Source organism: Aquarana catesbeiana, linkage group LG03 (genome assembly GCF_042186555.1).
Source record: "Aquarana catesbeiana isolate 2022-GZ linkage group LG03, ASM4218655v1, whole genome shotgun sequence".
Taxonomy (NCBI): domain Eukaryota; kingdom Metazoa; phylum Chordata; class Amphibia; order Anura; family Ranidae; genus Aquarana; species Aquarana catesbeiana.
Window position 1 is genome coordinate 648,891,795 of NC_133326.1, and position 72,089 is coordinate 648,963,883.

Consider the following 72,089-nt stretch of genomic DNA (forward strand, 5'->3'; position numbering starts at 1 on the left):
CACTGTGCCCATCAATTGCCGCCACTGTACCATCAACCGCAGCCACTGTGCCATCAAACGCAGCCACTGTGCCATCAAACGCAGCCACTGTGCCATCAAACGCAGCCACTGTGCCATCAAACGCAGCCACTGTGCCCATCAAACGCAGCCACTGTGCCCATCAAATGCAGCCACTGTGCCCATCAAATGCAGCCACTGTGCCATCAAACGCAGCCACTGTGCCATCAAATGCAGCCACTGTGCCATCAAATGCAGCCACTGTACCATCAAACACAGCCACTGTACCATCAAACACAGCCACTGTACCATCAAACACAGCCACTGTGCCAAACGCAGCCACTGCGCCCATCAATTGCTGCCACTGTGCCATCAAACGCAGCCAATGTACCACGAAACGCAGCCACTGTGCCCATCAAATGCAGCCACTGTGCCCATCAATTGCCACCACTGTACCATCAAACGCAGCCACTGTACCCATCAAACGCAGCCACTGTGCCCATCAATTGCCGCCAATGTACCATCAAACGCAGCCACTGTGCCATCAAACGCAGCCACTGTGCCCATCAAATGCAGCCACTGTGCCCAATTGCCACCACTGTGCCCATCAATTGCCACCACTGTGCCCATCAATTGCCACCACTGTGCCCATCAATTGCCACCACTGTGCCCATCAATTGCCACCACTGTGCCCAAACGCAGCCATTGTGCCCAGCAAACACAGCCACTGTGCCCAGCAAACACAGCCACTGTGCCATCAAACGCAGCCACTGTACCATCAACCGCAGCCACTGTGCCATCAAACGCAGCCACTGTGCCATCAAACGCAGCCACTGTGCCATCAAACGCAGCCACTGTGCCCATCACTTGCCACCACTGTGCCATCAAATGCAGCCACTGTGCCCATCAATTGCTGCCACTGTGCCATCAAACGCAGCCACTGTGCCATCAAACGCAGCCACTGTGCCCATCAATTGCCACCATTGTGCCATCAAACGCAGCCACTGTGCCCATCAAACGCAGCCACTGTGCCCATCAAACGCAGCCACTGTGCCCATCAAATGCAGCCACTGTGCCATCAAACGCAGCCACTGTGTCATCAAATGCAGCCACTGTACCATCAAACACAGCCACTGTGCCAAACGCAGCCACTGCGCCCATCAATTGCTGCCACTGTGCCATCAAACGCAGCCAATGTACCATCAAACGCAGCCACTGTGCCCATCAATTGCCACCACTGTGCCATCAAATGCAGCCACTGTGCCCATCAAATGCAGCCACTGTGCCCATCAAATGCCGCCATTGTGCCCATCAATTGCCGCCACTGTACCATCAAACGCAGCCACTGTACCATCAAACACAGCCACTGTGCCAAACGCAGCCACTGCGCCCATCAATTGCTGCCACTGTGCCATCAAACGCAGCCAATGTACCATCAAACGCAGCCAATGTACCAAACGCAGCCACTGTGCTCATCAAACGCAGCCACTGTGCCCATCAATTGCCACCACTGTGCCATCAAACGCAGCCACTTTGCCCATCAAACACAGCCACTGTGCCCATCAATTGCCGCCAATGTACCATCAAACGCAGCCACTGTGCCATGAAATGCAGCCACTGTGCCATCAAACGCAGCCACTGTGCCCATCAATTGCCACCATTGTGCCATCAAATACAGCCACTGTGCCCATCAATTGTCGCCAATGTACCATCAAACGCAGCCACTGTACCCAAACGCAGCCACTGTGCCCATCAAATGCAGCCACTGTGCCCAATTGCCACCACTGTGCCCATCAATTGCCACCGCTGTGCCCAACGCAGCCACTGTGCCCATCAAATGCAGCCACTGTGCCCATCAATTGCCACCACTGTACCATCAAACGCAGCCACTGTACCCATCAAACGCAGCCACTGTGCCCATCAATTGCCGCCAATGTACCATCAAACGCAGCCACTGTGCCATCAAACGCAGCCACTGTGCCCATCAAATGCAGCCACTGTGCCCATCAATTGCCACCACTGTGCCCATCAATTGCCACCACTGTGCCCATCAATTGCCACCACTGTGCCCAAACGCAGCCATTGTGCCCAGCAAACACAGCCACTGTGCCCAGCAAACACAGCCACTGTGCCATCAAACGCAGCCACTGTACCATCAACCGCAGCCACTGTGCCATCAAACGCAGCCACTGTGCCATCAAACGCAGCCACTGTGCCATCAAACGCAGCCACTGTGCCCATCACTTGCCACCACTGTGCCATCAAATGCAGCCACTGTGCCATCAAATGCAGCCACTGTGCCCATCAATTGCTGCCACTGTGCCATCAAACGCAGCCACTGTGCCATCAAACGCAGCCACTGTGCCCATCAATTGCCACCATTGTGCCATCAAACGCAGCCACTGTGCCCATCAAATGCAGCCACTGTGCCCATCAAATGCAGCCACTGTGCCATCAAACGCAGCCACTGTGTCATCAAATGCAGCCACTGTACCATCAAACACAGCCACTGTGCCAAACGCAGCCACTGCGCCCATCAATTGCTGCCACTGTGCCATCAAACGCAGCCAATGTACCATCAAACGCAGCCACTGTGCCCATCAATTGCCACCACTGTGCCATCAAACGCAGCCACTGTGCCCATCAAACGCAGCCACTGTGCCCATCAATTGCAGCCACTGTGCCCATCAATTGCAGCCACTGTGCCCATCAATTGCAGCCACTGTGCCCATCAATTGCAGCCACTGTGCCATCAAACGCAGCCACTGTGCCATCAAACGCAGCCACTGTGCCCTCAAACGCAGCCACTGTGCCCTCAAACGCAGCCACTGTGCCCATCAATTGCCACCATTGTGCCCATCAAATGCAGCCACTGTGCCCATCAAATGCAGCCACTGTGCCCATCAAATGCCGCCATTGTGCCCATCAATTGCCGCCACTGTACCATCAAACGCAGCCACTGTACCATCAAACGCAGCCACTGTGCCATCAACCGCAGCCACTGTGCCATCAAACGCAGTCACTGTGCCCATCAAACGCAGTCACTGTGCCCATCAAACGCAGCCACTGTGCCATCAACCGCAGCCACTGTGCCATCAAACGCAGTCACTGTGCCCATCAAACGCAGTCACTGTGCCCATCAAACGCAGCCACTGTGCCCATCAATTGCCGCCACTGTGTCCATCAAACGCAGCCACTGTGTCCATCAAACGCAGCCACTGTGCCCATCAAACGCAGCCACTGTACAATAATACACAGCCACTGTGCCCATCAAATGCAGCCACTGTGCCAAATGCAACCATTTGCCACCACTGTACCATCAAATGCAGCCACTGTGCCCATCACTTGCCACCACTGCGCCATTAAACGCAGCCACTGTGCCCATCAATTGCTGCCACTGTGCTCATCAATTGCCGCCACTGTGCCATCAAACGCAGCCACTGTGCCCATCAAACGCAGCCACTGTGCCCATCAATTGCCACCACTGTGCAATCAAACGCAGCCACTGTGCCCATCAAAAGCAGCCACTGTGCCATCAAATGCAACCACTGTGCCCAAACGCAGCCACTGTGCCATCAAATGCAACCACTGTGCCCATCAAACGCAGCCACTGTGCCCATCATTTGCCACCACTGTGCCATCAAATGCAGCCACTGTGCCCATCAATTGCTGCCACTGTGCCATCAAACGCAGCCACTGTGCCATCAAACGCAGCCACTGTGCCATCAAACGCAGCCACTGTGCCCATCAATTGCCACCATTGTGCCATCAAATGCAGACACTGTGCCCATCAAATGCAGCCACTGTGCCCATCAAATGCCGCCATTGTGCCCATCAATTGCCGCCACTGTACCATCAAACGCAGCCACTGTACCATCAAACGCAGCCACTGTGCCCATCAATTGCCTCCACTGTGTCATCAAACGCAGCCACCGTGCCCATCAATTGCCACCACTGTGCCATCAAACGCAGCCACTGTGCCCATCACTTGCCACGACTGTGCCATCAATTGCCGCCACTGTGCCATCAAACGCAGCCACCGTGCCCATCAATTGCCACCACTGTGCCATCAAACGCAGCCACTGTGCCCATCACTTGCCACGACTGTGCCATCAATTGCCGCCACTGTGCAATCAAATACAGCCACTGAGCCCATCAATTGCCACCACTGCGCCATCAAATGCAGCCACTGTGCCCATCACTTGCCACCACTGTGCCCATCAAATGCTGCCACTGTGCCATCAAACGCTCCCACTGTGCCATATCAAATGCTGCCAGTGTGCCCCCTGCCCACCGTCTGCACTTACCCTGTCTCGGTGGGACAGCTCCTCGATGTGTTCTCCCATCCTCTGCTATGATTGGACACCTGATAGGCGTCCAATCACAGTGCCTGTCATTTCAGCCAATCAGGTGACGGGTAACAGATCTGAGCACCCGATTGGCGGAGAGGCGGTTTAGTGTTAGGAAAGCGAATATTCATTCGCTTTTCTAACACAGCTGAGTGACCTGCGAGCGCCCAGCATGGTGCTCGCAGGTCACCTTTTTTGACACCTATTACAGCCTATGGCTCTAATAAGGTGCTTCAAAAACACCCCCTGCCGCTGTAATTCAGGCGCCCAGTGCCCGAAGAGGGGCCGGGTGCCTGAATAGGGGGTGGCAGCGATGGCCATAGATAGATTCATGCAATGCATGAATCTATCTATTGGTGCTAGAGGGAGTGGCAGGAGAGAGGGGGCGGCGCCCGTGCGCCCTTATGGACTCACCGCCACTGATGAAATCGGCAAAATGTAGTGCAGGAACCTTTTTCTGAGTTGCAGGAGTTTGAATGGTTCCATTGCCAACAACAGGGTGTCAAATCGCATGACAAATCGTAACGGTGTGAATGGGGGCTTAAAGCAGAGCTCCACCTAAAAGGGGAAACTCGGCTTGTCTGCCTCCTCCTCCCACCCTCCGCTGCCACATTTGGCACTCCTTCCCTCGCAGTCGGCCCAATCAGAGAGCACAGCGCACTTCGTGCATGCGCAGTAGGGGACCAGCTGTGAAGCCACAAGGCTTCACTGCCGGTTTCCCTTAATGGAGATGCCAGCGGCAGCACCCGACAACTGATTGAAAAATTGGCTCGGGAGAAGACACAGCTGGGTTCCTGGACAGGTAAGTGTCCTAATATTAAAAGTCAGCAGCTACAGTATTTGTAGCTGCTGATTTTTTCTGCTGGAGCCTGGAGATCCACTTTAAGGTGGCTCCTCGCTCTGTGGTGGAGCAATGGGGACACCATGGAGAGCAGCGTTGTCTGGAGAGGGTAGATTTAGAAGCACATTACATAATTGACTAACAAATAAAAGCGGTTGTAAACCACAGGTGATTAACGAAAAAAAAATCCTGCAAGGCAATGTCATAATGTGCTTGTATGCATCGCATACTAGCACATTATGATAGAATGTGATCATATTCCCTCTGTTCTCAGCTGCATAAGAGCTGGTGAGAGGAGAGACAGCAGCACACTGAGCTTCACAGAGAAAGGTTGAGCAGGGGGGGGGGGGGGGGGAGTGTCTGGACAAGTTTGATCATTGGAGGCAAGCACACTGAGTTCCCAGCACAGCTAGAAACTGACCATGGTGTGTTCTCCTGCTTTGTGTGGTCAGTTTTTAATAGGAAAGTAGAGGGACTAGCAGGAACACCAGGGATTTCTCACAAAGGAAGCAATACAAAGAAAACAGTATACTTTCTCATACAAGTACATGGTACAGCAGCCACATAGCCAGGAATATGAAATGCAGGGGTAACAAATGCTTTAATATTTCTAAATGTTCCCTATAAGAGAGCAAACATTTGCTTTTTACGTGTAGGTTCACATTAATCACGTTATTTAAAAGAAAAAAAAAAAAAATATATATATATATATATATATATATATATATATATATATATATATATATATATATATATATATATATATATATATATATATATATATATACACATACACATACACACACACACACATTATCTGTAACCTGCCTTTATATTAGTTCTCCATAATTTCCTGCCCATCCGGAGCCCTGGCAGAGATAATGGGTCAGTGGAGTTAGCCTTTAAGGCTCCATTCACAGTTGTGCAACTTGTCATGCAACCTTGGACATCAAAGTTGCATGACAAGTCGTTCCCCGTGTTTTTCAATGATAACTATTAATATATGCGCGACTTAACCACTTCCTGCCCAAGAATGTCATATGAGGTCCTGGACTTTCAGTGGGAATATCTGAATGATGCCTGCAGCTACAGGTATCATTCAGATATCCTTGTTTTCAGCCAGCGATTCTGTGCACCATAAGAATGATCATAGCGGCAGTTTCGCCGCTTGATCGTTCTTACAGGCGACAGGAGGGGACATTCCCCCACCCCCGCCATCCGGTGCTTCTCCGGGTTCTGCCGTGCCATCGGGGACCCGGAGAAAGAATCGTCCACCGCCGGATGATGAGCATAGAGATTTCCGGTGATCAGATGGTAAATGAGCAACAATTATAGCACTAGACCTCCTGTGTAACTCTAAACATGTAACCTGTAAAAAACTTTAAAGCATCGCCTATGGAGATTTTTAAGTACTGAAGTTTGGCGTCATTCCATGAGTGTGCGCAATTTTAAAGTGTGACATGTTGGGTATCTATTTACTCGGCGTAACATCATCTTTCACATGATATAAAAAAATTGGGCTAACTTTACTGTTTTGTTATGTTTTCAATCATGAAACACGTTTGAAAAATTGTTGCGCAAATACTGTGCGAGATAAAAAGTTGCAATGACTGCCATTTTACTCCCTAGGGCAGTGATGGCAAACCTTGGCACCCCAGATGTTTTGGAACTACATTTCCCATGATGCTCAACTACACTGCATGAGCACCATGGGAAACGTAGTTCCAAAACATCTGGGGTGCCAAGGTTCGCCATCACTGCCCTAGGGTGTCTGCTAAAAAAATATATAATGTTTGGGGGTTCTGAGTAATTTTCTAGCAAAAAAATTATGATTTTTACATGCAGGAGAGGCGTGCCAGAATAGGCCCGGTATGGAAGTGGTTAAAGTTGCAGCGACTTCAAAGTAGTTTATGCACTACTTTGGTCTGACTTTCATGCAACTGAAGGGGCCATAGACTTCAATATTATTCAATATTCAATAATACCCCTTTTGTTTCTTTTCTTACCTCACTGCTTTAATATTTTTCTCTTTGTCACATTTATCACAGAGGTCCCCCACAAAGGTGGTTACTCCCCACAACACTATGACTACACACACACATACCCACGTGGGGCGTGGTTCATGTTTGGCTGTGCCGGCAGCAGAGCATCCCCTCAGCTCCCGTTTGGGGCCCTGTATGGCCGGTCTTGGAGGTTCCATGCCCGCACTACCTCTGCAAGGTTACACATGTAAGCGCGTGGGATAACTCAGGCCATGGGGATACCCCCATGTCCTGGGTTCACCCTCCCACTCTCTGATTTAGTTCAGAATATTTTCATTTTTCACTTTTCATATTTTTACAATTTTACTTTGTTTTTTCTATTCATAGACTATTACCAAGGTTTTGCTCCTGACGATAGGCTATAAGGCCTTGAAACGCGTAGAGCTAACATCAACCGATATGTATACATTTTTGTAATACTATGTATTGCCGTTCCTTGTCTATATTTATTTTTTAATTTTAATTTGTTTTCCATACCAGTTTTACTCCATTGTGATAATTGATATGGCTATTTTTGTCCAATTAATTATGTCTCATTTTATAATCTGCACCAACTTATTGTTGGAATGTCTATGTATGTACATTACTTGGTTCTGTTGAATTGTAATAAAATTTACAGATATTTATATAAAGCAAAATGCATTAAATATTTTGATATGAAAAAATTTAGGATAATCTGAACCAATTAATATTTATTTTCAACCATTTTCTTTTGTTGCTCCCGTGTGCCTCGACAAAGTCCCGCCATCTTTCTTTCCCTTTTTTGACTTTTATACTTATTATTTGGCACCCATGCTCACCATTGGCTCATCTCAGATGACACAAATGCCTCCGTAGTATTGGAAGCTGAGCATGTATGATCTTGTGAGACCCTCCGTAATCTCCTCTACAGGGGTCAGAGAGTCTCTCACCCACTCCTTACTGATGCTACAAGAGCGGTTATCAAGGCCTGGCATGTTGTCATTATTAAACCCAATGCAGTGCAGGGCATAAGGTCCCCATCAATGCCGCCTTGGTTTAATCCCATGTTACCGGAATTCTATTCCCTACCAGACCCTGGGCTATGGGCTGGTAAAGGCGTTAGATACCTTTCAGATATTTGCGATGGGGGTGCATTAGTCATGTTTGTCAGATTGAGAAACAAATTTACACTACTAACATGTTCTTTTTCCATTTCCTGCAACTCTGACACTCTTATACATCCCAGTTTGAATCCTCTCAGTTTAGGTTGGAGCAGGATGATTTGGAGGTTTTCCTTTGGGATAATGCTCTGCAAATACACTTTCTGTGATCTATAAGTCACTACTGCCCTCTGTTCATGTGGGTCTGGATGCCCTGCTCACGGTATGGCATTCGGAGGAGCAGGAGCAGGACTTGGACAATGAAGACTAGGAGGACCTCTGGGATAGCCCGTTCCAAGCATTAATATCGACTAGAGACCGGTGGATCCAATTTAAAATAATACACCACAGAGACTACACCGTATCTACCCTAGTTCCTCTTCTTGCTGTTGGAGGTGCCCTGGTGACCCTGCAGGATTTGCCCATATCTTCTAGAAGCGTCCTCAGATTTGTAGCTACTGGCAAGACGTGACCCAATTTATTTCTACACTGACTACTATACTTGTCTCTGTAAGGGTTGGCATTTACCTTCTGGGATCAAAGGCTTTGTTTTATACCTATATATTTTATTTTAAATCTTTAATAAAAATACATTTTCAAAAAAAAAAAAAAAAAGAAGATTTTAAAGATTTACTTGTAAAAAGACACCAGCTTCAAGCAAATCTAAATGATTTTTGCTTTGCACATGCAGGGTAAAGCAACAGGTTTTATTGAGTTGGCATTGCTGCCAACAGCTCAGGGAGAAACTTGGAAGAATAAGGCCTGCAATAGCTTCAAGTTATTCCTAGTAGGAGTTTATATAAAATGATAACAGCAACCATGTGATAACGCAGGCACTTGTAGTCATTTGCCAAGCACTAGAGCTGTCAGTCACTTGCCCCGCATAGGAAAACCACTATGCATTTTCAACAGCAAAGCTAACTAAAATACAGAGGCTCCACCTAGTAGCCAATCTACAAATAAATATATTTAACACAATAACAAAAATATGGCAGAACTATGTAAATAAAAAAAAAATAAAAAAAAAAAACAAAACAAACCCCCTCCCCCCAAAAAAAAAAAAAACAAAACAAAAAAACACACACATCTCCTCTAAACAAGGAGTACAAAAGTATCTAAAACAGATCTTTCCTTTACCAGTAAATTACGAATGACCTGTAAATTATAAAATAACAAAGCACTTAAAAATGTGTTATCAAAAATTAAAAAAGGTTAAGCACAGTATAAGTCACAATCTTCTGACCCAAAAAAGCACATCAAACCTTTCCTTTAAACTCCACTAAAATTATTAGAGGCGCATGCGCCTTTAGGCCCCTTTCACACGAAGGGTCTGATCAGGTCCGCCTGTCAGTATTTCAGGAGGACCTGATCGCACAGTCCATTCTTCCCAATGAACCGATGGGTGTACGCCTGCCTATCTCCAGTCTGATCTGGTCCCCTAAAACAAAAAAACAAAAATCGAAAAAAAACTGAGAAAATGGAAAGGGACTTGTCCCCTTCAGTCCAGGGCTAGGCAGACCAAATTTGAGGGCAGTCGGGTGTAAACAGCGGAGTCCATTTACACCCAGTCACCCAGAGTGCAGAGCTGGCTTTGTCGGTATCTGCTCTGCAGAAACTGAGCAGACATGGTCTTGTTATCCACCTGCTATGCTTTTCTCAGCAGGGGGTCAGAGGACAGATCCCCTGCTGATCATAACAGAGTCCATCCAGTGTGAAAGGGGCCTCACAGTGAAGATACAGCTGTTTAATTTGTTAATGGACTAACTTAATATATTATTCCCTCCCCAAAATAGTTACAACATGAAAGATTCCACAAAGAAGCACCAAATAAAATGACAGTTTTATTGCTAAAAAAGAGATCCAAAATATTTGGAGAGGAAATCATTAAAACATCATAAAGCATACAGTATATACACCTAAACGGGTTTGGCTTTTGGTCCCCCACACAATCATATTTAAAGCACCATCCCATCATGATGGCACCGCAGGGGTGGATCCTATACAGCAACCTGTGTGTCAAAGAAGATGGTCAGTCCAGTAGAGGGAATTATGTAGTGTCATCAATGATGGAGTTAATTTAAGGTGATATTGACAGTCTCTAAAGCATCAACAGCCCACTTTGGGTATTTGTCCTTTGTTCCATACATGATCTTCATGAAATCTTGTATAAACTGAGGGAAATGCCCCTTCAGAATGCTCTCCCGTACCGAACGCATCAGATTCAACTGGTGAAAGAAAGGAAAAAAGAAGCAACCAGTTATTAAATAGAGGGACCAAGATCCACATCTCCTACCCCATCCCATCTGAGTTATCCCCTGGTGGAAGAGACAGACTCCATGTCACATAGCTTCTCCTGGGTGGCATCACCTTGTATTGGGAGGGACAGCCTCCATGTCACAAAGCTTCTCCTGGGTGGCATCACCTTGTATTGGGAGGGACAGCCTCCATGTCACAAAGCTTCTCCTGGGTGGCATCACCTTGTATTGGGAGGGACAGCCTCCATGTCAAAAAGCTACTCCTGGGTGGAGTCACCCTCTGGTGGGAGGGAAAGACTCCGTGTCATATAGCTTCTCCTATGTGTCACCCTGTAGTAGGAGGGACAGACTCCATGTTACAAAGCTCTTCCTGTTTGTGTCATCTGTGGTGGGAAGGACAGACTTCATGTCACATAGCTCCTCCTGTTGGTGTCACTCTGTGGTGAGAAGGAATAGGTTCATATCTGCTATCTCAGGCTCTTTTAAAGAGATTTCCAATCACTTCTTGTCACAGTGACAACCATTTTCACTATACAGGAAATGAGAGAAAATCTGCAACAGGGACACAAAGAGAAATACAAATCTGACAGGGATTCTGGTATTTCCCTACGCTACTGAAGAAAAGTATTGTAATTTCTGTTCGTGTTGCTGCTGGAGATTTGCCCAAACTTGTTTCTTCCCATCTAGGGAAACCATTGTCACTGTGACAGGAAGTGAGAGGAGATATCTATAACAGAGAACCAGATGGCAGTAAAAACCTGGCAGGTTTATCTTTTATCAATGGAAACCTCCATATTTCTATCACTGTGGGTTTCTTTTAAAATAAATAGCTGGGTTGTTATGTCTCATCTGTAATCTATCATTGCTAAATAGCAGCTAAACTCTGATCCTGATTTCCATCTGACCAACATTCCTGTCTTTAGTGCTGTGCCTCCTTTCTACAGACTTTTACCGTCAGAAAAAGTCAAGGAATGGCGGTCGGCTCACCTGGTAAGCAATGTTATGGACTGTAATGTGATGCATGCCTGCCGTGTCACTTTTGAATAAAGCATGGATGTAGGCACGGGTGTACCTAGACAACAAGAAGAAAAAAAAAAAAAAAGCATTAAATACATCAATATAATTACTCGGGGCCTAAAAGCATTCCTAACTCCTGAACTAGACAAATAACATTCATGAATTCATATACAGTGGGGATCGAAAGTTTGAGCACCCCAGGTAAAAATGTGTATTAATGTGCATAACAAAGCCAAGGAAAGATGGAAAAATCTCCAAATGGCATCAAATTACAGATTAAACACTCTTATAATATGTCAAAAAAAGTTAGATTTTATTTCCATCAATTACACTTTCAAAATTACAGAAAACAAAAAAATGGCGTCTGCAAAAGTTTTTTTTTTTTTTACCTGGGGTGCCCAAACTTTCGATCCCCACTGTAGTTCTAGATGCTTTCCTGTGCAAGAGCTCTACTCCATTAAAATATGAGACTCCAGTATTTATTTCAGGTACTTATAGTAAAACAATGTGTTTTAACCACTTCAGCCCCGGAAGATTTGGCTGCTTAATGACTAGGCCATTTTTTGCGATACGGCATTGCATCTCTTTAACTGACAATTGCGCAGTCGTGAGACGCTGCACCCAAACAAAATTGACATCCTTTTTTTCCCACAAACAGAGCTTTCTTTTGGTGGTATTTGATCACCTCTGCGGTTTTTATTTTTTGCGCTATAAACAAAAGAGCGACAATTTTGAAAAAAAAAAAAAAACACAATATTTTATACTTTTTGCTATAATAAATATTCCATTTTTTTTTTTTTTTTAAAAGCTATTTTTTTTCTCAGTTTAGGCCGATATGTATTCTACATATTTTTGGTAATAAAAAAATCGCAATAAGTGTATATTGATTGGCTTGCACAAAAGTTATAACATCTACAAAATAGGGGATAGATTTATGGCATTTTTATCTTTTTTTTTTTTTTTTGTAGTAATGGCAGCGATCTGCGATTTTTATCGAGACTGCGACATTATGGCGGACACAACTGACACTTTTGACACATTTTTGGGATAACTGACAATTATACAGGGATCAGTGCTATAAAAATGCACTGATTACTGTATAAATGTCACTGGGATCGCGCCGACCTGCTGCAGTATAATGACGGTGGCTGGTTGGCAAGTGGTTAAAGTGACCCAGTCTCTGACCTAAAATCTCAAACCAAAGCAGAACTAAACTAACGCTAGCGCTGTGGTGTTCTGGAGCTCCCTCACTGGCTGACACTATCTTCGGACAGTATTCTAACACTTTCCAATTTTTGGTTGTTCTGATTGGTCAAAACTGTATACTGAGCTGCACCTGCGCAGCTCAGTGTAATGTGCAGACAGACAGGTAAGAAACGTTATTGCAGAAAAGCCATACAGTGAGGGAAAAAAGTATTTGATCCCCTGCTGATTTTGTACGTTTGCCCACTGACAAAAATGATCAGTCTATAATTTTAATGGTAGATTATTTTAACAGCGAGAGACAGAACAACAACAAAAATATCCAGAAAAACGCATTTTAAAAAAGTTATAATTTGATTTGCATTTTAATAAGTGAAATAAGAATTTGACCCCTTCGCAAAACATGACTTAGTACTTGGTGGCAAACACAGAGGTTTCTTGTAGTTGGCCACCAGGTTTGCACACATCTCAGGAGGGATTTTGTCCCACTCCTCTTTGTAGATCCTCTCCAAGTAATTAAGGTTGAGGCTGATGTTTGGTAACTCGAACCTTCAGCTCCCTTCACATATTTTCTATGGGATGAAGGTCTGGAGACAGGCTAGCCCACTCCAGGAGCTTAGAGTGCTTCTTCTTAAGCCACTCCTTTGTTGCCTTGGCCATCTGTTTTGAGTCATTGTCATGCTGGAATACCCATCCAGGACCCATTTTTAATGCCCTGGCTGAGGAAAGGAGGTTCCTCACCCAAGATTTGATGGTACATAGCCCCGTCCATCGTCTCTGTGATGCGGTGAAGTTGTCCTGGCCCCTTAGCAGAAAAACACCCCCAAAGCATAATGTTTCCCCCTCCATGGATGAAGGTGGGTATGGTGTGCGAATAAATCGCACCAACTGTTGTCACCCTCTCACCAAGCTGCTTGGCGATGATCTTGTAGCCCATTCCAGCCTTGTGTAAGTCTACAATCTTGTCCCTGACATCCTTAGACAGCGCTTTGGTCTTGGCCATGGTGGGGAGATTGGGATCTGATTGACCAATTGCTTCTGTGGACAGGTGTCTTTTATACAGGTAACAAGCTGAGATTAGGAGCACTCCCTTTGAGAGTGCTCCTAATCTCATTTTGTTACCTGTATAGAAGACACATGGGAGCCAGAAATCGTGCTGATTGATAGGGGATCAAATACTTATTTCACTCATTAAAATGAAAATCAATTTATAACTTTTTTGAAATGCGTTTTTCTGGATATTTTTGTTGTTATTTTGCCTCTCACTGTTAAAATAAACCTACCATTAAAATTATAGACTGATCATTTCTTTGTCAGTGGGCAAAATCAGCAGGGGGTCAAATACTTTTTTCCCCCTCACTGTAGTATGTTTCGTCTGTATTAAAAAACAAAAACAAAAAAAAAAAAAAAAAAAAAAACGCCAGTTCACAATTTTTTAAAAACTTAAGTTCCACTTTAAGAAATTACCTGTAACAAAGGGATCGAAAACATACCTCTCCTGCTGCCTGAACCACGGAACTCCACTTTGATCAGTAGAAATGGTCCCTGAAATCCAATGAAAACCCAATACTTCCATGAGTATCAATCTCCTGGGTCTCCACAACACTCACGGGTTCCTCCTGGTGACCTCAATATCACAGCAAGAGACATATGTGGCTATCAGCAGGAGGAACCAGCAATAACTGCGCTGGACCCAGGAGATCGACACTTATGGAAGTCTTGGCTGCCCGCCCAGTGGACTTCTGAGGACCATTTTTTACTAATCGGAGTGAAGTTCATCGGTTCAGGCATTAGAAGCACCACAAATTGAATGTCCTATTTGCAGGTAACTGATTAATGTGAGCTTTGGATCAGAGACAGGATCACTTTAAAATGAGGAGATCGGAAATAGTAAAATATAAAACAGTTGCATAGTTCAGAAGGTTGAGAAAAAAAAAAAAGACACCTTTTAGATGTCTTCCTGAGGACTCTAAGGAACACCTTTTAGATGTCTTTCCGAACTCTAAACAGTTTGTCACAATGACTGGAGTCACCCCTGATATTTTTGTACACTAATTAAATCCCCTCCTAAAGCACAACTAAAAGACAAGAATACTCACCTATGCTTCAACAATCTGACATCCGCGATGTCCCATGTCAATCTTCTCACCACCTCCTTCCAGGTGCTGGTCTTTCGGCTGATGTGGGAAGAGAGGTCACTCCTGCACATGCACGGAAGTCATTAAAGTAGAACTATAGGCCAAACTTTTGTTTCATTTTGGATAGAGCATTAGAGGGTTATCCCTGTCAGATTTGTAATTTTTTTTTTTTTTTTGCCATCTGTGTTCCATTGGCGAGATTTTCCTTCACTTCCTGTCCCATATCCAAACAGGAAGTGAGAGGAAAGCCATGCAAATTAAGGGAATTCCCTGGGAACCAACAGGTCACCAGAACTAGTGTCCCTTTAGGAAGATTTCCCCTCTATTCCTTTTCTGGGGACAACCCAAAATGTGTAATTTTCTTTTACTTTCAGTGATAATAATAAACAGGACAATTTGAGAGGGTGAATCTCCCTAAATCGAGGCACAGACTGCAATAAAAACCTGACAGGTGTTCTAATCCATCTTTATGCTATCCAAAACAATCAAAAAAAAAAAAAAAAAATGTTGCCTTTAGTTATACTTTAACCACTTCAGCCCTGGAAGCTTTAACCACTTCCTGACTAGAATTTTTTTTGTGATACGGCACTGCGTTGCTTTAAGTGACAATTGTGTCATATGACGCTGTACCCAAATAAAGTTTATGTTCTTTTTTCCCCCATAAATAGAGCTTTCCTTTTTTGTGCTATAAACAAAAATTATATATATATATATATATATATATATATATATATATATATATATATATATATATATATCATCAGGGGCAATGAAATGAAAGGGTTAAAGCGGACCTTCAGTCATTTTTTCATCTTTCCATCTATTAAATCTTCTGCCCTTGTTGTTTTAACTTTGGACAGTAAAACATTTATTTTTCTGCCAGTAAATACCTTATACAGCCCACTTCCTGTTTCTTGTCTGGTCATTAGCCTAGGCTTATGACATCATGCACAGCTCTCTCTCTAACTCTTGTGAGAGTCTGCCAGGAAGGGAGGGGGAAGGGGGGTGAGTCATAAGAGGGCCAATGAGAGCTGCAAAACTGGAGGTGTGTGTCTGTGTAAATTCAGGAAGTGAACAGGCAGCAGCTTCAACTGCCCACAATTAAAATGGATGCAACCAGACTCGGTGGAGGGAGATTTCTGCAGCATATTTGGCAAGTACAGAATCACAATATATATAAAATAATATGCAAAGTGGTTGGAGGGAAGCTTCAGAGACGGCAAAGAGGTTTTCATTACAAAATGATGTGAGCAGACTGCAGTTCCTCTTTAAGTGTGCTCTGGAGGAAAACAGAGATCCGTGTTCTTGCTTAGTAGAAACACAAGATCTCCATTTTCCTCTAGCAGAACGGCGGTCTGCCTTGTTTACATAGTGAGACCACCGTTCTGCCTCTCTCCGAACGATCACCGGGTTCCCGGGTGTCCAATCACAGCGGGAGCGGGTCACAGGTGGCGCGTTCCCCAGACCCGGAAGTAGTGAACAACAATACAGGTACTATGTTTCGTGCAACCGGGCCATCCTGCCGCAGTTTATGTGCGGTGGGCGGTCCGGAAGCAGGTAATCTTCGCACACTGGCATTGAGCTGAAATTGTAAACAGAAGCGCGCATGCGCAGCTCCATGTACATTCTGCAGAGGGTTGCAAACAAGCAGGTAAGTGTATTTTCATGCAAAAGAAAGATTGTCTCTTCTACAATAAAGAGCTTGCCTGTTGGCAATTAATTATTGCTTGCTCCAGAGTGAAAACTGTAATTTATGTCATGGATCTTCACAGCAGACGTCCTCCATCCCGCTTATTCATTTTGTTGCCCTTCGCTGAACTCTTTCTAATTTAACAACATCTTTCCTGAGGACTGGTGACCAAAACTGAACTGCGTGTCCAAGGTGAGTCTGACCCAGTGTTTTGTAAAGAAGAATTATGGATTTATTCCACTACAAATAACACTAGCACCTACTTTCTTTGCAAAGCCAAAGCCTGACCCTTTTAACAGATCAAACCAATTGCAGGAGATAAAAAAAAAAAAAACAACAGATAGCTTGGCTATGAATATTCATTAGTTTAAGAACACATCAAATTGGAGTAATCACTGATAAGAGCTCTTATTAATTCTGAAATATAAATTACCATCAACCAACATTAAATATGAATTTAAAAAAACATATCTTAATGATTAAATAAAAAAGGATATTTCAAAATGCACAAGGGAACTTATCAGTGATTACTTCATTTGATGAGTTTTTAAACTAATAAATATTCATGGTTGGGGTTTTTGTTATAAAAGCGTTTCTAAAACCAAAAACAAAGATGTAACATATTGCAGCTTACCAGTCCTTAGATTTGGAGGCTGCATTCATTTTTTTTTTTTAAAGGATAACTTTACTTTTGCCAGGAAAAAATACAGCAAATAAAAAAAAAAAAAATAAATTATATATATAATTATTATTATACAGGATTTATATAGCGCCGACAGTTTACGCAGTGCTTTACAACATTACAGCAGACGGAACAATTACCATACAATTCAATACAGGGGAAATCAGAGGGCCCTGCTCGTTAGAGCTTACAATCTAGGAGGGAGGGTCAAGTTATACAAAAGGGTAATAGCTGTGGGGGATGAGCTAATGGAGAAAATAGTGCAGTTGTTAGTTAGTGCAGTTGCAGAATATATATATATATATATATATATATATATATATATATATATATATATATATATATATATATATACACATACACACACACACTAAAATTTCTTCATCTTCACACATATGTGTATATATCTATATATAGATATAGATATATATCTATATATAGATATAGATATAGAGAGAGAGAGAAAAAGAGAAAGAGAGAGAAAAAGAGAAAGAGAGAGAGAGAGAGAGAGAGAGAGAGAGAGAGAGAGAGAGAGAGAGAGAAAATCATAACAACTGTGACAGAAATCATATTGCAATTGAATGCAATCTGCAGCTCTTTAATTTTATATAGAATTCAATGCAATATGGCTCTACCTAGAGGCGTTCTGTACACAGATGGCGTAGAACTACAAGTCCCATCATGCCTCTGGGAGTAATTGTAACTGCCAGCCTTGCAATGCCTCATGAGAAATGAAATTCCACAACAGTTGGAGGGCACCAGGTTGCCTACCCCCCAGATATGTAATTCCCTATTTGTGTGATTGGCGCACTGATTTTCCCAGAAGTCTGCACCAAGATACAAAAATAGAAATACTAATAACATTAAAAATGATAATACTAATAATTAATAAAATAAATAAAAATACTAATAATTAAAAATAAAATAGAAATCAGATTTTGGGCATCCCCTGCAACAAAAGCGTAATTTTGGTGAGGTACTCCCAAAGGGAAATCACGTCTAAATGGATGCCATCCCTGCCATTTTCTTCATTAGAGACCTGCAGGTGCAGCAGCTGATTGACAATTATAAAATCAGTTCAATGCAGATTCACCCTGCACACAGAAAACAGCTATTTCTTCAGAATAATTAAAAAAAAAAAAAAAACAAGGTAGGAATCTGCAACAAAGTTTGTTAAAATGTTGTTAAAGAGGAAGGGAATCAGGAGAGCAGCCTAGGGTGCCTACACTGCTACTCCATAGATACAGTACAGTGAGGGAGTGTGGTCACCCTGGGACAGGAAGTGTGAAAATAAAGAAAAAAAAAAAGCTTAAAAGTGTAGGGTTAGGCAAAAACTAACTACCGGTAACTGTAAACCTGCTCTCTGCCACATTCTAAACCTAATCTACCCAACCCTATAAAGCAAAAAATAAAAATCGCTGTACTTGCCTATTCTGCAGACAATCCGGTCTCCAGAGGCGGATGCTGTGTTGCAGGAGAGGACAGACAACGGCTGGGAAATGCCTGGGAAGTGACGTCACCCATAGAGTTACTATGGGGCTTCCGCTGTCGGCTGTCTCTCCTACACTGCCTACACACTGAAACTGCCGCTGACAGCTGATGCTGGGGCCAGACCGGATCGGATAGTCAAAAACAGGTACCCGTCCTCCCCCCTGAAAGATGCCAAATATAGCCCCGGGGGGGGGGGGGGGCTGGGGTGGCTGATGAGCAGAGCTTCCACTTTTGGGTGGAACTCCGCTTTCTATTAGCAATGAATGGGGCCTGCGACACACATATGGAGCAAGAAGAACACTGGATCAAGGCTGAAGGTAGGTACAAAGCCTTAATGAGCAGCACTCGAGGGTGGGGGCAACCAAGTCAAGAATAAACAGAACCACAGTTGCCCAATAATAACCACTTAAGCTCTGGAAGATTTTGCCCCCTTCATGACCAGGGGATTTCTTTCTATACTTGGCACAGCGCTACTTTAATTGGCAATTGCGCAGTCATGCAACACTGTACTCAAATTACATTTATATCAAAAGTGGAGTTACTTGTTAAGTATAATTTTCTACAAGTACAGAAATCCGATGTCCTGCAATACACTGAAATCTCTTACATTTATATCAAAAATGGAGTTACTTGATAAGCATATTTTCTTAACAAGTAACTCCACTTTTTTTTACACCATTAGAGCTTTCTTTGGTGGCATTTGATCACCATTGGGTTTTTAATTTTTTGCGTTATAAACGAAAAAAAAAAAAAGAACGAAAAACAAAATATTTTATACTTTCTGCTATAAAAAATATCCCAAAAAAAAAAAATCTAATTTCGTCATAAACATAGGCCAAAATGTTTTTTGCTACAGGTCTTTGATTAAAAAAAAAAAAAAAGTCAATATGTGTATATTAATTGGTTTGCGTGAAAGTTATAGCATCTACAAAAGATGGTATATATACTGGATTTTTTACTACCAATGGTGGCGGTCAGTGACCTATAGTGGGACTGTGATAGTGCAGGGCAATCTGACACTGGCACTGGGGGGGGAACTAACTGCCACTGACACTAATATAGTGATCAGTGCTAAAAATATGCACTGTCACTGTACTAATGTCACTGACTGGGAAAGGGTTAACATTTAGGGGCAATCAAAGGTTTAACTGTGTGCCTAACAATGTTTACTGTGTGTGTTGGGTAATATTTTTCCTAAATAATGTGCCAGTTTTTCCTCCCTGCTCTGCAGGGAAAAAAAAATTTAAAAAATGGCACATCGTCGCTGATAGAAGAGAGCTTAGCGTTTACCTACACAGAGCTCTCTTCTGTCATTCGCTCAGCAGGTGCTGGCCATAAGGCATTGGCAGAGACCCGCTGATCAGCTTGTGCTGCAGTGAATGGCAGGACAGCTGGGGCGGCAGGGCGCCCACGCACACCCCCTACCCGGAAGAAGCAGATCATGTACGTGATCCTGCGCAGGGGGGCTGCTCTGCCGCAGTATATCTGCAGTGGGCGGTCCCCAAGTGGCAAATGCAGACACCAGATCTAAGGTCTGGTAAGCTTGGCTTTAGATACACTACTACTCCTCATAACAGGATGAACAGTATACGGTACAATAAATATATTATTTTTACCTTTGGCACGTTGGACATTTACAGTCTTTGTCTATAGGTTGGAAATCTTTTGCAAACTGTTTGCTTTTTATTTGCAAGGAACCCCAGGGAACCAAAGCTGAGCCAAATCTCTGCAAAAGAACAACAATAAAAATTTTTTTTTTTAAATGAACAGGGATCTTAATCCAACTGGCAACACAGGATACATGGAAGCGAACAGTAAAACAGGGCATAGTAAATGGTTACATGGGGAAGAGTTTACATTTCTGTCAGGCTTTTTTTCTGGACAAGACACAGGACTGGAAGGCACAGACAGCAATAAAAGAAAAATAAATAAATAAAAAACACAGAAGTATTAAAGAGGAATTCCAGGTATGGCTAAATATATTGGCACCCCTGCATTTCTATCAGATAATGCACCACTTCCCCCAGAAAATTGTTGCAATTACAAATGTTTAGGCATTCTCGTGTTTATTTCTTTTGTTTGTATTGGTATGACACAAAAAAGTGGAGAAACAAAAAGCCAAATCTGACACATTCCACGCAGAACTCCAAAAACGGACTGGACAAAATTGGCACCCTCAATGTAATATTTGGTAGAACACCCCTTGGAAAAAATAACTGAAATCAAATCACTTCATGTAACCATCAATGCATTGCTTAGACCTCAATAACTGGAATTTTGGACCACTCTTCTTTCCAGGTCACTCAAATTGGAAGGGTTCCTTTTCCCAACTGCTGCTTTGAGATCTCTCCACAGGTACTCTATGGGATTTAGATCTGGACTCATTGCTGGCCAGTTCAGTACTCTCCAGCGCTTTGTCTTGAACCATTTCTAGGTGCTTTTTGGACGTGTTCTTTGGGTCATTGTCCTGCTGTAAGACCCATGACCTCTGACAGAGACTTAACTTTCTGACACTGGGCCCTACATTGCACCCATTACATTGCTACATTGCATTGCATTCTTTGGTAGTCTTCAGATTTCATGATGCCATGTACACAGTCAAGACATCCAGTGCCTGAAGCGGCAAAGCAACCGCAAAACATCAGTGAACCTTCACCATGTGCGACTGTAGGGACTGTATTCTTTTCTTTAAAGGCCTCATTTCTTTTTCTGAAAACAGTAGAATGATGGGCTTTACCAAAAATCTGTAATTTTGTTTCATCTGTCCACAGCACATACTCCCAAAAGGATTTTGGCTTCTTTGGGTAAGTTTTGGCAAACTCTTCAATCAATTTTTTTTTCTTTCGTCCATGGAGATTAGTTACAGTGCCTTGGGCTGTAACAATGACAACTTGACAATGTTGTGAGCAGTGGATACAGGAACATTCAGATCTCTGGAGCTGGACTTGTAACCCTGAGATTGTCAATGCTTCTCCACAATTTTTGCAAATCCTCAGACAAGACAATTCTATGCTGCTCTCTTTCGCTTCTGCATGCTCCATATGGCACACAGACACACAATGTCTAGGATCTAGGATGGAAAAGGACCCGGGTGTCCTATTAGATGATAGGCTCAGCAATGGCATGCAAGCCAAGCTGCTACTAACAAAGCAAACAGAATATTGGCATGCATTAAAAAGGGGATCAACTCCAGAGAAAAAACGATAATTCTCCCGCTCTACAAGACTCTGGTCCGGCTGCACCTAGAGTATGCTGTCCAGTTCTGGGCACCAGTCCTCAGGAAGGATGTACTGGAAATGGAACGAGTACAAAGTAGGGCAACTAAGCTAATAAAGGGTCTGGAGGATATTAGTTATGAGGAAAGGTTGCGAGCACTGAACTTATTCTCTCTGGAGAAGAGACGCTTGAGAGGGGATATGATTTCAATTTATAAATACCGTACTGGTGACCCCACAATAGGGATAAAACTTTTTCGCAGAAGGGAGTTTAACAAGACACGTGGCTACTCATTAAAATTAGAAGAAAAGAGGTTTAACCTTAAACTACGTAGAGGGTTCTTTACTGTAAGAGCGACAAGGATGTGGAATTCCCTTTCACACGGTGGTCTCAGCGGTGAGCATCAATAGTTTCAAGAAGCTACTAGATAAGCACCTGAACGACCACAACATACAGGGACATACAATGCAATACTGACATATAATCACACACATATGTTGGACTTGATGGACTTGTGTCTTTTTTTCGACCTCACCTACTATGTAACCAAGTCGCCTGACAAGTTGCCCCAGTGTGAACTGAGCCTTAATGTTTTTGTATTTCAATGCAAGTTTCTCTATAATCAGCTATCAAGCCCAAGGCGCCAAGCCTTAATGATTTCCCTCTGCTGGGGCAATCTGAGAATGTTATTGATGTGCAGAACGAAGTGCATTTCCCAGAAAAAGATTAAGAAAGTTCAGAAAAATACCAATTTATGTGGAATTTAAAGGGGTTGTAAGGACAGAAATTTTTCTATCTCAATGCATTCTGCGCATTAGCATAAAAAGCCTTCTGTGTGCAGCAGCCCCCAATATACTTACCTGAGCCCATCTATATCAAGCAACGTTCACGCGCCCCTCGCCCCTCAGGGACTCTCCCTCCTGATTGGCTGAGACTCAGCAGCAGCGCCATTGGCTCTCGCAGCTGTCCAAAAAAAAAGTCAGTTAGCCAATCAGGAGAGAGGGGGCGGAGCAGAAACGCAGCTCCTTGTCTGAATGGACACAAGGAGCCGTGAATCGGCTCGTGTGCCCCTATAGCAAGCTGACTCGACAAGAACTTGACAGGAGGGAGGGGCTAGGAGCAGCGAAGAGGGACCTGAGAAGAGGACAATCCGGGCTGCCCTGTGCAAATCCACTGCACAGAACAGGTAATTATAACACATTTGTCATTGAAAAAATAAATAATATAAATAAACACGAGAGTTTAGCATCACTTTAACCACTCTGCATCCAAAACAATTTATAATTTTTCACACATATGTTAAAATCTGCATTTTTTGCTAGAGCCGCAAGCTTGTTTAAACCCTTTGAGGTGACTTTTTTTTTTAAACTTCCACTGGTAAGTAGTCATTTGGAGCCACATACCAATGTAATCTATGTGGACTAGCACTTCTCAATCCGTCCTATGATAGAAGAAAACCTTTCTTTGTCTGCAAGACACAGAGGAATGTAGGACTGATGCTTCTATGTGAGCCGATGCAAAAATATGGGTGCTGCTCGAGGCTCCAACAATCCCAGCAAAACTGCTAGGAGTGCAGTTGGGATGGAGCTCAACCCAGCTCCATGAATACCAATACAAAGAGGAATCCTATAAGCCGCATGTCACTAAAAAACCCTGTGTGTGAAAAGTGAAAACAGCCTCAGCCCGGGCTCCATCCAGGCTACCCCTCCAATGCATTTTTCCCTGTGGGCAGGGCAAAAGCATTGGAGGGGTGTGGCCTGGACAGAGTCCAGGCTGAGGCCATTTTCACACACAAGGTTTTGTAGTTATGTGCAGCTTATAGGATTCCTCTCTTTGTATTACTAATGTTTCTACTTACAGCTGTCCTTGTGGGGAAAACACAGTCAAACATGTCACAACCGAGGGCCACACACACCACGAGATCAGTGGCATACCTGTAGAGGGGAATATAAATAGAAAAATAGGTGTATACCACGCTGACATATGTCTAATAGCAGCCAGCACAATACTACAAGTGTAAATTTAAAAAATAGGTGAAAAGTAAAAAATTTTGTGCGGCGCTCAAAAAAAAAAAAAAAAAAAAAAATGAAAAATTCATGTATATACAAACAGATGTACACTGTGCAATGACCGAAAAGACTAATGATAATGAAAAAGATGTGAAATTCACACCCAAACTAGTCCATGTGCCATCATATAAAGGTGGTTTTGAAACATAAACACAACAGTCTTTGAATAGACGCTGAAAAATTGTGTGACTAGAGGTGGGATTCCACGTGACATCAATGTTGAGGTAAAGAGACAGACAATAGAACCACCCACTGGTTAGTGAGGAGGCTTACCAGAGTGAGAAGACTCAAATGGGTATATACTCAGTGAGTTAAAAAGGCTTATGGTGCAACCACCAAAGTATGGGACCTCCACATCTGGGCTCCAGATTAAGTTGTAAGACAATCCAATTGGTCAAAAGAGATGTCACTGAGAAGCAGTTCTCAGAAGCAGCCAACTTTAAATGTGCATAGACTACTGGTATTTGTATATATTTATATATATATATATATTTATATGTGTATATATATATTTATATGTGTGTGTATATATATATATATATATATATATATATATATATATATATATATATATATATATATATATATATATATATATATATATATATATATATATATGTAAATATCTATATATACAATGTTCAAAATCATATATATAAAAATGTTCAAAAATGTTGTATACCAACTAATGTGATACCCTGTATTGCAATTTCTTTCAATAAAATCTATTGGAAAAAAAAAAAAAAAAAAAAAAGAAGCAGCCAACTTGACAAGTTGGCTGCTTCTGAGGACTGCTTCTCGATGACATCTCGACCAATTGGATTGTCTTCTCGGTGACATCTCTTGACCAGTTGGATTGTCTCTCTCTGACATCCCTTGACAAGTTGGCTGCTTCTGAGGACTGCTACATCTCTTGACCAATTGGATTGTTGGAACTTGATCTGGAGCCCAGATGTGGAGGTCCCATACTTTGGTAGTTGCACCATAAGCCTTATTGACTCACTGAGTATATGCCCATTTGAGTCTTCTCACTCCGGTAAGCCTCCTCACTAACCGGTGGTGGTTCTATTGTTGTCTGTCTCTTCACCTCAACATTGATGTCACGTGGAATCCCACTTCTAGTCACACAATTTGTTTTCACCATCTATTCAAAGACTGTTGCGTTTAGGTTTCAAAACAACCTTTATATGATGGCACACGGACTTTAGTTTGGGTGTAAATTTCACATCTCTTTTTCATTATCATTAGTCTTTGCGTTCATTGCATAGTGTACATTAGTTTGTATATACATGGGTTTTTTTGAGTGCTGCACAAAAAAATGTTAACTTTTTACCTGTAGAGAGGAAATAGAAGGTGGTAAGACAGATATATGGATGAGATTAAACAAGAATAAAACATGATAACTAAATTTACACAAAATATTGTCTTTTGAAACATAGATAAAATGATAATTTAGTCTGAAATAAGATGGGATACCTGGGCATTCTTCAAATGTTACCCAAATATAACACTTCCAATGAGGGCTTGTCAAGAGCAAACAAAAAACACTAGCTGTCAGTAAAAACCCAATCACTCCAGTGTGAGCGATATAGTAATAAAAATAAAATGAATAGTCATTAAAACCGAATAGTGCCGAGTATCCAGGAGAGTGGATTCTGGAATGGACAGCGTTAAAGATCCTCCACAAAGATCTGGAAGAACCTCCAACTGTCAGCACATAAAACAAAAGCAGAGGCCACAGATTCAAGTGTAGTAAAAATGACATTAATAAAAATAAAAAACAGCCAATTCAGCACTCCCATAATGAAGAGACTCACCTCACTGTGTGAGTGTCCATTTGGCTGCATTTATTTTCAATAAAGTGGGGTTTTCACTACACGTGAATCTATGCCTTCTGCTTTTGTTTTATGTAATGGACACTTGTCCCCCTGTGTAATATTTCAGATTTCATAAAACTCAAAACCCCTTCATGCAAACACAAATACTTTATCTGTATATTAAAGTATATGTGCAGCCAAAATCTATTTCTCAGTACGTTTGGCATCATGACTTACCGTACAGTTTTCTTAAACCAAATCATTTTTTGTGCTCTATAGCAAAGTTTCCGACCAGGAGATCCAGAAACAGCATTTCCTGTTGCAGGGTGATAATACTAAGTCAATGCCTCACAATTAACAGCCGCATTGTTGGCCTGTGGCTTAGCATTGTCAGTTTTTTCATTTTGAATACATGAAAATGTGTATTTACATACATTCTTGTGCACCACAAAATGGGCCCTAAAGCTTTATGGCTTTTTTTTTTTAAATATACAGTACTGCAGAGGTATAGTGGTAGACTAGACTTACCCAACCCCCATGAGGTAGCGTGGCTTGTCCCTGGGTAAGTGGTCTGTGCTGAGGGTCACCATCTTCCAGAAGTGATCTTTCTCTTCCCCTCCACTAAGGCCACCAATAGCAAAGCCGGGGACGTTCCGTTTGGTCATCTCTACAACAACAAAGAAATGTACCTAAAAATGGGGACGCCGGCTACAAAAGGGAAGCCTCACATACTTTGACTAGTAGCAGTCTGTCACATTCAACTGCACAAGTTATGTAATGTTAAAGTTGGGTAACACTTATTTTTCTGAAATATTATTTTAATACTGTAATTGTATCAGACAACAGATGCACAGTGCCATCAGTAGCCTCTGCAATCCTAAACCATTTGTTTTCTGAATAAAGCACAGAGTCTGCATGTGATCACTAAATCATAGCTGACATAGTAATCATACATCCCGATGAAGCCACTGTTGGAGGCAGGCGAAACATGTCATCAGAGATGCAGTCCCTTTCCCTACAGCCCAATGCTGCACCCTTTGATAGCCCATGTAGGCTGACCTGAAGGCAGGAACAAACTACACAGCAGTAAAATACCACCAGTCATGGTAGGCCGTTCTACATATCGAGACAGAAGGTTCGGTTGTAGCAGCCATCATGGCCATTCATCGCCAATTATAGATCTCCGTATCGAGGAACAACATGTAGGATGGGTGGTTAGAAGCGATGACCACTGAAGCCTGGAAGTGCTAAGATGGGGTATCACGCTCCAGAGTGACTTGTATCATAAAAAAACTGCAGTCACTACAAATTTCAGCATACTAACCACATGATGATCTAAGCTTATAGACTGAATGAAAGGTGCAGCCTGCTATAGCGTGATATGTTTTATTAAAGCAAAAATACACCGTATCTGAGCACGACAAACTAAAAACGCCATTTCATTCCTTTAATGATCAAAGTAAGCTCACCCATCCATGTCTACATGGTCTAATTTTCGGACTCACTTCCTCCAAACAAGACGAGTCCCCCTCCTCAAGAAGACACATGTACAGTCATGCCAATGAACGTCTAAATGATTCAGAGAAAAATTGGGAGAAAGTGGTGTGGTCAAATGAGACCAAAATTTAGCCCTTTGGCATTAATTGGACTCGCTGTGTTTGGAGGAAGAAAAATGCTGACCATAACTCTAAGAAAACCATCCATACAGTCAAGCATGGAGGTGGAAACATGATTCTTTGGGGTTGCTTCTCTGCAAGAAGGTACAGTCCGACTTTGCAATATTAAGAGGCCAGTGGAGCCATGTATTGTAAAATCTTGGATGAAAACCTTCTTCTCTCAGCCAGAACACTGAAGATGGGTCTTCCAGCATGACAATGACCCAAAAAATACCACCAAGGCAACAAAGGAGTGGCTCAAGAAGAAGCACATTAAGGTCACGGAGTGACCTAGCCAGTCTCCAGACCTTAATCCTATAGAAAATTTATGGAGGGAGCTGAAACTTCAAGTTGTTGAGAAACAGCCAAGAAACCTTAAGGATTTAGAGAAGATATGTAAAGAAGAGTGGACCAAAATCCCTCCTGAGATGTGTGCAAACCTGGTCACCAACTACAAGAAACATCTTATCTGTTTTTGCCAACAAGGGTTTCTCCACCAAGTACCAAGTCATGTTTTGCTTGGAGATCAAATACTTATTTTACTCACTGAACTGCAACTTAATTTATAGCATTTGTTATATGTGTTTTTTCTGGATTTTTGGTTGATATTCTGTCTTTATTTTTTTTAATATAGCTATGATAAAAGTTATAGAACCTTCATTTCTTTGTAAGTGAAAACTTACAAAATCTTCAGATCTGCCTATAGTTCTACTTTAAAGCGTTTGTTAACCCAAAATAAAAAAAAAACTAAATTATTGATCCTGCTCCTTTAGAGCATTTTATACAGCACACTGCTTGTGTTGTGTAATTTGGACCCTTGTAACACCTAAAAAAACCTGTCTGATCCTGCCAGTTTCTCCCCTCCCCTCTGTAAACTGACCACGATAAGCATGGCTACTGACCCCTGACACCGTGGTCAGTTTATGTGCCTCCGTCATCCGCAACCGGCTCTTCTGTGTTTGTCTCCTCTGTCCTCAAATCCCCCCCTCCTCCCCTCCCCTCTCTGCGTGTCATCTAGTGACAGTGCTGCCCCATCCCCCCCTGCTGCAGGAATATCCAATATATTTTTTTACACTATCAATTTTGTCTCCTAATACAGTGTCCCCATCTCTGTATTTTATTAAAAAAAGTCCTCCTTTACCGTATCCCACAGTGGCTCCCGCCGGTCACGTGACTGGCCGTGTCTCCTCACGTCCCGCTGACGTCAGCTGGGAAATCTCGTGAGATACGGTGGCTCCCGGTGCTCAGGTAACCGGCCGTGTCTCCTCTCTGCCCATCTGATAGAAGCAGCAGGCAGGGCCGAGATTTCCCAGCTGACGTCAGCGGGACGCGGGGAGAAGAGGAGACACGGCCGGTCACGTGACCGCCGGGAACCGCCATGGGATATGGTAAAGGAGGATTTTTTTTTTAACAAAAAAGAGACGGGGATGGGGGCACTGTATAGAGAGACAGAACGGATTATGAAAATGTGTGAAAGTGGGTTAACAACAACTTGAATGTATCCTCGGCACAAGGCATTTTGCAGAGGAACTTTAAATCACAGATTGCAGGTGGGAAGGGGTTAATCCAATAACCATGGTGTCATAAAATACATCAACGCAGATGCGGATTGTCCAGAACATGATTGGGGGGTGTGAAAGTTTATAAAATCAAATGACATGATCCTATTACCTTGGTGTCATGAAGACTGGAACAAGTGTTAATTGTTTGAGTTACATGGCTGAAGGTGTGAATTATTGTCAAATCTTCAGGACAGAGATTCTAAAACCACTTTATATGCGGATGACAGTGAGAAAGGCCCCACCTCTGTTATTGTTAGTGTGACATAAATGCCATATATCAAACCTCTTGTCCTCCTGACCCACAAAGTGCACCTCACTATTCTTGAGGGAATGTCCTGTCCCCTTAAAGAGACCCTGTCACTAGACCACTATTATATGCACTAAACAAATGTGTATCCAATTCTGAACAGTTTCTCTCGTCATTGTCTCTCTTTTTTTTTTTTTTTTTTATTTGCCCTGCTTCTGTACCTTATTAATACTACAATTGTTCATTGAAGAAATTAAGATGGCATGGTACATATACACAGGGACAATTTTTTCATAAATTACAAGTTTCCTGTTATTGATTCAAATTGGTTTCCTTGGACACGCTTGTACATTTCCAGTTTTCTATTTTTTATACGTTTCTGTATTCTTTACGAACTTGTAAATCTTTCTTTAAGGCGGTAGTAAATCGCCATTTTTTAAACTTGTAAGGTAAATGCATAATGTGCTAGTATGCATCGTATACATCTTCCTTCCAGGTTCACGGACTCCTACTGTGTAAGTGGCCGGAGCAACGATGATTGCCCCCACTTGCGCGCGGGAGCCACCGTTTACGGTGCAGGACTCTAAATTACCAACACAGGCATGTTGTTCCTTCAGAGTGCATGTGCCAGTGATGTCACTGGCTGCATGTAAATTAAAACAGTATACGTTGAGGAGACATTTCCAGTACATTATAGGTAAGCTGTACTATAAAAATATATTCAACCTTAAAGGGTATGTAAACGATCACCTCGTAAAAACAACCCATTCAGTTTAAAATAGAAAGGAAAGGCAATGCGTGTAGTGTAATGTAATATTATATATTTCTTTATTATCAGCGCCCGCAGCCATTTGTGGAAGTTCGCATGTACTCACTCTTTCAGCAATTACTTGCGGAAGATCAGACCTGGATGCACCCAGGACCATTCCTATGACATGCAAACTATTGATGCACCAAAAATTTCAGCCGCTAAAAATTATTAGGCGAAAATAGGGTTTTCAGTATTGTGTCAAAATTATATATATATACATACATACATACACACACACACACAGTTGTGCTCATAGGTTTACATACCCTGGCTGTTGTAACTATTTTTAGAGAAAATGAATAACACAAAAACATTTCTTTCACTCATGGTTAGTGTTTGGCTGAAGCCATTTATTATCAATCAACTGGGTTTACTCTTTTTAAATCATAATCAAAACAGAAACTACCCAAATGACCCTGATCAAAAGTTTACATACCCCAGTTCTTAATACCGTGTATTGCCCACTTTAACATCAATGACAGCTTGAAGTCTTTTGCGGTATTTGTGAATGAGGCTCTTTATCCTCTCAGATGGTAAAGCTGCCCATTCCTCTTGGCAAAAAGCCTCCAGTTCCTGTAAATTCTTGGGCTGTCTTGCATGAACTGCACGTTTGAGATCTCCCCAGAGTGGCCCAATGATATTGAGGTCAGAAGACTGAGATGGCCACTCCAGAACCTTCAATTTATTCTGCTGTAGCCAATGACTGGTCGACTTGGCCTTGTGTTTTGGATCATTGTCATGTTGGAATGTTCAAGTACGTCCCATGCGCAGTTTCCTGGCTGATGAATGCAAATGTTCCTCCAGTATTTTTTGATAACATACTGCATTCATCTTGCCATCAATTTTGACCAAATTTCCTGTGTCTTTGTAGCTCACACATCCCCAAAACATCAGCGATCCACCTCTGTGTTTTACAGTAGGAATGATGTACCTTTCATCATAGGCCTTGTTGACTCGTCTCCAAATGTAGCATTTATGGTTGTGGCCAAAAAGCTTAATTTTGGTCTCATCACTCCAAATGACTTCGTGCCAGAAGGTTTGAGGCTTGTCTCTGTGCTGTTTGGCATATTGTAAGGGGGATACTTTGTGGCATTTGCATAGTAATAGCTTTCATCTGGCGACTCGACCATGCAGCTCATCTTTCTTCAAGTGCCTCCTTAATCTTGAAACAGCCACACCACATGTTTTCAGAGAGTATTGTGTATTTCACCTGAAGTTATTTGTGGGTTTTTCTTTGCATCCCGAACAATTTTCCTGGCAGTTGAGGCAGAAATTTTAGTTTGTCTACCTGTCCGTGGTTTGGTTTCAACAGAACCCCTCATTTTCCACTTCTTGATTAGAGTTTGAACACTGCTGATTGGCATTCTCAATTCCTTGGATATCTTTTTATATCCCTTTCCTGTTTTATACAGTTCCACTACCTTTTCCCGCAGATCCTTTGACAATTCTTTTGCTTTCCCCATGACTCAGAATCCAGAAACCTCAGTGCAGCACTGGATGAAAGATGCAAGGGTCTGTCAGAAGTCCAGAAACTCATTAACCTTTTATACACACACACTAATTACAAGCAAACAGATCACAGGTGAGGATGGTTACCTTTAATAGCCATTCAAACCCCTTTGTGTCAACTTATGTGCATGTTATCAGGCCAAAATCACCAGGGTATGTAAACTTTTGATCAGGGTCATTTGGGTAGTTTCTGTTGTCATTATGATTTAAAAAGAGTAAACACAGTTGAATGATAATAAATGGCTTCAGCCAAACACTAACCATGAGTGATAGAAATGTTTTTGTGTTATCACTCATATTCTCTGAAAAATGGCCAAGAAATCATAAATTCTGCCAGGGTATGTAAACTTTTGAGCACAGCTATATTAGAGATATAATATCTCTCTCTCTCTCTCTATATATATATAGCTATAGATATATATCTATCTATATATCTCTGAGAAAAGAAAAATGGGAAAAAAAGGAAAAAAATGATTATTGGAGGAGAGCAGCATAACTAGAGAACTGACCACAGTGTGTTTCCCCTGCTTAGTGTGGTCAGTTTTTAATGGGAAAACAGAGGGACTGGCAGAAATACCAGAGATTTCACATAAAGGAACCAATACAAAGAGAACAGGATACTTTATCATACAAGTACATGGTACAGCAGGCACATATAAGGAATATGAAGTGTTGGGGTAACAATCACTTTAAAACACATTTTATGCATGTTATTTAGCTGTTAGAGCCTTCCATATGTAGATATGTAAAAGTCCTAAGTCTACTGCTGGGGTACGCCATCTTGGATATTATGTCAGCAGCCCCAGCAGACTCAGAGTCATCACTCAAGTGGTCATCAGCTTACTGCTGTAGTGCAATACTCTAATATGCTGAAACATACATACCCTCTAAACATTTCTTGCGGAGCTTAGCATCAAGTCCTCCTTGAATAATAGCAAACAGGTTCTGTTTCTCTGGGTGTTTATTGGCAGCAAGGCAGCGATCAAGCCAGCGGATGGATCTATCATTAAGAAAGAATTCTGGTCAAACATAAAATAATTTTAAAGCTGTGATAATTTAAAATTCTGTCTAATTCTGTTCAGACAGTCATGGACTTTGTGTGCCCTGTGATCATTTGTTATAAGGCACCAACAATTTACATATTTATTGTACATTCACATCAGTCCCTGCCCTCAAGGAGCTTACAATCTAAGGTCCCTAACTCACATTCATACATACTAGGACCAATAGACAGGAGCCAATAAACCTGAGAGCATGTCTTTGGAGTGTGGGAGGAAACCGGAGTACCCAGATGAAACCCACGCAGGCGCAGAGAGAACATGCAAACTCCAGGCAGGTAGGATTCGGAACCAATGACCTTAATGTTGCCAGGCAGAAGCGTTTACCACCATGTCACTGTGCTTATTTTACTCTAGTCGGCAAGACTCAATTTGCTTTATAATCATATCTGCCTCTTGAGACGTGCTAACCTGTGCTAGATCTCTGTGCATGATTTAAAGCCTAAGTGCAACCAAAATCAAATACGGAAAAATCAGCACAAGGGACATAACTTATAATCAGTAGGATGTGTCCCTTGTGCTGATTCCTCTTCTGTTAGTCATAATCTTCTTCTGTCCTGCCTCCCCCCCACCCCCGCCATCATAATCTTCCAATGTGCTGGGGGTCAGTATGACTAAGGGGCTGTCCCAGGCTTAAATCATTAGAGAAAAATAGTGCAACTGAAAAGCCACGTCCATGAATAGAGAGAAAATTACAGTAGTACTAAGTATTACTAATATAGCGGACTTTTTAGGCTAAGAAACAATAGAGAGAAAATCTAATGAAAACAATCAATTTTATTAAATTTTACATAGGATAATCACAAAAGAGTAAAAACATCATATACTGTCCATCTGTATATTAATGTGCAGTGAGCCCTTGTGCGTCCAAAGGGCTCACTGCACATTAATATACAGATGGACAGTATATGATGTTTTTACTCTTTTGTGATTATCCTATGTAAAGTTTAATAACATTGATTATTTTCATTAGATTTTCTCTCTATTGTTTCTTAGGCTAAAAAGTCCGCTATATTAGTAATACTTAGTACTACCGTAATTTTCTTGCTGTCCCAGGCTCTCAACAAGAGAGCCCAACTTTGCCTGCCTTTTCTGCCCAGATCCGCCATTCAAAGAAGCCATACTACAGCATCTATAACTAGAACACAATCTATTAATGGAAGGGGAAGTCTTTACAGTCTTTTTTTTCTCTTTCTGTAAAGGGAGCAGCTTTATTTTATTTTGTAGGTATGTGATAGGGTCACTTTAAACAACTCAAACACATCTAGAGCTATTTTCATAAATCGATTAGTTGGCCGATTATTGTTTCACTGACTTTTGAGTTTATTAAAAGTCAGCAGCTGCAAAAAGTGTAGCTGCTGACTTTTAATACACAGCCACTCACCTGTCCCATGGTCCAACGATGTGGCCGCCCAAAGCCTCCATTCTCCCCCCCACCCCTCCTCTTCATGGTGCCGACATTGTAAGTGTGGGCACCCGGCTGTAAAAATGTGCGGCGCACACTGTGCATTGCGTGAGCCGCGCTGCGCTCAGTCAATGGCCAGGCAATGTTCTGGGACAGGAAGTCCCACTCCAAACCAGGTACCCAGCCACCCCCCCCCCCCCCCCAAAAAAAATGACATGCCAATTGTGGCATGTCAGAGGGCGAGGAGTACTTAATGCGGAAGTTCCACTTTTGGGTGGAACTCCGCTTTAAATATCTCTATGCAGTGGTAAATATAAATAACCAACTATATGGTTAGGGAGCAAAATATTAAATCCACTCTGAGAATAACAGACAGAAGAGATGTACTGTATGTACTATTAGAGGAGAGATACACTGTATAGACTATTAGAGGAGAGATATACTGTATATACTATTAGAGGAGAGATAGATACTGTATATACTATTAGAGGAGATATATTGTATATACTATTAGAGGAGATATACTGTATATACTATTAGAGGAAATATACTGTATATACTATTAGGAGGAGAGATATACTGTATAAACTATTAAAGGGTGAATCTGGTAAATATCAGACTCAGAGATAAAATTTTTTATTTAAAAAACAATGTCTTCCTTCAAAAAAAATGTCATTTTAAAGAACGTTCGTTCGATTGGGGTCAAATCGACGTTCATTTTCAACCACAGTGACGGGAAAATTTGGAAATAGAAAACTTCTTGGTCAAAGGAATTTCCAGACAGTGTATGTGGTTTTCGTTCAGAAATCACATTCATTATTAAAACCAGAATGTTAAAAACAAGTGAAAATTTCAAACATTCTTTCATTAAGCGAATGTACAAAGATTTTTCGTCTGAATATTCTCATCTGAAAATTGCTCCGTGTGACCAGCATAAGGCTCGGTACACACCTATGCAGTATGCTTTTGATCTGTTTCTGCAGTGCTTTTTGCAGTGCGTTTTGATTTTTGTGCATGTGATTTAGGTGCGATTTGCGTTTTTGCTTTTTCTTGGGCCAATTTGTTATTGGGGCAGATTAAAAAACACAAATTGCTGCAAAAACGCATTACGTGCTTTTCTGCAGCTTCTCCATTGAAGTATACTGAACCAAAAAAGCACTGTTGGGCGTTAAAAAAAAAAAAAAGTCCCTGACCCTTTCCAAATACGCAGCGGCTGAAAATGTGATGTGAACGTGTCCCATAGGAAACCATGTAAATGAACTGCACCAAAAAACACATAGATGTGAACCAGGTCTAAGACGTTTAGCAACATAATGGGGTCAAAAAAACTAAAATTAGCCCTTTATAGTACAAAAAAAAAGCAGATAATCGCTACTGTAAGGGGTTCATTTTTTTACTGTAGAACTGTGAAAGTAATATTTGCAGTAGCAATTTGCTCTTTTTGTACTATAAAAGGGCTCATTTTCGTTTTCTTTAACCCCATTATGTTACTGGCCGATTAATCGATTATGAAAATAGTAATCGATTAATTTCATAATTGATTAGTTGTCAATTAATCGATTAGTTGTTTCAGCCCTTAACACATCTGCATTAAAGGATAAATTCACCTTTGCAGAATGTTACATGTCCAACCCATTTTTAGGGTGAAACATGTAACGTGCTCCAGCATCTGCACTTTCTCCCCCCCTCACTGTAATAGTGGGAGAGGGATCTGCACTGGTGAGGGTCCTCATAGTCCATTCATCTTCCTGTTCTCATAACTGCCTGCAGATATCAGAGGTACAGGCAGACCACTATCCTGAGAGTCTGCAAGATTCTGGCATTGCATCCACAATCTGCTGATCGCAGGTGCAATGCTCTGCAGGCTCCTTAGAGAAAAAACAAAACAATAAATGCACATTTTTTTTACCAGCATAAAAATGTGCATTTATTTAAGGTGAACTTAGCCTTTCAATATAGGGAATGCAAATAAGATTGCATCACTTTTCACCATCTGTTACTTATCCCACATTTCTAGAGCCAGCTTAACCACTCTTACTCAATCTAGTCTAAAATGATTGCTTGTGGGAAGCAGGTGATCAGAAATGTAATAAAGAGAAGTATTACGTGTAATAACACACATGCATGGCTGTAAGTCAAATTGCAGACATTGTACACTGCTAACCTGTGCATAATGAAGAAATGTCAGTGATTGTTTCATGGTGCCAACATCCAAGTATATGAATATAGAAAAAGAGGGGTTCCCCTTGGGGTTTGGACTTTAACGACACTTAGATAAATGTTACAAAAGGATGTAGTAGAAAAAAATTACTCATATATTTTATTATAAAAACATATGTAATATAGTATACATGGCAGCCACTGCTGATGATGCAATAGTTACAAATAGGTGACATGTAGGAGTTATCCTTCACCGGACACATTTCAGAGTCTACTAGAGATACTCCTTCCTCCGGGGTAGATAGGATATGAATAGGTTCCATGTAACCTGTTGCATATAGTTAGGTTCCATGCAGCCTGTTCACAGGAGACCAAACAGAGAGACACATGCGTCATACTAACAGCTCTAAGTGTCTCCCCTAAACTCCAACCAGAGGAACTATATCTTTTCCACTCCCCCTTGAGCGTACACCCAGGACTCCATCTATGGGCCCCAGTGGGTCCTCCTGGTTGCCCCACATATAGGAAACCTTCCGGGTTTGGGCTTCTGATCTCACTTGGATGACTATTGTATACTCTGTTTAATTCGATACTTTATGCTGGGTTCTTCAGGGTGATGGCAGTTTCCCGGGGGCAACGCTGTGCTTTTCTGTTTTTAATTCAATGGAGTGTGCTATAAGCACTTGATTGCTGCAATTAGTTTTCATATCCTATCTCTCCCTGAGGAAGGAGCATCTCTAGTAGACTCCAAAATGCGTTGGGTGAAGGATAACTGCTATATACCACCTATTTGTAACTATTGCATCATCAGCAGTGGCTGCCATGTATACTTCATTACATATGTTTTAATCTATGTATTTCTAATAAAATATACGAGTATTTTTTCCTACTACATCCCTTTGTGACATTTATCTAAGTGCCGTTAAACTCTAAACCCCAAGGGGAACCCCTCTTTCTATACTAACCTGTACATGGCCTCCTCCACGCGGGGTCCGGAGATGGTACTGCTCACCACGTCATCAAGCTGCATCATAATGTCAGAACCTGGGTGAGAAGATACAAAGCAGCGGTGTTAGAGAGAAATATTGAACAATTCATGGATTGTGTCCCTTAGAAAATGACATAGATGCATACAAACAATATATTTAATAGATGTGAATGGTATCTGAGACTAACTAATCAATGGTTAGAATTTAGACACATTTATAAAACTTACCAAGAGCATTCTGGATTTCAATAGACTTCTCTGGCGTGAGTAAGATCTCTCGGTTATCATAGGGAGATGTGAAATGAACGCCTTCTTCCGTCACCTTGGAGAGTTCCACCAAAGACACCATCTGAAAGCCACCACTGTCCTAAAATCACCAATTAGAAATCATAAACCCCAGACACATAGCATGCTTCCATATACTAGAGTCAGAGTATTCCTAGTTTTGGGAGTAGGTCCTAACTTAGCAGAGATGAGCTTAGTTTGGAGACAAAATGGGTCCCAACCCATTTTGCCCAAACTCACGGGAAACTGTTACAGGATTGTATTCTTTCTGGACCAATAAGCTGCGGGCAAGAGATTCCCTGCCATGCAGGTGCACACAACAAAGAGGGGTGGTTTTCACCTGACGTCGGAAGGGGTCCGATTGGAGCCCTGCATGTATAAATAGGACGGGCGGGGAAGCATCAGTCCTCCACGCTCTCCACAGTGGTCGGTCACAGTCCTTGTCAGCATGTCTCACCATGGTAGGTTATTAACACTCAACATCTTCCATTTTTTCATCCATTTTTATTTAGTTGCATGTCATCTTTCAACCATTTTTATTTTTTTCGCATTGATTTTGCACCACTGGAGATAGACCACTTATATCTAGGTATAGTCATTCTAAGCGTTACACATACATACATACATATATATATATATATATATACACACACACACACATATATACATACACACACATTTTTATTTGGATTCTACTTACCAATATACCTCAGTTTGTTTTGCACCCAATTAAGCAGCTCACTTACACTCACTAGTTTTCTGTGGAGCCATGAGAGTTTGGTGGTTGGTTGGTTGGTATCCCCCCCCCCCCTCCTTTTTTTGATTTTTAAATTTTTCTCACATTTTTACCATTTATCATATATATTTTGCACACATGTTCATGTATGTACTACACATACATTTCACATTCTTTACACATAATTTTCCTTTTCTGTCAACACCTAAGTGATAGTTTTATGTCATGTATATTAAACACATAAGGACCTGGAGGAGGACCTGTTGGATTGCGCGCCATGCCCGCCATTCCATCCTGTCCTGTTTGCACTGCTGGGCCCTTGGAATCCCACACCCACAGTTGCCAGGTCAGACATTTCCAGGCAACTACCATTAGGTCATGAGCATGTGATGTCTTGCAGATTTGTAAGTATAGGTCCCCTTATGACTGATACCCAATGTTTGCAATAACTGAATACATTGTATTATATGTCATGTTCTCCTAAACTATTTCTACTTCATAGACAATTGTGTGTGCATCAACCCCTGAGGAAGTGATGCTATGTCACGAAACACGTCGGGTTACACTGATGCACGTTCACACCTATTAAGGACTGATCTTTGAAACACTACCTGGCTATGAAATTAACAAGTACATATTGACCAATCTGCTTGACTATATGGCAATTATGTCACTGTAGATCTGCTGGAAATTGTAATTTATTGGTAAATTGTATTTACCAATAAATATTTACTTTATTGATTTTATTCCTGAGTGTGTTGCGCCTCATCTAAAGTCCCACAGCAATTCTTGTTTCTTCATAACTAAGAGGCAGGGATGCCCATAACTTCATTGAACTAATTTTGCCAAATAGCCATATTAGAACAACGTCTTTGTCTTAATGGTCATGTGGCCATATTTGGTCAATAACCTCACGAGTATCCTCGCCCCTTTGTTACATGCAGCTGACGGGTAAGCAATTTCCTGCCCACAGTCTGTCCTGGGTGCTGCATAGAGAAGAGGCAGGAGAGTGGGGATTTCAAATCCTTAGACCAGGGGGGCACCGATAGCTCAGCATCGCCAGAGGCAAGTACAGCAGGGATCAGGAGGTAATGGAGGGGGGTGTGGTATTGGGGTGGTAGGGAGGGTGTACGGTGTTCGATCAGCTGTGCACCCGCAGAGCTCTGAGGGAAATTGCAGGGTCTGCATCCCTTTAGGCGCGAGTTCCCATAGGGAGTATATCACCAAAAATTACATTTTTGTAGCTGGGGATGTCAAAAATCTGGCTTAGTGCAGATTTCTGGGAAAAACAGTGAGCCGATCACACAAGCAGGAAATTACATTTCGGGGGGGCGCCCTGTACACCAGGTAGCCATATTGCATTTTATAGGAAATAAAAGCTGCAAATTGAAAAAGGAGAAGTCATTTTTAATAACATTCAATTATAATATAAATTGTGTCGCAATTGCATGTTATATTTAGGGGTCGAGCGATTATCGGTGCATCGGGATCGGTCACAAACTTACCGATGTAACCAATATTGCTTCAAAGGCATCACCCCAGTACCGTTCTTTAGAGCAGACGGTCAGCTGTTATTACAAGCAGCGACTCCCGCCGATCCGTCGGCACGTCCGCCAGCTGGCCAAAGACCTGAACAAAAGCTGAGGGTCTAGTAACCTGGAAGCAATGTTATGACATCACTCCCGGATTACTGGCATCCTAAAGGCGCCAGTTTTAAAAAATAGAAAGTATTCAAAAAAAGCAGATCTTGACGTTTTGAATACTTTCAAGTGCAGAGGAGGAGTTGGGGGTCTTATAGACCACCCAATCCCTCCATAAAGAGTACCTGTCACTGCCTATTACTGTCACAAGGGATGTTTACATTCCTTTAGACAACAATCCAAGTGATAAAAAAAAAAAAAAATTAAAAAGGACAGTTTAAAAATAAAACGTTTAGATCTACAGAATATCAGCACCTGGAAGGCAGCCGAAAAATCCTTATCGGTCCTGAAAAAACTATATCGGTCGACCCCTAGTTATAATATTTATTTTTATTCGCAATTTTATTTCCCCATGAAAATGTAATTACCCTTTAAAGACTACATTCTGGGATTCCATTTGCCACGAATGGAGGTAAAAGCATTATTTTCACTACAGCGTTGGTTTTCTGAATCGAACAGCTTATTACTTTACACAGATTCTGCTAGATCAGAGCTATTTGAGACTTTCTATACTGAAATGCAGGATCAGATTTCCAGAGGATAATGCAGATACAATTCTAATTTACACCCTTTGGGTTATAGTATCTGGCACATTTAGTTCCGACCATTTGTGGTGCAGTGAACGCCCAACTTACCGTGAGAAGGTTCCGGTCCCAATTCATGAAACCATGCAGGCCATTCACCTTCTTCATCACTTCAGGACCCTACAAAAAAAATAAATAAATAAATAATAATAATAAATTATATATATATATATATATATATATATATATATATATATATATATATACACATATACATATACACACACACACATACATACATACACACACACATAATAAATCTAAATATATACACACACATAATAAATCTAAATATATATTATATATTTTTTTTTTTTATTTTCATATTCCACGAACAGTCATCTTTTCAATTTTTAAAATCGGAACTAAAGTACAATTGTCAAAAAATGCATGTAAAATCTCCTTTGTCAAAAAAAAAAAAGAAAAAAAAAAGACCTTTCCCCCCCCATGTTCGTAGTAATTTTATTCCCATAGCGCATACTGCACAACGTAAAAGCTGGGTGCCAGGGACAATGTCATTCCTCTATGCGGTCTGCAGTATACAGGGTACGGGATTTTCGTCAGAGCCATACTAAGGGAGAACAGGGCAAGGTAGCGGGTTTGCCTCCCATCCTCAATGTCTGTCCTGGCATGGCCTCATTCAACATCAACTGCCTACAAGCCATTCCCCCTTGTGAGGCGATTGGTCAAAGCCGTGTACCGGCCAATCTCCTGGGTATAGGGATAGTCCACCTTTTCACAAAAAAATTAAATGATAATATAACTCACCCTTGCAGTCCTCTGGTCCCTGATGCATGTACCTTATATAGAGTTGCCACCTCATCACTTTAAACCCGTACACATATGAATTACACGGGTTCTGAGGCTAATTTAATGCAGAGAAGGCACCAAGTGAGTTTAATTACCACCTTAATCAGCCACAGAACCTGTGTAATTCATATGTGTTCAGTTTTAAAGGGAATCTCTTGGGGACCCCCCAGGTCATCAGAACTAATGTCCCCATTGGAAGATTACCCCTCTATTCATTTTCTGAGGACAACCCAAAATGTGGGATTTTCTTTTACGTTCTCTTTCAATGATAATGGTGAACAGAATAAATAGAGAGGATGAATCTCCCTAATGGGGGTACAGACAGCAATAAAAACTGACAGAGGTTCTAATCCCTCTTCACTCCATCCAAAACTGAAATAAAAGTTTTGCCTTTGGTTATACTTTAACCGCTTCCGGACCGCCCACTGTACATATAGTGTGGCAGGGCAGCCTGGCTGTGCAAAATCACGTACCTGTACATGATTTTGTGCACGTGACTGGACACAGCAGGAGCCAATCAGAGGGTCCAGCGATGGCCGACGTGACCCGCCGATCGTTCACAGGAGACACGGAGCAGTGGTGTGCCTATGTAAAGAAGGCACACCGCTAATCTATCAATAAGGAAAACAGAAATCTCCAGTGTAACACCCCACCCCGCCCCCCACACACACACACAGTTAGAAAGCACCGCCCTAGGACACACTTAACCCCTTGATCGCCCCCTAGTGTTAACCCCTTCCCAGCCAGTGTCATTTATGCAGTAATCAGTGCATTTTTTAGCTCTGATCACTGTAATGGAGTCACTGCTCCCCAAAAAGTGTCACTTATGCCGTGTACACACGGGTGGACTTTTTTTTACCAGACTGGTCCGATGGACCGAGTCCGGCGGACAATCCGACCCTGTGTGGGCTTCATCGGACCTGCAGTGGACTTTTTCGGTCGAAAATCTGACGGACTTTAGATTTGGAACATGTTTCAAATCTTTACGTCGGAACTCCGCCAGACCCAATTCGTATCGAAAAATCCGCTCGTCTGTATGCTAGTCCAACGGACGAAAACCGACGCTAGGGCAGCTATTGGCTACTGGCTATGAACGTCCTTATTTTAATCCGGTCGTACGTCATCACGTACGAATCTGTCGGACTTTGGTGTGATCGTGGGTAAGCAAGTCCGTTCATTCGGAAAGTCCGTCGGAAGTCCGTCGAAAAGTCAGTTGGACCAGTCCAGTCGAAAAGTCGGCTCATGTGTACGTAGCATTAGGGTAAGATTTGTCCGCCACCATTACCAGTAAAAAAAAAAAAAAAAAAATTAAAAATGTCATAAATCTAACCTTTAGTTTGTAGACGTGATAACTTTTGCGCAAACCAATCAATATACGCTTATTGGGATTTTTTTTTACCAAAAATATGTAGCAGAATACATATTGGCCTAAACTGATGAATAAATTTGATTTTTTTTTTACATTTTTTTTTTTTATTGGGAATGTTTTATAGTAGAAAGTAAAGCAGGCCATACATGGTCGAATTTCGAACGAATTTTCTTTTCAAAATCAGAAAGTTCGTTCGGCTGACCAAGCCTTCAATTTCACCGCATGTTGCTACAGAAAATAATTTTCGTGGGCGGGAATCTTCTTTTCTCTGTGTAAATTTTTTTTTCTTATTACATTTCTCGCACGATTCTCCCATCATTAATTAGAAAATCGTTCGTTTTTCAAAAAATTTCCAACATGTCCGATTCCTCAAATTTGATTGCCGCACGAAAATCGGCCGTTGTTGCAGCCCACTAATGGTGCGAAATTCATACGAAAATTCTTTCAAACGATTTTCTAATGAAAATTCTTACGAAATTCAAACTGTGTATGGCCGGCATAAGGAATATTGTTTTTTATTCAAAATTGCTGCTCTTTTTTTGTTTATAGCGCAAAAAATAAAAACACAGAGGTGATCAAATACCACCAAAAGAAAGCTCTATGTGTGTGTGTGTGTGGGGGGGGGGGAACATTGATTTTTATTTGATAATAGTACAAAGTATGTGGCGCTAGTCCAAGTGTACCACTCACAATAATGGAACGAAATCTCAAAATAACATAAATCTCAATACTTCCTTAATAGACAATACTATCTTCTCCCATTGGGGAGCAGCCAAACTAACTAAAGTGTTAAATGCTGGTTGTCATTCCTAATAAAATTATATAAAATAGATCATCCAATGAACATGATGTTCCTCAACCAAACTGTGTAGAAACTGTGACCAGAGGTAAACTAAGTGATAATGGTGAAATAAAATATTTTAGAATAAATAGCAATTCCTCAAAATGTGTCATACAATGAGCATGATTTTCCTCAACATAATAAGTGAAAACAACAAAAAAAAAATATAAAATTAAATAATAACAGAATAAATATTACTGGTGAATGAAATGATACTAAAACAACTGAAATGCAATATTAAATACAAAGGTGCGACTCTGCACCACACATTTAAGCAAAAGTGATCAAGTGCAAAACCAAGTAGTAATTGTGCAGATCCATGCATATAGAAATGCGACTCTGAGATAAAGCTCCCAAAATTCAACACCTCACCCACCTGAAAATAATTTCTTTAAAAATTAAAAAGCTGTGACATAAAATGTGATCAAGTCCAAAAAAATATTGCTTCATGCAGTGTGATTCGTAATGTCCATACAAATAGTCAATAATAACGTGGCAGTAAAGGTGACTTTGTGCTGGATTCATTCACTTAAAGACTGGTGCGGCACACAGGTGTTTCCCCCAGCCTCTCACCTCAATTAGCGGCCCCCAATGGGCCAAGTCAAGCAGATGGTTAATGCTTCTCTGTAGGGGATGATGATCCAACAGCTGTCCCCCTCCTCCAGAGGGTGTGCGTGGGTAAGGCTTTCTTTACTAGTCACCAGCGCTCACACAGACCCCAGAATGATAATAAGGAAGAAGGAGATGCTCCCATAGTGAAGTACTTTCAATTCAAGTTTAATGTAAAAAATAGTAACTTACATTTAAAAACGACAATATCAGCAGAAAATAGCAACAGAGACGATAAAAGTTTCCGGGTACGGCCGTCCCCGGGAAGCGTCGGCACCTGGCTCCTCCTACCCTGACGCGTTGCGTCACACCACGTGACTTTATCAAAGGGATGAGGAGTTGCTATTTTCTGCTGATATTGTCGTTTTTAAATGTAAGTTACTATTTTTTACATTAAACTTGAATTGAAAGTACTTCACTATGGGAGCATCTCCTTCTTCCTTATTATCATTCTGGGGTCTGTGTGAGCGCTGGTGACTAGTAAAGAAAGCCTGACCCACGCACACCCTCTGGAGGAGGGGGACAGCTGTTGGATCATCATCCCCTACAGAGAAGCATTAACCATCTGCTTGACTTGGCCCATTGGGCGCCGCTAATTGAGGTGAGAGGCTGGGGGAAACACCTGTGTGCCGCACCAGTCTTTAAGTGAATGAATCCAGCACAAAGTCACCTTTACTGGCACGTTATTATTGACTATTTGTATGGACATTACGAATCACACTGCATGAAGCAATATTTTTTTGGACTTGATCACATTTTATATCACAGCTTTTTAATTTTTAAAGAAATTATTTTCAGGTGGGTGAGGTGTTGAATTTTGGGAGCTTTATCTCAGAGTCGCATTTCTATATGCATGGATCTGCACAATTACCACTTGGTTTTGCACTTGATCACTTTTGCTTAAATGTGTGGTGCAGAGTCGCACCTTTGTATTTAATATTGCATTTCAGTTGTTTTAGTATCATTTCATTCACCAGTAATATTTATTTTGCTATTATTTAATTTTATATATTTTTTGTTGTTTTCACTTATTACGTTGAGGAAAATCATGCACATTGTATGACACATTTTGAGGAATTGCTATTTATTCTAAAATATTTTATTTCACCATTATCACTTAGTTTACCTCTGGTCACAGTTTCTACACAGTTTGGTTGAGGAACATCATGTTCATTGGATGATCTATTTTATATAATTTTATTAGGAATGACAACCAGCATTTAACACTTTAGTTAGTTTGGCTGCTCCCCAATGGGAGAAGATAGTATTGTCTATTAAGGAAGTATTGAGATTTATGTTATTTTGAGATTTCGTTCCATTATTGTGAGTGGTACACTTGGACTAGCGCCACATACTTTGTACTATTATCACGTTATCTATTAGGGTGGGTGAGGCCACCTCTTATGTTGGCAGCTCTTCTATTTTTGGTACCGTTGCCCATGATCCTTTGAGAGTGTGGTTGTGCGCATTAGTTCTTTATTATTTTAGATTGATTTTTATTTGGGTACAGCGTCGCACAACTGCGCAATTGTCAGGTAAAGCAACGCAGCGCTGTATCGCAAAACATGGCTTGGTCTGGAAGTGGGTAAAACCTTCCGGGGCTGAAGTGGTTAAACCCAAAAATGTAATATATTGCAGCTTAACAATCATGAGATGTGGTGGCTGCATTTGTTTTCCTTTTCAGGCTTCTTTGCTCTGTTTTCTCCTGGTGATCTGGTCAGTACCACACCTCCTGTATTGGAGTGCCTCCTCTCTGGATAAAGGAGCACAGGGGGCACCTCTGGACAGCAACATTGTCAGGAGGGAGGGAGGGTGGTGTTAGACATACAAGCAGATTTAAAGTGGAACTTCAGTCATTTTTACATCTTTCCATCTATTAAATCTTCTGCCCTTCTTGTTGTTTTAACTTTGGATAGTAAAACATTTTTTTCTGCCAGTAAATCCCTTATACAGCCCACTTCCTGTTTCTTGTCTGGTAAAAAGCCTAGGCTTATGACATCATACACAACAGAGAGAGAGAGAGAGAGAGAGTCTGCCAGGAAGTGTGGGGGGGGTGAGTCACAAGTGGGGGGGGGGGGGGGGTGAGTCACAAGAGGGCCAATGAGAGCTGCAGAGCTGGAGGTGTGTCTGTGTAAATTTAGGAAGTGAACAGGCAGCAGCTTCAGCTGCCCACAGTCAAACTCAGTGGAGGGAGATTTCTGCAGCACATTTGGCAAGTACAGAATCACAATATATATATATATATATATATATATATATACACACATACACACACACTTGTTTGGAGGGAAGCTTCAGAATGGCAAAGATGTTTTTTATTACAAATTATGTGAGCAGACTGCAGTTCCTCTTTAACCACTTACGGACTTTAACCACTTTTACGTCGAGAGGAATATCGTTGTTATGGCAGCAGCTAGCTGCCATAACCCTTGTATCTTCTTCTTCAGCGGGCGGTCCGCTACAAGATAAAGTGGTCCCTGCAGCGGATTCGCCGCAAGATCACTTTTATCGGCGGCAGGAGAGGGACCCTCCCCCCCTCCCGGCACTCTCTGGTGCCCTCCGCCGCTTACCGGAGCCGTCAGTAGCGGCGGAGGCGATTGGATCCTTCTCCTGTCTTGGTATGGAGACGAGTGAGAGGAAGATGACCCCCACCCGTCTCCATATCATTGCAGGGCGGAAGTGACGTCAAAACCTCACTTCCGCCCATAGCTCCTAAAAAGAGCCATTTTTTATTTTTTTATTTTTCTCAAATGACAAAAAAAAATGTTTTATTGCATTTTAGTGTAAATATGAGATCTGAGTTCTTTTTGACCCCAGATCTCATATTTAAGAGGTCCTGTCATGCTTTTTTTCTATTACAAGGGATGTTTACATTCCTTGTAATAGGAATAAAAGTGACAGTTTAAATAAAAAAACAATGTGTAAAAATAAAAAATAAAAAAGGTAAAATAAATAAGAAAAAAAATATTCTTTTTTTAAACATGTCCCGTCCCACCAAGCTTGCGTGCAGAAGTGAACGCATACGTGAGTAGCGCCCGCCTATGAAACCGATAGGTAGTCTAGTCCTAGACCTCCTCTGTAACTCAAAATATGCAACCTGTAGAATTTTTTAAACGTCATCTATGGAGATTTTTAAGGGTAAAAGTTTGTCGCCATTCCACGAGCGGGCGCAATTTTGAAGCATGACATGTTGGGTATCAATTGACTCGGCGTAACATTATCTTTCACAATATAAAAAAAAAATAATAATTGAGCTAACTTTACTGTTGTCTTTTTTTTTTTTTAATTCAAAAAAGTGTATTTTTTTCAAAAAAAAGTGCGCTTGTAAGACCGCTGCGCAAATACGGTGTGACAGAAAATATTGCAACGACCGCCATTTTATTCTCTAGGGCGTTAGAAAAAAAAGGTATAATGTTTGGGGGTTCCAAGTAATTTTCTAGCAAAAAAAGAAAAAAATGTTTTTAACTTGTAACCAACACATCTAAAAAAAGAGGCTCAGTCCTTAAGTGGTTAAATACATGAAGAAATTGAAGCCAAAACTCAAACACTTTATAAGCAGTTACAGCAAAAATGTTGTTTTTTTTTTCCCCCTTTTGGGATAAAAGGTTTTACATAAAATAAAAGTTGATCATTTATAAAGCACCCTGTCAGTGGTAAACGGTTTGTCCAAACCCTCCGACTGTCACTTTTACTGGACATCTAGTCTTGTTGAAAAACAACAGACTTACTGGCAGGATCACCAGGTAAAAGTGGAAGACAGCCTAAAAGAGAGAACGAATGCAGCCATCACATCTAAGAATTGATAAGCTGATTTTTTTTGGGTTTAATACTGCTTTAAATGCAGGATCATGAAGAGTATAGCTGAGCCCATCGCAATGGTTGGCTGTGTGGATGATCCAGCTCGGATTTCCAGCTGACTCCTTATCGCCATCACGGGGGTTTCAGGTAATACTAGCTGGGACTTGTAGTACTACAAAAGACAGAGGTGCCCATCCTCACCGGCCTCATCCCCAGGTGGTAGGTGTTCCCCAGGCAGATCTCACAACCCAGATCCCTCAGCTGATCAGCCGTGATCCCCTTCATCGTCCCCTGAGTCCCCACCGGCATAAACACCGGGGTCTTCACCGGTCCGTGCGGTAGGGTCAGCTCGCAGGCCCGGGCTTTGGTGATCGGACATTCCGCCAGGACCCGGTGCACTAACGCATGTCCTCTGGGCGCCGCCATCTTCCCAGTGACAGACGGAAGTGACGCGTCCGTTCGAGCACCATGGTAACGGAGACAGGCGCGCAGGCTGTTTCACGCAACTTTATTAAAAACTGACAAAAAAAAAAAACAATCTGTGACCGTGCACTGAGGTTAAGATTAACATTGCGGTCACCTGTCCCTGGAATGAACCTGGCTTTGGTGGGTATTCATCAAGTTACTGACAAAATTTAAAAAAAAATTCTCATTGTATAATCGTATTATCCAATTTGATGGCTTTAACCGCTTCAGGATATTCCCCCCTTAATGACCAGAGCCCGCCAGGAAGTCGGCACGGCGCTGATCACAGGCAGTGAGACATTGTCCCGATGCGCGGCTGCAGAGAATGGGAAACGTCTCACTGCCTGTGATTAGCGCCGTGCCGACTTCCTGGCGGGCTCTGCACATGGGCTGTGTGAACACACCAGAGCTCATCGTTAATGACCAGGCCATTTTTTGCGATGCATCGATTTAACTGACAATTGCGCGGTCGTGCGACGCTGTACCCAAACAAAATTTGATGTCCTTTTTTTTTTTTCCCCCCCAGAAATAGAGATTTATTTTGGTGGTATTTGATCACCTCTGTAGTTTTTTATTTCTTGTGCTATAAACAAAATAAGACCAACAATTTTGAAAAAAATATATATATATATATTTTTTACTTTTTGCTATAATAAATAACCAAAAAAAAAAAAAAGTAAAACAAATTTCTTCATCAGTTTAGGCCAATATATATTCTTCTACATATTTTTGGTAAAAAAAATCGCAATAAGCGTATATTGATTGGTTTGCGCAAAAGTTATAGTGTCTACAAAATAGGGGATATCTTTATGGTATTTTTATCTATTTATGTGTTTTTTTACTAGTAATGGCGGTGATCAGCGATTTTTAGCGGGACTGCGATATTGCGGCGGACAGATCAGACACTTTAGACACTTTTTTGAGACCAGTGACATTTCTACAGCGATCAGAGCTAAAAATACCTACTGCGTACTGTATAAATGTCACTGGCAGGGAAGAAGTTAACACTAGGGGGCGATCAAGAGGTTAAGTGTTCCCTAGGTTGGTGTTGTGTCAGTAGTTTTTTTATTTTTAATAATTTTTTTATTTTTAATAAATTATTTTTTTTACAATTTAATTTGTTTTTTATTGTTTTTCACAATGCTTTTTTTTGAGGGGGGGGGGGGCAGTGGACAGTGTCGGTAGGGCAGGGGAGAGTGGTGTCAGTAGTTTATTTTATTTTTTTTATACTTTTTCATTTTTTTTTACATTTTTTTACAGTTTTTTTTTTTATTTTGGGGGGCTTCGGTGAGATGTCAGAACTCTGACATCTCCCCTTTGAGACAGACAAAGGGACTGAGGACACAGATTCCCCAGCCCCTTTCTCAGCACTAAAGATGAATGAACAGGAGACAGAGGCTGGGAATGATAGGTGCAGCGGGAGGGACAGCTGTGAACACCGATCTCCCTGTATAGGTTTTTAGCTGACAGCCGCAGGAGGGAGAGAAGGAGAAGCGGCTGTCAGCTAAAAATCGATGCAAAGGAGATCGGTGTTCAAAGCTGTTCCCCACCGCACCGATCATTCCCGGGAGTTCGCAAGGCGCTTGAGGGTGTGCAGGAGCCATCTAGATAAAGGAAGGCCCGTAGATGTGGTGTATCTAGATTTTGCAAAAGCATTTGACACAGTTCCCCATAAACGTTTACTGTACAAAATAAGGTCCGTTGGCATGGACCATAGGGTGAGTACATGGATTGAAAACTGGCTACAGTGGCGAGTTCAGAGGGTGGTGATAAATGGGGAGTACTCAGAATGGTCAGGGGTGGGTAGTGGAGTCCCCCAGGGTTCTGTGCTGGGACCAATCCTATTTAATTTGTTCGATCTAATGGATGGGGGAAACAGTTCAATCTCTGTATTTGCAGACGATACTAAGCTAAGCAGGGCAATAACTTCTCCGCAGGATGTGAAAACCTTGCAAGAAGATCTGAACAAATTAATGGGGTGGGCGACTACATGGCAAATGAGGTTCAATGTAGAAAAATGTAAAATAATGCATATGGGTGGCAAAAATATGAATGCAATCTATACACTGGGGGGAGAACCTCTGGGGGAATCTAGGATGGAAAAGGACCTGGGGGTCCTAGTAGATTATGGGCTCAGCAATGGCATGCAATGCCAAGCTGCTGCTAACAAAGCAAACAGAATATTGGCATGCATTAAAAAGGGTATCAACTCCAGAGATAAAACGATAATTCTCCCGCTCTACAAGACTCTGGTCCGGCCGCACCTGGAGTATGCTGTCCAGTTCTGGGCACTAGTCCTCAGGAAGGATGTACTGGAAATGGAGCGAGTACAAAGAAGGGCAACCAAGCTAATAAAGGGTCTGGAGGATCTTAGTTATGAGGAAAGGTTGCAAGCGTTGAACTTATTCTCTCTGGAGAAGAGACGCTTGAGAGGGGATATGATTTTAATATACAAATACTGTACTGGTGACCCCACAATGGGGATAAAACTTTTTTGCAGAAGAGAGTTTCACAAGACTCGCGGCCACTCATTAAAATTAGAAGAAAAGAGGTTTAACCTTAAACTACGTAGAGGGTTCTTTACTGTAAGAGCGGCAAGGATGCGGCATTCCCTTCCACAGGCGGTGGTCTCAGTGGGGAGCATCGATAGCTTCAAGAAACTATTAGATAAGCACCTGAATGACCGCAACATACAGGGATATATAATGTAATACTGACATATAATCACACACATAGGTTGGACTTGATGGACTTGTGTCTTTTTTCAACCTCACCTACTATGTAACTATGTAACCTTGCGGGAGAGTTGAGATGTATGGATAAACTTGGGTACATTTAGCCTGCCCATCCATGGTTTGAATCTTGACCGGTTCAGCAGGAGATTCGAACGGTCTATACAATATTTTGGTCTTGTTCACATCTTGTTCAGAGACGTGTGTTTTTCTAACCTAGGTCTCTGCAAAAATGCAAAGAAAACAATTGTTTTCTATGTGCCCTGTTAACACCATAATGTTGATGTCATATGAGTTTTTTTCTGTACAGAAAATGCATACAAGTGGCATATTTCTGTACAGAAAAAATACACACATGATACCAGTGCTGTGATGTAAACAGGGCACATTGAAAACTATTGTCTTCTTTGTGCAATGACAGGTGGAGAAATATGCATGTCTCTGCACAAGGCTATTTATACAAACTACATAAAGCTGGTTCAGGCTTTTTGCTTTACCATCAGTTAAAATCATCCAAGTAATGCATCAATCATTCTTAACTTGTTGATACTAGAGCAACGTTATCACATAATTTAGCATCAATTCTTTTATAAAACAAATTGCATCTCATACCTGAAAAAAAAAATCTCGCTCTTACTTGATTATAACAAAAAATGGTACCACTCGGCAGTAGGAGTCATCTTCCCTTCCCTAACTGCATCAAACATTTGTAACCATCCAATGCAAGGACCAACAGTCAGAATAAATTCGTCTCTACGTTGGTCTAATGCTTTACTAACAGGCTTTCTCCTTTCCTTTACCACCAATGCATCCAATAGCTCTAGCACATGTGACACCTTCCTACATGAATACAAAATTTGGAAGACTTGGAATTGAGGACTTGGGATTTGGTATTCGCAATCTGAAATTCAGAACTTGGAATTTGAATTTGGAATTTGGAACTCGGAATTTATCATTTGGAATTTGGAATTGGGAATTTGGAATTCGCAACTCAGAATTTGGAATTCTTAGAATTTGGGATTCAGAACTCTGAATTTGGAATTTTGGAATTTGGAATCTGGAATTAAGGACTCGGAATTTGGAATTCGGACCTTCAGAGTTTGGAATTCTCAGAATTTGGAATTCAAAATGAGGAATTTGGAACTTGGATTCAGAATTCAGAACTCTGAATTTGGAATTCAGAAGTCGAAACTCAGACTTGGAATATTGAATTATCAATTTGGAATTCAGAATTCAGAGTTTAGAATTTGGAACTTGGAATTTGGAACTTGGAATTCAGAATTTGGAGTCATTTTACTTTGTATGTGCCATGAGACATATTGTCACCACCAAGTCAGTTGAGGTACAGGGAAGGTTAGTGTGAGAGTTAGGGATAAAGGGTGTGTTAGTGTTAAATTAGAGGGAAAGTTAGCATGAGGGCTAGGACTACAGAGGTGGTTAGTGTGTGGGTTAGGTTATAGGACGCTCACACACACCACCTCACATACAGTCAGGTCCATAAATATTGGGACATCAACACAATTCTAATCTTTTTGGCTCTATACACCACCACATTGGATTTGAAATGAAACAAACAAGATGTGCTTTAACTGCAGACTTTCAGCTTTAGCCCTCATGCACACAGGCTGTTAAAAAAACGTTATGAAAACGCCAGTATCTTTGCAGTGATTTTTTTTTAACTTTTTTCAGCGTTTTTGCAATAGCGTTTTTTAGCGTTTTTGAGCGTTTTTCCGCGTTAGCGTTTTTGAGCGTTTTTTTTTTTTTTTTCAAATTTTTTTTTTTTTTTTTTTTTTCAATGGATCAAAAACGCTAAAAAACGTTGGTGAATGACGTTTTTGAGCGTTTTTGAACGTTTTTGAGAGTTTTTCAGCGTTAGAGCGTTTTTACAGCTGAAAAACGTCTCTCAGAACCCACTGGTCCTGGGTTTTTTTTACAGCTTAAAAACGCCTATGCCACTTGCAGCTCAAAAACGCCTAGGTGGGCATGAAGCCATAGACTAACATAGACAGGCCTTTTTAAGCTGCAAAAAAGCTCAAAAAAGCAGCTGTAAAAACGTCCGTGTGCATGAGGACTAAATTTGAGGGTATTTACATCCAAATCAGGTGAATATTGTAGGAATTACAACAGTTTATATATGTGCCTCCCACTTTTTAAGGGACCAAAAGTAATGGGACAATTGGCTGCTCAGCTGTTCCATGGCCAGGTGTGTGTTATTCCCTCATTATCCCATTTACAAGGAGCAGATAAAAGGTCCAGAGTTCCTTTTAAGTGTGCTATTTGCATTTGGAATCTGTTGCTGTCAACTCTCAATATGAGATCCAAAGAGTTGTCACTAACAGTGAAGCAAGCCATCATTAGGCTGAAAAAAAAACAAACCCATCAGAGAGATAGCAAAAACATTAGGTGTGGCCAAATCAACTGTTTGGAACATCCTTAAAAAGAAAGAACGCACCGTGAGCTCAGCAACACCAAAAGACCTGGAAAACCATGGAAAACAACTGTGGTGGATGACCGAAGAATTCTTTCCTTGGTGAAGAAAATACCCTTCACAACAGTTGGCCAGATCAAGAACACTCTCCAGGAGGTAGGTGTATGTGTGTCAAAGTCAACAATCAAGAGAAGACTTCACCAGAGTGAATACAGAGGGTTCACCACAAGATGTAAACCATTGGTGAGCCTCAAAAACAGGAAGGCCAGATTAGAGTTTGCCAAACAACATCTAAAAAAGCCTTCACAGTTCTGGAACAACATCCTATGGACAGATGAGACCAAGATCAACTTGTACCAGAGTGATGGGAAGAGAAGAGTATAGAGAAGGAAAGGAACTGCTCATGATCCAAAGCATACCACCTCATCAGTGAAGCATGGTGATGGTAGTGTCATGGCGTGGGCATGTATGGCTGCCAATGGAACTGGTTCTCTTGTATTTATTGATGATGTGACTGCTGACAAAAGCAGCAGGATGAATTCTGAAGTGTTTCGGGCAATATTATCGGCTCATAATCAGAAAATGCTTCAGAACTCATTGGACGGCGCTTCAGTGCAGATGGACAATGACCCGAAGCATACTGCGAAAGCAACCAAAGAGTTTTTTAAGGGAAAGAAGTGGAATGTTATGTAATGGCCAAGTCAATCACCTGACCTGAATCCGACTGAGCATGCATTTCACTTGCTGAAGATAAAACTGAAGGGAAAATGCCTCAAGAACAAGCAGGAACTGAAGACAGTTGCAATAGAGGCCTAGCAGAGCATCACCAGGGATGAAACCCAGCGTCTGGTGATGTCTATGCTTTCCAGACTTCAGGCTATAATTGACTGCAAAGGATTTGCAACCAAGTATTAAAAAGTGAAAGTTTGATGCATGATTGTTAATCTGTCCTATTACTTTTGGTCCCTTAAAAAGTGGGAGGCACATATACAAACTGTTGTAATTCCTACACCGTTCACCTGATTTGGATGTAAATACCCTCAAATTAATGCTGAAAGTCTGCAGACTCTTGTTTGTTTCATTTCAAATCCATTGTGGTGCTGTATAGAGCCAAAGAGATTAGAATTGTGTAGATTGCTCACCATCCTTGGGGCTGCCTCAAATATATAATCACACACATAGGTTGGACTTGATGGACTTGTGTCTTTTTCTTCAACCTCCCCTATTATGTAACTATATATGTAACTATGTAACAGAACAGTGCATGCACCTTTAATCAGTAGCCACCGGCATGGCAAAAAGAAGCCAAGCTCCCCTGAGCCTGTCCTTGTGCCATACTCACACAGGTACTCATTAATATAACGTCGCTAACCATGCCTGCTGGACCATTAATGCACCAGTAATGTGAATCTTGCTGCTGACCACCCTGTCCAACGAGGCCAAAACATTGCCTTCCACATGACGGTACAGTGCTGGAATGGCCTTATGTGAAAAGAAATGCCACTGTGGCACAGCACATTCCGCAAATTCATGAAAGGGGGAAAAGTCTACCAGATGAAAAGGCAGCAGTTGTAGTGCTAGCAATTTGGCCAAGCTAGCATTTAGACGCAGAGCATGTGGATGGCTAGGACAGTATTTTTTTTTACGGTTCAGCAACTGGGATAGCGAAATTTGCCTGGTGAAATCAACAGGTGGTGTACTGCTAGCAGATTGGGTGCAAGTACTTGTGGCACCCATTGCTATACCATCATTCCTGTCAGTGCAGGTTTTTGAGAAGACTTGAGGTATAGTAGGGGTAGAGATCCCAGATGAGGAGCAAGGAGAAGTCTGCATTTTTTAATGATGTGGGTCTTGCAGGTGCTGTTGCCAATGGACTGCATGGCAGTTCGTCATATGTCTTGTCAAGCATGTGGTGCCCAAACGGCTGGTGTTCTGGCCACGCTTGATTCGCTTCAGACAGAGATTGCAAACAGCAACGCTGCGGTCTGCTGCACATATGTTGAAAAAAGCCCACACCAATGAACTTTTAGAAGTCAGCGGGGAGTCAGCAGTGCCCTGCACTTGTGGAGCTCTGTGGTGTAATGCAATAGAGTGGCTGCCCTTAAGCCGGCCTCTGGAGGACATCCTGTCTCATTGGAGTTGTGCCTCCTCCCCCTCCTCACTTTCCTCCTATGTTCGCTCAGGCACCCAAGTACAGTCAGTGACCTCATCATCCCCTCCCTCCTCATCACTGGAGCAAAGTTGGCAGTGTGATGCAGCCAGGGGAACATGACTGCTAGTTTCTTGTCCTTCTGTGGCACCCCCGCTCTCTAGGCTCACGTTACTCCCTTCCTCGACCTGGGAACCAACATTGGAGCATTCAAATTGCTGCATGTCCTCCAGCACCATGTAACCGACACTATGATCGAATAATTCTGGTGACTCCTCCATGCATGATGGTGGGGCCACGAAAGGAGTAGATGTGGACAAGGATGGGTGGAATAGGCCGCTTTGGCAGCTGTGGTGGAAGGCAAACTAGTATGAGCCTGGATGACAGGGGATGAGGAGGTTGAGGACGCTTAGTTATCCACTCCACCAACTCTTCTGCATGTTGTGGCTCAATAACACGGCTAGCAACGGAAAAAAAGGACAAGCGTGCCCCGCCTGATGAGGATGCACCATGTCTGCAACCACAACTTTTCTCTGTAGACACAGAGGCTGCTTGCCCTCTTTTAGTGGCCTGTGAGTGTCTACCTCTCTTTGTTGGCCTTCCAGACATGATGGGGATTTTTTGAGGGGGGCTTTTAATTTTTTTTTTTGCTTGGTGCACTATAAACCCTTTTATTCCTTTTTTTTATTTTTTGGGGGGCATTTTTATATCCCCCAAAAAGTTTTCTCCCCAACTCTTTCCATATCCTTGGGGCATTGTACAATACAAACAAATTGCCACTGCCCACACCTATAACTGGCCTTTGCAGCAAGGAGCACATGGAAGGGCGATGCATTTTAAACAAAACCAAAGAAAATTCCCTGCTCAACTTACTGACCAGCCTGCAACCAACTGGATAATTCAGCTAGTTGCAGGCTGGTCAGTAAGTTGAGCAGGGAATTTTCTTTGGTTTTGTTTGACATGCGTCACCCTTCCATGTGTTCCTTGCTGCAAAGGCCAGTTAAAGGTGTGGGAAGTTGGTTTGTACTGTTGAAATATTGGTGAAGGGACACACTGGACACCTTTGCTGCCATAGTGATATGTGCTGGGTGTCCAGTGCACCCCTGTGCCTTTAAGGAGAAGTGAGCTCCCTCCAGACTCACCTGCCCTCAGACTATCCATTATAATACATGTGCTTCCACTGTGGAGGCTCTCAAAACTTGGAGTTAGGACTGCAGATAATACTGGGGTTCCATGAAGTGGCTCTGCAGCTTACACATGTATTAGCAAATGTGTGCAAACTTAACCCATGTTTTTAACGCATATTGTTAGATAGGATAATTAGGTTGGTTGCAGGCTGGTCGGAAAGTTTCTTTGGCATTGTACAATACACCTATCCTGGTACTAGGGTAGAAATATTTAAAACATCAGTACAAATAAATGAGCACGCATTTGTACACATAACATCATATATGTTCCACCTGCAGAGAACAGATTGCAGTAATGCTTCTTTCCTCTTGTGGGAGCGGTTGAGGTTTGAGTCAGGTTAAGTGAGGATAATACTCATCTAAACTTGTTTTTCCTCATAACTGTAACCATAAGTGTCATACATATTATTAGTGACTTTACCTGTAGGAGCAGTTGGTGATATGATATGTTTATCCCTCTTAAACCAATTATGAATTCTATTCAGATTAGCAATGAGCATCATTCATATATTGATACAAATTGCATATTAGAGCTGCACGATTCTGAATCATCTTTCACATTAAAACAAAAAAAAAAAATTGGGCTAACTTTACTGTTTCCTTTTTTTTTTTTTTTATTAATTGAAGTGTATTTTTTCCCAAAAAATTGCATTTGAAAGACCGCTGGGCAAATACAGTGTGACATAAAATATTGCAGCAATTGCCATTTTATTCCCTAGGGTCTCTGCTAAAATATATATAATGTTTGGGGGTTCCAAGTAATTTTCTAGCAAAAAATATTGATTTTAACTTAAGAAAGAAGTGTCAGAAAAAGATTTAGACTTTAAGTGGTTAAACTTCCTGCATTTACACAATTGTTGAAAACTTGGCAGACTGCCAGGCTTATTTATTTACACAGAAGTTCTTTCCCTTTGATCTAAGAAGGAAGCTTAGTTAAAATGTATCAAGTTAAAGACTTGGCAGAATGCCTGGATGCTTTCTTTTGACAGCTGAGTGAGCAGATAAAGTCCCTCCACTTGTTATATGAAAGAATCGGCAGGAGAGATCGTCAGGGGAGGTGAATCGAGATCACGATTTTTTAACGATTAATTGTGCAGCTCTAGTGCATATTAATGCAAAGTTGTATTAAATTGCATATCCCAATCACCCCACAACTCAGGGAGCGATCCTAAACCCCACAAGCGGACATGGGAAGAGGAGGGAGCAATAGAAGCACCGAAAAGAAAAAGGGGGGGTGCAAACCACACACCTCCCCTTGATGTGGTCAGTGCCCCCCAGGCATCCCCTTAAAGTGGAAATAAACCCTCCTCTATGGCCAACGATTCTAAACATTTTTTCACTATAGCTGTTATACTGAAATGAGAAGGGCAATCTTTGTTTGTCCTGTTTCCTACATATGGTCTCATCCCCCTCAAGTTGCAATTTAGTAACCTCCTGTGAGATCATCCTCGATGGATACCTTCGGTCCCTGAATGTCTGCCACATTTCTTCTAATCTCATTTGTCTAGAACTCACATCACTGACTATACGTTTCACCCTTATTAATTGACTCCTTACAATTGATCGAAATACATGTGGAGGATGATAACTGTCGAACAATAAAAGTTGGTTTCTTTCTTTCATCCTTGTATTCAAGAAGGGAACTGATTTGCCACCAATGTTGACTTTAAACTGAATCTCGGAACAGAATGTATTCAACATTTCATCAAATGCCTTTAATGACTCAATGCTGCCCCTCCATATCGCAAACATGTCGTCTATGTAGCACCATCGAGTGACGCAATGCCTCTGAAAAAGTTCATTCAAAAAATGTGTTTGTGCTCAAAATCACTCATGAATGCACAAGCATATGGCGGGGCAACATTCGAGCCCATCACAACCCCATTACATTGCTCAAAGAATTGATCTTTAAACAGAAAATAGTTGTTAAATAAAATCACTCGCAGAAGTTTCTCAAATAACACAATCTGAACCTCAGAATATTGATTAATATTCCTGATTAGTCCTATTGCCGCATCAATGCAACTCTGATGTGGGATAGAGGTATAAAGGCTGTCAACATCCCATGTTACCAGAATCTCATCTCCGTGACATTGTGAGTTTTTGCCGAATTTTGTGTAGGAAGTCATTAGTGTCCTTCACCAGGGGGGACAGTATTTTGTCCTGCAATTGGGCTGTGGGAACAAAGAGAGGATCTCTTCCCGAGTCTATGGGTTGTCCTGGTGGTAATTGACTATCTTTATGTGTTTTGGGCAATGTATACAGAACTGGAATCCGTGTGTGTGATGGCAACAAAAATTCAAAGAGATCATGAGAGATAGTCCCCTCTTTCAATGCCAGTTTCAAAATATTTTCCAATCATTTTCTTACACCCCAAGTAGGATCACTGGTACCCTTTTTGTACACTGCTTGATCATTTAATTGCTGAAAAATTTCTTCCTCATACATGTGTGGATCCCTAATAACCACTTGTTCCCCTTTATCGGCCGGTTTCAGCACGATATCGTCCCGTTTGCTGAGACTTCGCAAGGCTGTTCTTTCTTTGGCTGATAAATTGTTGGGTACATGATCTTTCTTTTGTTGATAAATTGTTGGGTACATGATCTTTCTTTGGTTGATAAATTGTTGGGTACATGATCTTTCTTTGGTTGATAAATTGTTGGGTACATGATCTTTCTTTGGTTGATAAATTGTTGGGTACATGATCTTTCTTTGGTTGATAAATTGTTGGGTACATGATCCCGATAATCAACCTGAGAAATTAGTTGTTTAACATCCCGTGTGACCTCCTTGACAAATGTTTCAACGGGAGCATATGATGTGGGTGGTATTAATTTAGATTTGACTTTTAAACCAAATGATCTGCAGTCTAAAGAGTCACCCAGTGGTTCCCCATAAACAAACGGCTTATGGATAAAATGTACTTTCCACCTTATGTTCCGAAATAACCTATACAGGTCTTGATCAAGCTGGAAGGGATCTAAATAACTTTTAGGACAAAAAGAGAGGCTTCGATTAATAAGTCCTACCCCCCTCCGGTGACAGGATCCGTCTGGATGTATTATGGATCAGGTTTCCCGTGATCGTCCCTGGCTGCCTCTGCAGTTACAATATCTCTCCGAACCCCCCATCTCCTCTCTGTTGAGACGAGATCTGAGGGGGTCCCCCTCTCCGACCGTGTTGCAAAAAAGTAGATGGGGAATATGTGTCTGTATTAGAAGATGAGTTGTCTGATACATCTTTCCTTACATTCCCATACTCAGAACAACCTCGTCGATTATAGGGGCGGGGCCATCGGTAGACTTGATTCCTTTCATAATCTTCAATATCACAATCAAATTTGTTTCTTTTCCTTGTTTCCAAATCAGACCTGTGTTTGCTGGTAATGTCATCCACTAATTCTTTACATTTAGTGAATTCCTCAGCTGTCACAGAGGCTTTTAATTCCTGTTCAACCTTTAAAAATTGGTCTGACAGTACCGCAAGTTCCGTATTAAGATAAGAGATAATCAGGGTCATGAGGTTGAATGAACATTTGTTAAGAATTTGCATGAAAGTATTTTTATATTCATCATTATCATTAAAAAGTTTGGGAGATAACCTCACCCGTAGACCTCTCAGAATCCTTTGTACCCGACGGTATTCGACTAGTGTCAATCCATGCAATTCAAGAGATGTATGTTTCTTCAATAGTTTTTCCCATATACGGGTATTATGAGTGGGTGTGTTCCCAACAAGAAAATTCCTGGATCCTGAAATTTGGGACATGATCTCTGAGGCTTCCTCCTGGGTAAACAAAAATGTTGATCCACTTGCTTCCATAATAGAAAAGTAACTCGCTCACAGGGAGTATAACAATCAAAAGAAGGAAACTAATCTTAGAAAGTATTATTTCACTGAAAGGGTGGTTGATGACTGGAATAAACTACCAACAGAGGTAGTGAGACAGTCAACAGTAAATGGCTTCAAACATGCTTGGGATAAACATAAATCTATAGTCACAAAAACAAAACAAAAAACAAAAAAAATGGGCAGACTCGATGGACTACTCAGTCTTTTTCTGCTGTCACTTTTCTATGTTTCTATGTAACCCTGGTGGTTGACGTGGGCCCATCCAAGGTGAGGGGTCTAGGCACTATCTAATATTCACCAGAGTTCCTGATGGTGGAGATGGGTTTTGATGCTTGTTAGTACCAGGTCGTGGTCCTCAGAATCGCTCCACCAGCAGGTGAGCAAGCCGTGGGTCTGGTAGCAGATATAGCAGGTAGAGATCAAGCTGAAGCGTACCCAATAAACAAACAAACCGAAGGTTGGTAACAAGTATTTGCAGGTTGGGGATTAAGCAGAAGCGTAATCGAGGAACAAGACAAAGGTCGGTAAGGAGTGGTAATGGAGATAAGGACAGCTGCAGGTATGCAAAGTAACAAGATATCAGCAGGAGAGAGCACAATAATCTAGCAAACAGGAAATGCAGAGACATGGATAAAATAAAGAAGTTCATGGAAGGAGCAAAGATTTCAAGGTTCCCCAGAATTAGGAGACAAGGCAAGAAAGTCTGAAGGATCAGACAGGAAGCTGTCCAGCATCTCAGGTGGCTCAGCAAGAGAAGCCACTGTCAACATCCACAGAGGTTGTGGGTTCAGATGCTAATCCTGACAACCCTTGCTCACCACATAGAGGGCCAAATGCAACAACACTTTGCTTTGTGCATACTTCTGCACAATGGACCTAAAACTATTAAAAAGGCAAACAAGAAATGTTTTGGAGCTGTGCAGTACGAAGGGGTCCTGTACGGCCCTAAGGCCCCTTTCACACGATAAGCCCGCTTTGATCCGCCTGTCTGTTCATCAGGCGGATCCGAGCAGGCCGCCCATTGACTCCTATGTGTCCGCTGACACCCATCTGCCATCTGATCCATTTAAAACAGATGTATGGCGATACGTTCACCATCCGTCTGGCGGATCGGATGAGATCGGACATGCAATAAAACGGCATAGCAATCAGTGGGGCTCTGACAGGTCCCTTCCTGCTCAGTGAGCAGAGACGGACCTGTCATCCGCCGGAGGCGGATCCGATCAGCGGAAGTTCCATTTATGGATGGAACTCCGCTTTGAACTCTGCGCGTTACTTTATTCTGACCCTTGAACTCCGTGTGTTACTTAATTCTGACCCTAGAATTCTGTGCGTTACTTACTCCTGACCTCTGAACTGATCTGTGAACTCCATGTGTTGCTTGCTCCTGACCCTTGAACCCCGGCATGTTACTTAATCCTGACCCCTGAACTGTATGCATTACTTACTTCTGACCCCAGAACTCTGTGCGTTACTTACTCCTGACCCCATGAAATAAGGGGTTTGGGAGCCTGATCCCCAGCCAGAGCTCACCAAGGAAAAGAGGGGGAGCAAGTGGACTATCTCGGTACAATTCAAAGAGGGATACAATTGGAATATGTAGAAAATCATATAAAATTTAGAAAAAGTTTAGTGAGCTCTGGCTGGGGACCAGGCTCCCAAACCCCTTATTTCATTAAGTCTTGGATGATGGTACAACCCTTGTTTTAACACATATATTTACTGATATTGCTTTTAGAGGCCATTCATATTTTTCTTACTCCTGACCCCAAAACTCTGTGCGTTACTTACCCCTGACCAGAGTTTTCTATATATAACTTACACTTGACTCCTGCACTCCGTGTGTTACTTACACCTGACCCGTGAACTCTGTGCATTACTTACCCCTGAACTGTGTTATTTACTCCTGACCCCAGAATTCTGTGTGTTATATACTCCTGACCCCTGAACTGTGTTATTTACTCCTAACCCCAGAACTCTGTGTGTTATATACTCCTGACCCCAAACTTTGTGCATTCTGTGCTTTACATACTCTTGACCCATAGCAGCATAGGCTCAGGTTTTGTTTAACCATACCCCTTTACGCCTGCCCACTGTTACTACAACTTGACCATGCCCACACTTCACTGCAGTAAGCTATGCTCGCTACATCATTCCCCTTTCCATGGTGGTCAAAATATTTTGTCTTTAAACTTTTATGTCTGCTTCTTATACCAAAAGTCTGTGATCAATTGTTTCAGGGCATGTGAAATTAATTTTGTGGGTATGGCTACCAATGAGGGTGTGGTTTTGTGGGCATGGTTTAAAAGTGGGCCTGGCCAGTAGGGTGTCCCTGAATTTAATTTAAGACCCCTTTCACACAGAGGCAGTTTTCAGGCGGTTTAGCGCTAAAAATTGCGCCTGTAAAGCACCTGAAAACTGCCTCTCATGCCTCCCCAGTGTGAAAGCCTGAGTGCTTTCACACTGGGGCGGTGCGCTTGCGGGACAGGAAAAAAAGTCCTGCAAGCAGCATCTTTGGGGTGGTGCCAGAGCGCTGTATACAGCGCTTTTACAGCGCCCCTGCCCATTGGAATGAATGGGCGTGCTTCCGAAGTGCCGCAACACGGGCGCTTTTAACCCCTTCCTAACCCCTTCTTGGGGGTTAAAAGCGCCCTGCTAGCAGCCGAAAAGCACCGCTAAAACAGCGGTAAAGTGCTGCTAAAACTAGCGGCGCATTACCGCTAACGGACTCGCCACCCCAGTGCAAGGCCTTGTGTACACTGGACGTTTTTGGACGTTTTTACAGCTGCTGTTTTTTTGGCTTCGGACGTTTTTTTTCTACAGCCAATAAACCCATGTTGTCCTATGGGGTTGATTTATTAAAACAGATAAGTGCAAAATCTGGTGCAGCTATACATGGTAGCCAATCAGCTTCTAATCTCAGTTTGTTCAATTAAGCTTTGACCATAAAACCTGGAAGCTGATTGGTTTCAATACATAGCTACGCCAGATTTTGCACTCTCCAGTTTTAGTAAATAACCCCCTATGTGTCCATGCACACATAGGCTGTTACCAACAGTTTTTTGGCTGGGGCGTTTTTTTGGCTGTAAAAAAATCCCAAGACCAGTGGGTTCTGAGAGGAGTTTTTCATCTGTAAAAATGCTCTAATACCAAAAAAAAGCGCAAAAATGCAGATAAACGCTCAAAAACGCGGCTCACCATCGTTTTTATAGTTTTTTTATCCCATTAAAAAAATTATCAAAAAATAAAAACGCTAAAAAAACCTAGAAAAACGCTAAAAAATCGGTATTGTAAAAACGCTGAAAAACTCATTGCAAAGCTACTGGCGTTTTTATAATGTTATTATAATGTCCAGTGTGCATAAGGCCTGAAAGTAGCCTTAAAAATCTGATAACCTTACTGTAGAAATAGCAGATAGGAAGCTGATTGTTTGCTTTTGGCAATGGGAAATGTTAATATTAACCACTTGCTGACCATCCGCCGCAGTTGTACTGCAGCAGAATGGCACGGCTGGGCGAAACGACATTATGTAACGTCGCTTCGCCCTGTGGCCACTAGGGGGCGCGTGTGCGCTGCTGGAGGCAGGCGCACGCACCCCCTGCTCGCCCACTGAGCCAATGCAAGTGCCCGGCGGTCGCAATCACCGCCAGGCTCCCGTGATCGCTCGGGGTACATGGAGAGCCGGGATCTGTGTGTGTAAACAGAGTATGAACAGCGATCTATCTCTTTCCCTAAACAGTCCCCTGCCCCCTTCAGTTAGAACACACAATAGGGAACACATTAACCCCTTGATCGCCCCCTAGTGGTTAATCCCTTCACTGCCAGTGTTTTTTTTCCAGTAATCAATGCATTTTTATAGCATTGAATATAGCAAAAATGTGTCAAAATTGTCCAACGTGTCGGCCATAATGTCGCAGTCCCGATAAAAATCGCAGATCGCCGCCATTACTAGTAAAAAAAAAATTTAATTATAAAAATGCCATAAAACTATGTCCTATTTTGTAGACGTTATAGCTTTTGTGCAAACCAATAAATATACACTTATTGCTATTTTTTTTCTTTTTTTTTACCAAAAATATGTAGAAGAATACATATCGGCCTAAACTGAGGAAAAAAATAGGTTTTTTTAATCTATTTTTGGGGGATATTTATTATAGCAAAAAAAAAGCGTTTTTTTCAAAATTGTTACTCTTTTTTTGTTTATAGCGCAAAAAATAAAAACCGCAGAGGTGATCAAATGCCACCAAAAGAAAGCTCTATTTGTAGGAAAAAAAGGACGTCAATTTTGTTTGGGTGCAACGTCACACGGCCGCGCAATTGTCAGTTAAAGCGACGCAGCGCCGAATCGCAAAAAGTGCTCTGGTCAGGAAGGGGGTAAAATCTTCCAGGGCTGAAGCGGTTAAGGCCTCTTGCACATGATACCCCTGTTTGAGCATCTATTTTTTCCAGCCTTTTTTTGTATGTATTTGTGCGCATTTTTTTGTGCATTTGCGCAATTTCATGCATTTTTGCGCAAACTTGTTCTCGCGTTCACAATATGTTAATTGACATTTGCACACAAATTGCGTGCATTTGTGCATATGAGGCGTAAATTACTGACCAAAAATGCAGATTTTTCTATTTTTTTTTTTTTACTGAAGAATACACGCTTGTTTACGTGCCTGTGTGCATAGACACATTACAATTAATGGGCTGTATTTTAGCTTATAAAAAAAAAGAAAAAGCTGTACTCAGTTTTTTTAAGCTGCAGTGTGCAAGAGGCCTAACACTGTTTTCATGCGTTTGCGTATTTTTATTCTGCTCAGAGTCAAAGTTTACCCTACTATGAAAAAGCAGTTAAATGTAGTAAATATTTGTACTGGTGGCAGTGAAGCAAGTGGCAATGTTTTCACGAAAGTTCTGTTTGCAGAAAAATCGGAAGGAAAAACAAAGGTGACGGCTTCCACTGTCGCACACACATCTGATCGCAGAAAGGATTGCAGGTGGATGTGGGTGAGAGGAAAGATAAACAGCCGTAATGTCACAGTACATGTCACGCTGTCCATGGTTGTCTAAAGATGATGTATATTCACTCAGTGCCTGTGTGCTTGTCACACGGCTTTTGTTATTTCATATTTGACTAATACGTGTGCCTGTTCCTCCAATTGGTATTTAAAGCTGATCACTGGGAATTGCACAAAATTCCCGTAAAACCCCTACAATGCAGAACTTACAGTGCTTCTAAAGGAAGAAAGTTTTTACCTTGGACCAATGGACACCAACGGGCTTAGGAGTGAGCACGCACGAGGGCCCCCATAGAAAGCGGCTTGCTATGGGGGCACTCTGCAGGAGGGAGGAGCCAGTTGCGCCTGTGGTTGGGGCCACTCGCCCTGTATGTGGGGGTACCTTTCACGCATGTGTTTGCTCATCCATGCCTGAGACCAGACGGGGGCCGCATTCATGTGAAATGCTATGGTGGTACCCCAGCTTAGAAACCATGAATCAGAAACCATGAATCAGACAGAGACAGAAGTACAGTTAAATCTCACTTGTTTAATAATAATAATAAAAAAAAAAAGGTAAACAGAGTAAACGTAGTTAAAACAAGCCAGAGTTCAGGAACCGGAATGGATAGTCAGACAAGCCAAAACGTCAGGGAGCCAGAGATGAGCGTAGTAGAACAGCAAGCAGGATCTGGAGCCAGAAGGAATGCCAGCCAAGCAAGTCTTTAAGAGGAACAAAGGAGAGCGTCTCTAGAGATGTGACCAAGGTGAAGTCAGAGATCATCTGGGCTGGACAGCTTAAAGTGGTGTTCCACCCCCAAAAAAAACAAAAAAAAACGCATGAATGTGCCAGTGTCTGGGCTGGTGACATCACTTCCCCTCGGCGCAGGAAGGGCTCAGCTCTGCCCCCTCCCCCTTGTCAATCATCTGGGACACATTACAGGTCCCAAATGACTGAGCAGCCAATCACGGCGCGCGGCGCCGCTCGCGCATGCGCAGTGGGTGCCCGGCTGTGAAGCCACAGCCGGGCGCCCACAGTTGCAATGCTGACGCTGCCGAACGGAGGGGGAGACAAGCGGGGCTTCTATCCCCCGCATCACTGGACCGTGGGACAGGTAAGTGTCCGATTATTAAAAGTCAGCAGCTGCAGTATTTGTAGCTGCTGACTTTTTATTTAAAAAAAAAAAATGGGAACTCCTCTTTAAGTAGGCAGGACTGACGAGCAGGATATCATCAACAGGTAAGTCACTGTGGAGAGATAGGAGCTGGCAATTAGCCGACAGCTCAGCGGCCAGCTCAGAGAAGGAAGGGCTGAGCCCAGCCCTGACAAAATGAGCTGTGCACAGTGTACAGTAGAGCTGCATGATTAATTGTTCAGATTCGAAATCACGATTCTTTTCCCTTCCCGATCTTAAAACAGCATTTTTCACGATTTTATCTAACAAGTGCAGAGTTAAAAAAAAAAGAAAAGATTCCAACATCGCAGATAACTATAAACACAGTAACATTTTGTTCTTAGATCAAAGGAATGAACTTTGGTCTGTAGATGAGGGAAGTTTAACCACTTTAACCACTCCAGCCCCAGAAGATTTTTCCCCCTTCCTGACCAGAGCACTTTTTGCGATTCGGCACTGCCACGCTTTAACTGACAATTGCCCGGTCGTGCGACGTTGCACTCAAACAAAATTGACATCTTTTTTTCCCCACAAATAGAGCTTTCTTTTGGTGGTATTTGATCGCGGTTTTTATTTTTTGCTCTATAAACAGAAAAAGAGCGACAATTTTGAAAAAAAAAGCAAAATTTTTTACTTTTTGTTATAATAAATATCCTCAAAAATATACAATTTTTTTCCTCAGTTTAGGCCGATATGTAGTCTTCTACATTTTTTGGTAAAAGAAATCGCAATAAGCGTATATTGATTGGTTTGCGAAAAGTTATAGCTTCTACAAAATAAGGAATAGATTTATGGCATTTTTATTATTATTTTTTTATTAGTAATGTCGGAGATCTGCGATTTTTGTTGTGACTGCGACATTATGGCGGACACATCGGGCACTTTTGACACTATTTTGGGACCATTGTCATTTATACAGCGATCAGTGCTATAAAAATTCACTGATTACTGTGTAAATGACACTGGCAGTGAAGGGGTTAAACACTAGGGGGGCGATCAAGGGGTTAAGTGTGTCCTAGGGAGTGATTCTAACTGTGGTGGGAATTGGACTACTACTCACATGACAGCGATCGCTGCTCCCGATGACAGGGAGTAGTGATCTCTGTCTTGTCACTAGGCAGAACAGGGAAATGCCTTGTTTACATAGGCATCTCCCCGTTCTTCCGCTCTGTGACACGATCACGGGCACTCGGTGGACACCGAGTCCGCGGGACCCGCGGTCATGGTCACGGAGCACGCGGGGGGCACGCGCGCGCACCCACAATGCCGCATCCTAAAGGGGATGTACCTGTACACCTATTTACCCAGCCGTGCCATTGTGACGACGTATATTGTCGTGCGCTGGTCAGCATGTGGTTAAAGACTAAACCTTTTTCTGACACTTGCTGCTTACAAGTTAAAATCAATATTTATTGCTAGAAAATTACTCAGAACCCCCAAACATTATATATATTTTTTTTATCAGAGACCCTACAGAATAAAATGGTGGTTGTTGCAATATTTTATGTCACGCTGTATTTGCGCAGCGGTCTTTCAAACACAATTTTTTGGGAAAATATACACTTTCATGAATTTAAAAAAAAACCTAAACAGTAAAGTTAGCCCAATTCTTTTGTATAATGTGAAAGATGTTACGCCGCGAGAATCGTGATCTTTATTCTAAGCAAAAAAATTGTGATTCTCAATTTAGCCAAAATTGTGCAGCTCTAGTGTGCAGTAGTTGAAAGTACAGAGCCTCTCTATAAAACGTCCTGCCCGTGTTGCTACACACCTTCCTCTATGTATGCTGCATTTAGGAGGAACACCGCTGAGCCCGTGCCCTTTCCACCAGTCCAGCTTACCTCTGCCACCTCACTTCCCAGGGACAGATTTTAAGTGTGATTAACCACCTGACCTCCAGAAAATTTACCTCCCATCATGGCCAGGCTATTTTGTGCAATACGGCACTGCATTACTTTAACTAAGAATTGTGGGGTCCTGCGACGCTGTAACTAAATAAAATTGTTGTCCTTTTTTTCCCACAAATAGAGCTTTTTTTGGTGGTATTTAATCGCCTCTGTGGTTTTTATTTTTTGCGCTATAAACAAAAAAATGCCAACAATAAAAAAAAAAAAAAAAAAAAAAACAACAATATTTTTTACTTTCTGCTATAAAAAATGTATGAAATCAAATTTCTTCTTTAATTTAGGCCAATATGTATTCAGCTACATATTTTTGGTAAGAAAAATCCCAATAAGCGTATATTGATTGGTTTGCGCAAAAGTTATAGCATCTACAAACTATGGGATATTCACATTTTTTTTTATTATACTATTAATGGCGGCGATCAGCAACTTGTACAGGACCGCAATTTAGCACAGACAAATCAAACACTAATGCCGTGTACATAGACACGACTGGACTTTTCGACCGAACTGGTCCGACGGAACGAATCAGTTGGACAATTCAATCGTGTGTGGGCTTCATGGGACCTTTTCTGTCGAAAAATCTGTCGGACTTTAGAAATCGAACATGTTTCAAATCTTTCCGACGGACTCTGGCTACTGGATATGAACTTCCTTTTCTAGTCCGGTCATATGTCATCACGTTCGAAACGATCGGACTTTGGTGTGATCGTGTGTAGGCAAGTCCGTTTCATTGGAACTCTGTCGGAACGCCGTCAAAGTCCTTCGGAGTTCAGTCCGACGAAAAGTCCAGTCGTGTGTACGCAACATAAGACCCCTTTCACACTGGGACACCCGGCCGTTTGTCTTAGTGGCGCTTTAGTGCTGTTTTAGCAGCGCTTTCCAGCCGCTAGCGGGGTTCTTTTTACCACAAAAAAAAAAATGGTAAAAAGTCCAGTTTTGCAGCGCTTTCATATCGGTTTTAATGGAAACGCTGTCCATTCATTGCAATGGGCAAGGCGTTTTGGGAGCGCTAAATACAGCGCTCCCAAACCGCCCCAAAGATGCTGCTTGCAGGACTTTTCGTAACGTCCCGCCGAGTGAGAAAAGACACACTGCAATGAATGGGAGGCGCTTTTCAGGTGCTTTTCAGAGGCTATTTCTAGTGCTAAAGCACCTGAAAACCGCCTCAGTGTGAAAGTAGCCTTACTAACACTTTTACGGACCAGTGACACTAATACAGTGATCAGTGCTAAAAAATTTACACTCACTGTACTAATGACACTGGCTGGGAAGGGGTTAACATCAGGGGCGATCAAATGGTTAACTGTGTGCCTAGCCTGTGCTTACTCCATACTTGCCAACAGTCACGATTTTCCCGGGACAATCCCGATTTTGGGATCCTCATCCCAATCGGAGCTCGTCCCAATTAATTTCCCCGGGATTTTGCCTTTGTCCCGGGAAAATTGGGAATGTTTTAAGAAAAAACGTCCGGCGGGCTACAAAAAGATGGCCGCCGCCGTTGTCACAAGGATTATTTCCCCTTGTGTTTAGTGGAGAGGGGAGGGGCAGCCAATCAGCTTCTCCCCTCTCCACTGAACACACACACGAGAAAGGCGGGAACTGCCGGGAACTGTAGCTGCTGGGGGACACAGATCGCTCTGTAAGGAGGGCTCCGTGCTGCTGCCAGGGACACTGAACACTGAAGTAAGGAGGGCTCTGTTGCTTGGTGACACAGATTGCTCTGTAAGGAGGGCTCCGCCACTGCCAGCTGCTGGGGTCAATAAAGTAAGGAGGGCTCTGTTGCTGGGGGACACATATCTGTAAGGAGGGCTCCGCTGCTGGGGGACCCCAGATGTAAAGGAGGGCTCTGCTGCCGGGGAAACCAGATGTAAACGAGTGCTCCACTGCCGGGGACACCAAATTTAAAGGATGGCTTCACTGCTGGGGACACCAGATGTAAAGGAGGGCTCCACTGCCGGGGACACCAAATTTAAAGGATGGCTCCGCTGCTGGGGATACCAGATGTAAAGGAGGGCTCCACTGCTGGGGACACCAGATGTAAAGGAGGGCTCCACTGCCGGGGACACCAAATTTAAAGGATGGCTCCGCTGCTGGGGATACCAGATGTAAAGGAGGGCTCCGCTGCTGGGGGACACCAGATGTAAAGGAACGCTCCGCTGCCAGGGACATAGATCTGTAAGGAGGGCCTCTGCTTCTGGGGGCACCTGATGTAAGGATGGACTCTGTTGGGGGCACCTGATGTAAGGTCGGACTCTGCTGGGGGCACCTGATGCAAGGACGGACTCTGCTGGGGGCACCTGATGGCATCTGGTGACAGGCGACATGGCAGGTGACACGCTCAGGGGTCCCACTGATTCTGGATTATGGTGAGTTGAATGATTTCATTCTATATTACAATGTAATAATAGTAATAATACGCTTCAATCATCCTGACACCACAACAACCATGGTGCTGGGAAGATTGAAGCGCTAACACCAGGTGTTTGGAGTATCTTTATCTGCTGATTTGTTAAACTCTGGAATACACATTTCTATTGTGGTGTAGGATCTGGGCCTGCTGTCCCTCCATCCCTCTTTCCTTCCTTCTCTCTCCTTCCCTCCTTCTTTCCTTCTTTCTCTCTCCCTCCCTCTTTTCCCCTTTCTTTCTCCATCTCTCATTCATCTCAGACTTAACCACACTCCCATTTGAACCATGCCCATATAAGCCACGCCCACTATTTCACATAAACCATGCCTACTTTTTGGCGCGCTGCGCCCACCGCATTTTTCTTTTTTTGCTATGTCACGCCTACAAGCGCATGCCCCCACCCTAATTATAATAGGACTCCGCCTACAGCCAAAAAAGTGTCCCTACTCACTGTGGGGAAGGCAAAGATCTGTGTTTGAAGCAACACAGGATCAATACTTTCTCTTCTGACAGAACAACAATCTGCCTTGTTTACCTAGGCAGATTGTTGTTCTGCCTTTGTCCTGTGTAATCAGAGGGTGCCGGCGGACATCGAATCCGCGGTACATGCCGCTAGGCTCCCACTTTGTGGCTACGTTTGAGGGCACAGTGGCTACGTTTGATGGGCACAGTGGCAGCATTTGATGAGCACAGTGGCAGCATTTGATGGCACAGTGGCTGCATTTGATGGCACAGTGGCTGCAATTGATG

General features: G+C 42.2%; 1 protein-coding gene across 1 annotated transcript; it reads right to left on the reverse strand.

Moving 5' to 3' along the window:
• Positions 1-10,178: 10,178 nt before the first annotated feature.
• On the reverse strand, positions 10,179-48,521 carry QTRT1 (queuine tRNA-ribosyltransferase catalytic subunit 1). The gene is made up of 10 exons (XM_073622599.1): positions 48,257-48,521; positions 40,680-40,748; positions 37,552-37,690; positions 37,301-37,379; positions 32,597-32,712; positions 26,457-26,595; positions 23,901-23,976; positions 20,443-20,552; positions 11,593-11,677; positions 10,179-10,575 (listed from the first exon to the last, which is right to left on the reverse strand). The coding sequence occupies exons 1-10, from the start codon at positions 48,479-48,481 to the stop codon at positions 10,423-10,425; spliced, it is 1,191 nt and encodes a 396-aa protein (XP_073478700.1). The 5' UTR covers positions 48,482-48,521; the 3' UTR covers positions 10,179-10,422.
• Positions 48,522-72,089: the final 23,568 nt, after the last annotated feature.

What these genes read in the sequence shown, in the direction of transcription:
- QTRT1 (XM_073622599.1), bottom strand. Translation starts at nt 48,481, where the DNA reads ATGGCGGCGCCCAGAGGACATGCGTTAGTGCACCGGGTCCTGGCGGAA. An exon ending in CGCTACCTCATGGGGGTTGG is followed by an intron (nt 23,977 to 26,456) that starts GTAAGTCTAGTC and finishes TCCCCTCTACAG; the next exon opens with GTATGCCACTGATCTCGTGG. An exon ending in TTTTCCCCACAAGGACAGCT is followed by an intron (nt 20,553 to 23,900) that starts GTAAGTAGAAAC and finishes GTTCTTTTGCAG; the next exon opens with AGATTTGGCTCAGCTTTGGT.